Source organism: Rattus norvegicus, chromosome 8, assembly GCF_021556685.1.
Source record: "Rattus norvegicus strain SHRSP/BbbUtx chromosome 8, alternate assembly SHRSP_T2T, whole genome shotgun sequence".
NCBI classification, from domain to species: domain Eukaryota; kingdom Metazoa; phylum Chordata; class Mammalia; order Rodentia; family Muridae; genus Rattus; species Rattus norvegicus.
Window position 1 is genome coordinate 4,546,251 of NC_141541.1, and position 72,089 is coordinate 4,618,339.

Consider the following 72,089-nt stretch of genomic DNA (forward strand, 5'->3'; position numbering starts at 1 on the left):
CTAGGCGAATTCAGTGAGTTCCCAATGGGACATGCTTGTATGAGTCTGCTTTTCAATATAGAGCAACATTTTGTGGAACGGAATCTAAGTATCATGGTGAATTCAGTAGGTTCCCAATAGGATTCGCATGTAATAAGCTTGTTATTCAAGATAGAGCAACGTTTTAACGAACTGAAACACTGTTTCTCTGTGAATTCAGTTAGTTCCCAGTAGCCTGCTCTTGTACGATGTGTACTTTTAAAGATTTATCAAAATTTGGTGAGCCGAATCTGAGTAACATGGTGAATTCGGTTAGTTCCCAGTAGGCCGCAGTAGTAATGAGTGGACTGTTCGGGATATAGAAAAATTTTCACGAATGGAATCAAAATTTCTAGGCGAATTCAGTGAGTTCCCAATGGGACATGCTTGTATGAGTCTGCTTTTCAATATAGAGCAACATTTTGTGGAACGGAATCTAAGTATCATGGTGAATTCAGTAGGTTCCCAATAGGATTCGCATGTAATAAGCTTGTTATTCAAGATAGAGCAACGTTTTAACGAACTGAAACACTGTTTCTCTGTGAATTCAGTTAGTTCCCAGTAGCCTGCTCTTGTACGATGTGTACTTTTAAAGATTTATCAAAATTTGGTGAGCCGAATCTGAGTAACATGGTGAATTCGGTTAGTTCCCAGTAGGCCGCAGTAGTAATGAGTGGACTGTTCGGGATATAGAAAAATTTTCACGAATGGAATCAAAATTTCTAGGCGAATTCAGTGAGTTCCCAATGGGACATGCTTGTATGAGTCTGCTTTTCAATATAGAGCAACATTTTGTGGAACGGAATCTAAGTATCATGGTGAATTCAGTAGGTTCCCAATAGGATTCGCATGTAATAAGCTTGTTATTCAAGATAGAGCAACGTTTTAACGAACTGAAACACTGTTTCTCTGTGAATTCAGTTAGTTCCCAGTAGCCTGCTCTTGTACGATGTGTACTTTTAAAGATTTATCAAAATTTGGTGAGCCGAATCTGAGTAACATGGTGAATTCGGTTAGTTCCCAGTAGGCCGCAGTAGTAATGAGTGGACTGTTCGGGATATAGAAAAATTTTCACGAATGGAATCAAAATTTCTAGGCGAATTCAGTGAGTTCCCAATGGGACATGCTTGTATGAGTCTGCTTTTCAATATAGAGCAACATTTTGTGGAACGGAATCTAAGTATCATGGTGAATTCAGTAGGTTCCCAATAGGATTCGCATGTAATAAGCTTGTTATTCAAGATAGAGCAACGTTTTAACGAACTGAAACACTGTTTCTCTGTGAATTCAGTTAGTTCCCAGTAGCCTGCTCTTGTACGATGTGTACTTTTAAAGATTTATCAAAATTTGGTGAGCCGAATCTGAGTAACATGGTGAATTCGGTTAGTTCCCAGTAGGCCGCAGTAGTAATGAGTGGACTGTTCGGGATATAGAAAAATTTTCACGAATGGAATCAAAATTTCTAGGCGAATTCAGTGAGTTCCCAATGGGACATGCTTGTATGAGTCTGCTTTTCAATATAGAGCAACATTTTGTGGAACGGAATCTAAGTATCATGGTGAATTCAGTAGGTTCCCAATAGGATTCGCATGTAATAAGCTTGTTATTCAAGATAGAGCAACGTTTTAACGAACTGAAACACTGTTTCTCTGTGAATTCAGTTAGTTCCCAGTAGCCTGCTCTTGTACGATGTGTACTTTTAAAGATTTATCAAAATTTGGTGAGCCGAATCTGAGTAACATGGTGAATTCGGTTAGTTCCCAGTAGGCCGCAGTAGTAATGAGTGGACTGTTCGGGATATAGAAAAATTTTCACGAATGGAATCAAAATTTCTAGGCGAATTCACTGAGTTCCCAATGGGACATGCTTGTATGAGTCTGCTTTTCAATATAGAGCAACATTTTGTGGAACGGAATCTAAGTATCATGGTGAATTCAGTAGGTTCCCAATAGGATTCGCATGTAATAAGCTTGTTATTCAAGATAGAGCAACGTTTTAACGAACTGAAACACTGTTTCTCTGTGAATTCAGTTAGTTCCCAGTAGCCTGCTCTTGTACGATGTGTACTTTTAAAGATTTATCAAAATTTGGTGAGCCGAATCTGAGTAACATGGTGAATTCGGTTAGTTCCCAGTAGGCCGCAGTAGTAATGAGTGGACTGTTCGGGATATAGAAAAATTTTCACGAATGGAATCAAAATTTCTAGGCGAATTCAGTGAGTTCCCAATGGGACATGCTTGTATGAGTCTGCTTTTCAATATAGAGCAACATTTTGTGGAACGGAATCTAAGTATCATGGTGAATTCAGTAGGTTCCCAATAGGATTCGCATGTAATAAGCTTGTTATTCAAGATAGAGCAACGTTTTAACGAACTGAAACACTGTTTCTCTGTGAATTCAGTTAGTTCCCAGTAGCCTGCTCTTGTACGATGTGTACTTTTAAAGATTTATCAAAATTTGGTGAGCCGAATCTGAGTAACATGGTGAATTCGGTTAGTTCCCAGTAGGCCGCAGTAGTAATGAGTGGACTGTTCGGGATATAGAAAAATTTTCACGAATGGAATCAAAATTTCTAGGCGAATTCAGTGAGTTCCCAATGGGACATGCTTGTATGAGTCTGCTTTTCAATATAGAGCAACATTTTGTGGAACGGAATCTAAGTATCATGGTGAATTCAGTAGGTTCCCAATAGGATTCGCATGTAATAAGCTTGTTATTCAAGATAGAGCAACGTTTTAACGAACTGAAACACTGTTTCTCTGTGAATTCAGTTAGTTCCCAGTAGCCTGCTCTTGTACGATGTGTACTTTTAAAGATTTATCAAAATTTGGTGAGCCGAATCTGAGTAACATGGTGAATTCGGTTAGTTCCCAGTAGGCCGCAGTAGTACTGAGTGGACTGTTCGGGATATAGAAAATTTTTCACGAATGGAATCAAAATTTCTAGGCGAATTCAGTGAGTTCCCAGTGGGACATGCTTGTATGAGTCTGCTTTTCAATATAGAGCAACATTATGTGGAACGGAATCTAAGTATCATGGTGAATTCAGTAGGTTCCCAATAGGATTCCCATGTAATAAGCTTGTTATTCAAGATAGAGCAACGTTTTAACGAACTGAAACACTGTTTCTCTGTGAATTCAGTTAGTTCCCAGTAGCCTGCTCTTGTACGATGTGTACTTTTAAAGATTTATCAAAATTTGGTGAGCCGAATCTGAGTAACATGGTGAATTCGGTTAGTTCCCAGTAGGCCGCAGTAGTAATGAGTGGACTGTTCGGGATATAGAAAAATTTTCACGAATGGAATCAAAATTTCTAGGCGAATTCAGTGAGTTCCCAATGGGACATGCTTGTATGAGTCTGCTTTTCAATATAGAGCAACATTTTGTGGAACGGAATCTAAGTATCATGGTGAATTCAGTAGGTTCCCAATAGGATTCGCATGTAATAAGCTTGTTATTCAAGATAGAGCAACGTTTTAACGAACTGAAACACTGTTTCTCTGTGAATTCAGTTAGTTCCCAGTAGCCTGCTCTTGTACGATGTGTACTTTTAAAGATTTATCAAAATTTGGTGAGCCGAATCTGAGTAACATGGTGAATTCGGTTAGTTCCCAGTAGGCCGCAGTAGTAATGAGTGGACTGTTCGGGATATAGAAAAATTTTCACGAATGGAATCAAAATTTCTAGGCGAATTCAGTGAGTTCCCAATGGGACATGCTTGTATGAGTCTGCTTTTCAATATAGAGCAACATTTTGTGGAACGGAATCTAAGTATCATGGTGAATTCAGTAGGTTCCCAATAGGATTCGCATGTAATAAGCTTGTTATTCAAGATAGAGCAACGTTTTAACGAACTGAAACACTGTTTCTCTGTGAATTCAGTTAGTTCCCAGTAGCCTGCTCTTGTACGATGTGTACTTTTAAAGATTTATCAAAATTTGGTGAGCCGAATCTGAGTAACATGGTGAATTCGGTTAGTTCCCAGTAGGCCGCAGTAGTAATGAGTGGACTGTTCGGGATATAGAAAAATTTTCACGAATGGAATCAAAATTTCTAGGCGAATTCAGTGAGTTCCCAATGGGACATGCTTGTATGAGTCTGCTTTTCAATATAGAGCAACATTTTGTGGAACGGAATCTAAGTATCATGGTGAATTCAGTAGGTTCCCAATAGGATTCGCATGTAATAAGCTTGTTATTCAAGAGAGAGCAACGTTTTAACGAACTGAAACACTGTTTCTCTGTGAATTAAGTTAGTTCCCAGTAGCCTGCTCTTGTACGATGTGTACTTTTAAAGATTTATCAAAATTTGGTGAGCCGAATCTGAGTAACATGGTGAATTCGGTTAGTTCCCAGTAGGCCGCAGTAGTAATGAGTGGACTGTTCGGGATATAGAAAAATTTTCACGAATGGAATCAAAATTTCTAGGCGAATTCAGTGAGTTCCCAATGGGACATGCTTGTATGAGTCTGCTTTTCAATATAGAGCAACATTTTGTGGAACGGAATCTAAGTATCATGGTGAATTCAGTAGGTTCCCAATAGGATTCGCATGTAATAAGCTTGTTATTCAAGATAGAGCAACGTTTTAACGAACTGAAACACTGTTTCTCTGTGAATTCAGTTAGTTCCCAGTAGCCTGCTCTTGTACGATGTGTACTTTTAAAGATTTATCAAAATTTGGTCAGCCGAATCTGAGTAACATGGTGAATTCGGTTAGTTCCCAGTAGGCCGCAGTAGTAATGAGTGGACTGTTCGGGATATAGAAAAATTTTCACGAATGGAATCAAAATTTCTAGGCGAATTCAGTGAGTTCCCAATGGGACATGCTTGTATGAGTCTGCTTTTCAATATAGAGCAACATTTTGTGGAACGGAATCTAAGTATCATGGTGAATTCAGTAGGTTCCCAATAGGATTCGCATGTAATAAGCTTGTTATTCAAGATAGAGCAACGTTTTAACGAACTGAAACACTGTTTCTCTGTGAATTCAGTTAGTTCCCAGTAGCCTGCTCTTGTACGATGTGTACTTTTAAAGATTTATCAAAATTTGGTGAGCCGAATCTGAGTAACATGGTGAATTCGGTTAGTTCCCAGTAGGCCGCAGTAGTAATGAGTGGACTGTTCGGGATATAGAAAAATTTTCACGAATGGAATCAAAATTTCTAGGCGAATTCAGTGAGTTCCCAATGGGACATGCTTGTATGAGTCTGCTTTTCAATATAGAGCAACATTTTGTGGAACGGAATCTAAGTATCATGGTGAATTCAGTAGGTTCCCAATAGGATTCGCATGTAATAAGCTTGTTATTCAAGATAGAGCAACGTTTTAACGAACTGAAACACTGTTTCTCTGTGAATTCAGTTAGCTCCCAGTAGCCTGCTCTTATACGATGTGTACTTTTAAAGATTTATCAAAATTTGGTGAGCCGAATCTGAGTAACATGGTGAATTCGGTTAGTTCCCAGTAGGCCGCAGTAGTAATGAGTGGACTGTTCGGGATATAGAAAAATTTTCACGAATGGAATCAAAATTTCTAGGCGAATTCAGTGAGTTCCCAATGGGACATGCTTGTATGAGTCTGCTTTTCAATATAGAGCAACATTTTGTGGAAAGGAATCTAAGTATCATGGTGAATTCATTAGGTTCCCAATAGGATTCGCATGTAATAAGCTTGTTATTCAAGATAGAGCAACGTTTTAACGAACTGAAACACTGTTTCCCTGTGAATTCAGTTAGTTCCCAGTAGCCTGCTATTGTACGATGTGTACTTTTAAAGATTTATCAAAATTTGGTGAGCCGAATCTGAGTAACATGGTGAATTCCGTTAGTTTCCAGTAGGCCGCAGTAGTAATGAGTGGACTGTTCGGGATATAGAAAAATTTTCACGAATGGAATCAAAATTTCTAGGCGAATTCAGTGAGTTCCCAATGGGACATGCTTGTATGAGTCTGCTTGTCAATATAGAGCAACATTTTGTGGAACGGAATCTAAGTATCATGGTGAATTCAGTAGGTTCCCAATAGGATTCGCATGTAATAAGCTTGTTATTCAAGATAGAGCAACGTTTTAACGAACTGAAACACTGTTTCTCTGTGAATTCAGTTAGTTCCCAGTAGCCTGCTCTTGTACGATGTGTACTTTTAAAGATTTATCAAAATTTGGTGAGCCGAATCTGAGTAACATGGTGAATTCGGTTAGTTCCCAGTAGGCCGCAGTAGTAATGAGTGGACTGTTCGGGATATAGAAAAATTTTCACGAATGGAATCAAAATTTCTAGGCGAATTCAGTGAGTTCCCAATGGGACATGCTTGTATGAGTCTGCTTTTCAATATAGAGCAACATTTTGTGGAACGGAATCTAAGTATCATGGTGAATTCAGTAGGTTCCCAATAGGATTCGCATGTAATAAGCTTGTTATTCAAGATAGAGCAACGTTTTAACGAACTGAAACACTGTTTCTCTGTGAATTCAGTTAGTTCCCAGTAGCCTGCTCTTGTACGATGTGTACTTTTAAAGATTTATCAAAATTTGGTGAGCTGAATCTGAGTAACATGGTGAATTCGGTTAGTTCCCAGTAGGCCGCAGTAGTAATGAGTGGACTGTTCGGGATATAGAAAAATTTTCACGAATGGAATCAAAATTTCTAGGCGAATTCAGTGAGTTCCCAATGGGACATGCTTGTATGAGTCTGCTTTTCAATATAGAGCAACATTTTGTGGAACGGAATCTAAGTATCATGGTGAATTCAGTAGGTTCCCAATAGGATTCGCATGTAATAAGCTTGTTATTCAAGATAGAGCAACGTTTTAACGAACTGAAACACTGTTTCTCTGTGAATTCAGTTAGTTCCCAGTAGCCTGCTCTTGTACGATGTGTACTTTTAAAGATTTATCAAAATTTGGTGAGCCGAATCTGAGTAACATGGTGAATTCGGTTAGTTCCCAGTAGGCCGCAGTAGTAATGAGTGGACTGTTCGGGATATAGAAAAATTTTCACGAATGGAATCAAAATTTCTAGGCGAATTCAGTGAGTTCCCAATGGGACATGCTTGTATGAGTCTGCTTTTCAATATAGAGCAACATTTTGTGGAACGGAATCTAAGTATCATGGTGAATTCAGTAGGTTCCCAATAGGATTCGCATGTAATAAGCTTGTTATTCAAGATAGAGCAACGTTTTAACGAACTGAAACACTGTTTCTCTGTGAATTCAGTTAGTTCCCAGTAGCCTGCTCTTGTACTATGTGTACTTTTAAAGATTTATCAAAATTTGGTGAGCCGAATCTGAGTAACATGGTGAATTCGGTTAGTTCCCAGTAGGCCGCAGTAGTAATGAGTGGACTGCTCGGGATATAGAAAAATTTTCACGAATGGAATCAAAATTTCTAGGCGAATTCAGTGAGTTCCCAATGGGACATGCTTGTATGAGTCTGCTTTTCAATATAGAGCAACATTTTGTGGAACGGAATCTAAGTATCATGGTGAATTCAGTAGGTTCCCAATAGGATTCGCATGTAATAAGCTTGTTATTCAAGATAGAGCAACGTTTTAACGAACTGAAACACTGTTTCTCTGTGAATTCAGTTAGTTCCCAGTAGCCTGCTCTTGTACGATGTGTACTTTTAAAGATTTATCAAAATTTGGTGAGCCGAATCTGAGTAACATGGTGAATTCGGTTAGTTCCCAGTAGGCCGCAGTAGTAATGAGTAGACTGTTCGGGATATAGAAAAATTTTCACGAATGGAATCAAAATTTCTAGGCGAATTCAGTGAGTTCCCAATGGGACATGCTTGTATGAGTCTGCTTTTCAATATAGAGCAACATTTTGTGGAACGGAATCTAAGTATCATGGTGAATTCAGTAGGTTCCCAATAGGATTCCCATGTAATAAGCTTGTTATTCAAGATAGAGCAACGTTTTAACGAACTGAAACACTGTTTCTCTGTGAATTCAGTTAGTTCCCAGTAGCCTGCTCTTGTACGATGTGTACTTTTAAAGATTTATCAAAATTTGGTGAGCCGAATCTGAGTAACATGGTGAATTCGGTTAGTTCCCAGTAGGCCGCAGTAGTAATGAGTGGACTGTTCGGGATATAGAAAAATTTTCACGAATGGAATCAAAATTTCTAGGCGAATTCAGTGAGTTCCCAATGGGACATGCTTGTATGAGTCTGCTTTTCAATATAGAGCAACATTTTGTGGAACGGAATCTAAGTATCATGGTGAATTCAGTAGGTTCCCAATAGGATTCGCATGTAATAAGCTTGTTATTCAAGATAGAGCAACGTTTTAACGAACTGAAACACTGTTTCTCTGTGAATTCAGTTAGTTCCCAGTAGCCTGCTCTTGTACGATGTGTACTTTTAAAGATTTATCAAAATTTGGTGAGCCGAATCTGAGTAACATGGTGAATTCGGTTAGTTCCCAGTAGGCCGCAGTAGTAATGAGTGGACTGTTCGGGATATAGAAAAATTTTCACGAATGGAATCAAAATTTCTAGGCGAATTCAGTGAGTTCCCAATGGGACATGCTTGTATGAGTCTGCTTTTCAATATAGAGCAACATTTTGTGGAACGGAATCTAAGTATCATGGTGAATTCAGTAGGTTCCCAATAGGATTCGCATGTAATAAGCTTGTTATTCAAGATAGAGCAACGTTTTAACGAACTGAAACACTGTTTCTCTGTGAATTCAGTTAGTTCCCAGTAGCCTGCTCTTGTACGATGTGTACTTTTAAAGATTTATCAAAATTTGGTGAGCCGAATCTGAGTAACATGGTGAATTCGGTTAGTTCCCAGTAGGCCGCAGTAGTAATGAGTGGACTGTTCGGGATCTAGAAAAATTTTCACGAATGGAATCAAAATTTCTAGGCGAATTCAGTGAGTTCCCATTGGGACATGCTTGTATGAGTCTGCTTTTCAATATAGAGCAACATTTTGTGGAACGGAATCTAAGTATCATGGTGAATTTAGTAGGTTCCCAATAGGATTCGCATGTAATAAGCCTGTTATTCAAGATAGAGCAACGTTTTAACGAACTGAAACACTGTTTCTCTGTGAATTCAGTTAGTTCCCAGTAGCCTGCTCTTGTACTATGTGTACTTTTAAAGATTTATCAAAATTTGGTGAGCCGAATCTGAGTAACATGGTGAATTCGGTTAGTTCCCAGTAGGCCGCAGTAGTAATGAGTGGACTGTTCGGGATATAGAAAAATTTTCACGAATGGAATCAAAATTTCTAGGCGAATTCAGTGAGTTCCCAATGGGACATGCTTGTATGAGTCTGCTTGTCAATATAGAGCAACATTTTGTGGAACGGAATCTAAGTATCATGGTGAATTCAGTAGGTTCCCAATAGGATTCGCATGTAATAAGCTTGTTATTCAAGATAGAGCAACGTTTTAACGAACTGAAACACTGTTTCTCTGTGAATTCAGTTAGTTCCCAGTAGCCTGCTCTTGTACGATGTGTACTTTTAAAGATTTATCAAAATTTGGTGAGCCGAATCTGAGTAACATGGTGAATTCGGTTAGTTCCCAGTAGGCCGCAGTAGTAATGAGTGGACTGTTCGGGATATAGAAAAATTTTCACGAATGGAATCAAAATTTCTAGGCGAATTCAGTGAGTTCCCAATGGGACATGCTTGTATGAGTCTGCTTTTCAATATAGAGCAACATTTTGTGGAACGGAATCTAAGTATCATGGTGAATTCAGTAGGTTCCCAATAGGATTCGCATGTAATAAGCTTGTTATTCAAGATAGAGCAACGTTTTAACGAACTGAAACACTGTTTCTCTGTGAATTCAGTTAGTTCCCAGTAGCCTGCTCTTGTACGATGTGTACTTTTAAAGATTTATCAAAATTTGGTGAGCTGAATCTGAGTAACATGGTGAATTCGGTTAGTTCCCAGTAGGCCGCAGTAGTAATGAGTGGACTGTTCGGGATATAGAAAAATTTTCACGAATGGAATCAAAATTTCTAGGCGAATTCAGTGAGTTCCCAATGGGACATGCTTGTATGAGTCTGCTTTTCAATATAGAGCAACATTTTGTGGAACGGAATCTAAGTATCATGGTGAATTCAGTAGGTTCCCAATAGGATTCGCATGTAATAAGCTTGTTATTCAAGATAGAGCAACGTTTTAACGAACTGAAACACTGTTTCTCTGTGAATTCAGTTAGTTCCCAGTAGCCTGCTCTTGTACGATGTGTACTTTTAAAGATTTATCAAAATTTGGTGAGCCGAATCTGAGTAACATGGTGAATTCGGTTAGTTCCCAGTAGGCCGCAGTAGTAATGAGTGGACTGTTCGGGATATAGAAAAATTTTCACGAATGGAATCAAAATTTCTAGGCGAATTCAGTGAGTTCCCAATGGGACATGCTTGTATGAGTCTGCTTTTCAATATAGAGCAACATTTTGTGGAACGGAATCTAAGTATCATGGTGAATTCAGTAGGTTCCCAATAGGATTCGCATGTAATAAGCTTGTTATTCAAGATAGAGCAACGTTTTAACGAACTGAAACACTGTTTCTCTGTGAATTCAGTTAGTTCCCAGTAGCCTGCTCTTGTACTATGTGTACTTTTAAAGATTTATCAAAATTTGGTGAGCCGAATCTGAGTAACATGGTGAATTCGGTTAGTTCCCAGTAGGCCGCAGTAGTAATGAGTGGACTGCTCGGGATATAGAAAAATTTTCACGAATGGAATCAAAATTTCTAGGCGAATTCACTGAGTTCCCAATGGGACATGCTTGTATGAGTCTGCTTTTCAATATAGAGCAACATTTTGTGGAACGGAATCTAAGTATCATGGTGAATTCAGTAGGTTCCCAATAGGATTCGCATGTAATAAGCTTGTTATTCAAGATAGAGCAACGTTTTAACGAACTGAAACACTGTTTCTCTGTGAATTCAGTTAGTTCCCAGTAGCCTGCTCTTGTACGATGTGTACTTTTAAAGATTTATCAAAATTTGGTGAGCCGAATCTGAGCAACATGGTGAATTCGGTTAGTTCCCAGTAGGCCGCAGTAGTAATGAGTGGACTGTTCGGGATATAGAAAAATTTTCACGAATGGAATCAAAATTTCTAGGCGAATTCAGTGAGTTCCCAATGGGACATGCTTGTATGAGTCTGCTTTTCAATATAGAGCAACATTTTGTGGAACGGAATCTAAGTATCATGGTGAATTCAGTAGGTTCCCAATAGGATTCGCATGTAATAAGCTTGTTATTCAAGATAGAGCAACGTTTTAACGAACTGAAACACTGTTTCTCTGTGAATTCAGTTAGTTCCCAGTAGCCTGCTCTTGTACGATGTGTACTTTTAAAGATTTATCAAAATTTGGTGAGCCGAATCTGAGTAACATGGTGAATTCGGTTAGTTCCCAGTAGGCCGCAGTAGTAATGAGTGGACTGTTCGGGATATAGAAAAATTTTCACGAATGGAATCAAAATTTCTAGGCGAATTCAGTGAGTTCCCAATGGGACATGCTTGTATGAGTCTGCTTGTCAATATAGAGCAACATTTTGTGGAACGGAATCTAAGTATCATGGTGAATTCAGTAGGTTCCCAATAGGATTCGCATGTAATAAGCTTGTTATTCAAGATAGAGCAACGTTTTAACGAACTGAAACACTATTTCTCTGTGAATTCAGTTAGTTCCCAGTAGCCTGCTCTTGTACGATGTGTACTTTTAAAGATTTATCAAAATTTGGTGAGCCGAATCTGAGTAACATGGTGAATTCGGTTAGTTCCCAGTAGGCCGCAGTAGTAATGAGTAGACTGTTCGGGATATAGAAAAATTTTCACGAATGGAATCAAAATTTCTAGGCGAATTCAGTGAGTTCCCAATGGGACATGCTTGTATGAGTCTGCTTTTCAATATAGAGCAACATTTTGTGGAACGGAATCTAAGTATCATGGTGAATTCAGTAGGTTCCCAATAGGATTCCCATGTAATAAGCTTGTTATTCAAGATAGAGCAACGTTTTAACGAACTGAAACACTGTTTCTCTGTGAATTCAGTTAGTTCCCAGTAGCCTGCTCTTGTACGATGTGTACTTTTAAAGATTTATCAAAATTTGGTGAGCCGAATCTGAGTAACATGGTGAATTCGGTTAGTTCCCAGTAGGCCGCAGTAGTAATGAGTGGACTGTTCGGGATATAGAAAAATTTTCACGAATGGAATCAAAATTTCTAGGCGAATTCAGTGAGTTCCCAATGGGACATGCTTGTATGAGTCTGCTTTTCAATATAGAGCAACATTTTGTGGAACGGAATCTAAGTATCATGGTGAATTCAGTAGGTTCCCAATAGGATTCGCATGTAATAAGCTTGTTATTCAAGATAGAGCAACGTTTTAACGAACTGAAACACTGTTTCTCTGTGAATTCAGTTAGTTCCCAGTAGCCTGCTCTTGTACGATGTGTACTTTTAAAGATTTATCAAAATTTGGTGAGCCGAATCTGAGTAACATGGTGAATTCGGTTAGTTCCCAGTAGGCCGCAGTAGTAATGAGTGGACTGTTCGGGATATAGAAAAATTTTCACGAATGGAATCAAAATTTCTAGGCGAATTCAGTGAGTTCCCAATGGGACATGCTTGTATGAGTCTGCTTTTCAATATAGAGCAACATTTTGTGGAACGGAATCTAAGTATCATGGTGAATTCAGTAGGTTCCCAATAGGATTCGCATGTAATAAGCTTGTTATTCAAGATAGAGCAACGTTTTAACGAACTGAAACACTGTTTCTCTGTGAATTCAGTTAGTTCCCAGTAGCCTGCTCTTGTACGATGTGTACTTTTAAAGATTTATCAAAATTTGGTGAGCCGAATCTGAGTAACATGGTGAATTCGGTTAGTTCCCAGTAGGCCGCAGTAGTAATGAGTGGACTGTTCGGGATCTAGAAAAATTTTCACGAATGGAATCAAAATTTCTAGGCGAATTCAGTGAGTTCCCATTGGGACATGCTTGTATGAGTCTGCTTTTCAATATAGAGCAACATTTTGTGGAACGGAATCTAAGTATCATGGTGAATTTAGTAGGTTCCCAATAGGATTCGCATGTAATAAGCTTGTTATTCAAGATAGAGCAACGTTTTAACGAACTGAAACACTGTTTCTCTGTGAATTCAGTTAGTTCCCAGTAGCCTGCTCTTGTACTATGTGTACTTTTAAAGATTTATCAAAATTTGGTGAGCCGAATCTGAGTAACATGGTGAATTCGGTTAGTTCCCAGTAGGCCGCAGTAGTAATGAGTGGACTGTTCGGGATATAGAAAAATTTTCACGAATGGAATCAAAATTTCTAGGCGAATTCAGTGAGTTCCCAATGGGACATGCTTGTATGAGTCTGCTTGTCAATATAGAGCAACATTTTGTGGAACGGAATCTAAGTATCATGGTGAATTCAGTAGGTTCCCAATAGGATTCGCATGTAATAAGCTTGTTATTCAAGATAGAGCAACGTTTTAACGAACTGAAACACTGTTTCTCTGTGAATTCAGTTAGTTCCCAGTAGCCTGCTCTTGTACGATGTGTACTTTTAAAGATTTATCAAAATTTGGTGAGCCGAATCTGAGTAACATGGTGAATTCGGTTAGTTCCCAGTAGGCCGCAGTAGTAATGAGTGGACTGTTCGGGATATAGAAAAATTTTCACGAATGGAATCAAAATTTCTAGGCGAATTCAGTGAGTTCCCAATGGGACATGCTTGTATGAGTCTGCTTTTCAATATAGAGCAACATTTTGTGGAACGGAATCTAAGTATCATGGTGAATTCAGTAGGTTCCCAATAGGATTCGCATGTAATAAGCTTGTTATTCAAGATAGAGCAACGTTTTAACGAACTGAAACACTGTTTCTCTGTGAATTCAGTTAGTTCCCAGTAGCCTGCTCTTGTACGATGTGTACTTTTAAAGATTTATCAAAATTTGGTGAGCCGAATCTGAGCAACATGGTTTATTCGGTTAGTTCCCAGTAGGCCGCAGTAGTAATGAGTGGACTGTTCGGGATATAGAAAAATTTTCACGAATGGAATCAAAATTTCTAGGCGAATTCAGTGAGTTCCCAATGGGACATGCTTGTATGAGTCTGCTTTTCAATATAGAGCAACATTTTGTGGAACGGAATCTACGTATCATGGTGAATTCAGTAGGTTCCCAATAGGATTCGCATGTAATAAGCTTGTTATTCAAGATAGAGCAACGTTTTAACGAACTGAAACACTGTTTCTCTGTGAACTCAGTTAGCTCCCAGTAGCCTGCTCTTGTACGATGTGTACTTTTAAAGATTTATCAAAATTTGGTGAGCCGAATCTGAGTAACATGGTGAATTCGGTTAGTTCCCAGTAGGCCGCAGTAGTAATGAGTGGACTGTTCGGGATATAGAAAAATTTTCACGAATGGAATCAAAATTTCTAGGCGAATTCAGTGAGTTCCCAATGGGACATGCTTGTATGAGTCTGCTTTTCAATATAGAGCAACATTTTGTGGAACGGAATCTACGTATCATGGTGAATTCAGTAGGTTCCCAATAGGATTCGCATGTAATAAGCTTGTTATTCAAGATAGAGCAACGTTTTAACGAACTGAAACACTGTTTCTCTGTGAACTCAGTTAGCTCCCAGTAGCCTGCTCTTGTACGATGTGTACTTTTAAAGATTTATCAAAATTTGGTGAGCCGAATCTGAGTAACATGGTGAATTCGGTTAGTTCCCAGTAGGCCGCAGTAGTAATGAGTGGACTGTTCGGGATATAGAAAAATTTTCACGAATGGAATCAAAATTTCTAGGCGAATTCAGTGAGTTCCCAATGGGACATGCTTGTATGAGTCTGCTTTTCAATATAGAGCAACATTTTGTGGAAAGGAATCTAAGTATCATGGTGAATTCATTAGGTTCCCAATAGGATTCGCATGTAATAAGCTAGTTATTCAAGATAGAGCAACGTTTTAACGAACTGAAACACTGTTTCTCTGTGAATTCAGTTAGTTCCCAGTAGCCTGCTCTTGTACGATGTGTACTTTTAAAGATTTATCAAAATTTGGTGAGCCTAATCTGAGTAACATGGTGAATTCGGTTAGTTCCCAGTAGGCCGCAGTAGTAATGAGTGGACTGTTCGGGATATAGAAAAATTTTCACGAATGGAATCAAAATTTCTAGGCGAATTCAGTGAGTTCCCAATGGGACATGCTTGTATGAGTCTGCTTTTCAATATAGAGCAACATTTTGTGGAACGGAATCTAAGTATCATGGTGAATTCAGTAGGTTCCCAATAGGATTCGCATGTAATAAGCTTGTTATTCAAGATAGAGCAACGTTTTAACGAACTGAAACACTGTTTCTCTGTGAATTCAGTTAGTTCCCAGTAGCCTGCTCTTGTACGATGTGTACTTTTAAAGATTTATCAAAATTTGGTGAGCTGAATCTGAGTAACATGGTGAATTCGGTTAGTTCCCAGTAGGCCGCAGTAGTAATGAGTGGACTGTTCGGGATATAGAAAAATTTTCACGAATGGAATCAAAATTTCTAGGCGAATTCAGTGAGTTCCCAATGGGACATGCTTGTATGAGTCTGCTTTTCAATATAGAGCAACATTTTGTGGAACGGAATCTAAGTATCATGGTGAATTTAGTAGGTTCCCAATAGGATTCGCATGTAATAAGCTTGTTATTCAAGATAGAGCAACGTTTTAACGAACTGAAACACTGTTTCTCTGTGAATTCAGTTAGTTCCCAGTAGCCTGCTCTTGTACGATGTGTACTTTTAAAGATTTATCAAAATTTGGTGAGCCGAATCTGAGTAACATGGTGAATTCGGTTAGTTCCCAGTAGGCCGCAGTAGTAATGAGTGGACTGTTCGGGATATAGAAAAATTTTCACGAATGGAATCAAAATTTCTAGGCGAATTCAGTGAGTTCCCAATGGGACATGCTTGTATGAGTCTGCTTTTCAATATAGAGCAACATTTTGTGGAACGGAATCTAAGTATCATGGTGAATTCAGTAGGTTCCCAATAGGATTCCCATGTAATAAGCTTGTTATTCAAGATAGAGCAACGTTTTAACGAACTGAAACACTGTTTCTCTGTGAATTCACTTAGTTCCCAGTAGCCTGCTCTTGTACGATGTGTACTTTTAAAGATTTATCAAAATTTGGTGAGCCGAATCTGAGTAACATGGTGAATTCGGTTAGTTCCCAGTAGGCCGCAGTAGTAATGAGTAGACTGTTCGGGATATAGAAAAATTTTCACGAATGGAATCAAAATTTCTAGGCGAATTCAGTGAGTTCCCAATGGGACATGCTTGTATGAGTCTGCTTTTCAATATAGAGCAACATTTTGTGGAACGGAATCTAAGTATCATGGTGAATTCAGTAGGTTCCCAATAGGATTCCCATGTAATAAGCTTGTTATTCAAGATAGAGCAACGTTTTAACGAACTGAAACACTGTTTCTCTGTGAATTCAGTTAGTTCCCAGTAGCCTGCTCTTGTACGATGTGTACTTTTAAAGATTTATCAAAATTTGGTGAGCCGAATCTGAGTAACATGGTGAATTCGGTTAGTTCCCAGTAGGCCGCAGTAGTAATGAGTGGACTGTTCGGGATATAGAAAAATTTTCACGAATGGAATCAAAATTTCTAGGCGAATTCAGTGAGTTCCCAATGGGACATGCTTGTATGAGTCTGCTTTTCAATATAGAGCAACATTTTGTGGAACGGAATCTAAGTATCATGGTGAATTCAGTAGGTTCCCAATAGGATTCGCATGTAATAAGCTTGTTATTCAAGATAGAGCAACGTTTTAACGAACTGAAACACTGTTTCTCTGTGAATTCAGTTAGTTCCCAGTAGCCTGCTCTTGTACGATGTGTACTTTTAAAGATTTATCAAAATTTGGTGAGCCGAATCTGAGTAACATGGTGAATTCGGTTAGTTCCCAGTAGGCCGCAGTAGTAATGAGTGGACTGTTCGGGATATAGAAAAATTTTCACGAATGGAATCAAAATTTCTAGGCGAATTCAGTGAGTTCCCAATGGGACATGCTTGTATGAGTCTGCTTTTCAATATAGAGCAACATTTTGTGGAACGGAATCTAAGTATCATGGTGAATTCAGTGGGTTCCCAATAGGATTCGCATGTAATAAGCTTGTTATTCAAGATAGAGCAACGTTTTAACGAACTGAAACACTGTTTCTCTGTGAATTCAGTTAGTTCCCAGTAGCCTGCTCTTGTACGATGTGTACTTTTAAAGATTTATCAAAATTTGGTGAGCCGAATCTGAGTAACATGGTGAATTCGGTTAGTTCCCAGTAGGCCGCAGTAGTAATGAGTGGACTGTTCGGGATATAGAAAAATTTTCACGAATGGAATCAAAATTTCTAGGCGAATTCAGTGAGTTCCCAATGGGACATGCTTGTATGAGTCTGCTTTTCAATATAGAGCAACATTTTGTGGAACGGAATCTAAGTATCATGGTGAATTCAGTAGGTTCCCAATAGGATTCGCATGTAATAAGTTTGTTATTCAAGATAGAGCAACGTTTTAACGAACTGAAACACTGTTTCTCTGTGAATTCAGTTAGTTCCCAGTAGCCTGCTCTTGTACGATGTGTACTTTTAAAGATTTATCAAAATTTGGTGAGCCGAATCTGAGTAACATGGTGAATTCGGTTAGTTCCCAGTAGGCCGCAGTAGTAATGATTGGACTGTTCGGGATATAGAAAAATTTTCACGAATGGAATCAAAATTTCTAGGCGAATTCAGTGAGTTCCCAATGGGACATGCTTGTATGAGTCTGCTTTTCAATATAGAGCAACATTTTGTGGAACGGAATCTAAGTATCATGGTGAATTCAGTAGGTTCCCAATAGTATACGCATGTAATAAGCTTGTTATTCAAGATAGAGCAACGTTTTAACGAACTGAAACACTGTTTCTCTGTGAATTCAGTTAGCTCCCAGTAGCCTGCTCTTGTACGATGTGTACTTTTAAAGATTTATCAAAATTTGGTGAGCCGAATCTGAGTAACATGGTGAATTCGGTTAGTTCCCAGTAGGCCGCAGTAGTAATGAGTGGACTGTTCGGGATATAGAAAAATTTTCACGAATGGAATCAAAATTTCTAGGCGAGTTCAGTGAGTTCTCAATGGGACATGCTTGTATGAGTCTGCTTTTCAATATAGAGCAACATTTTGTGGAAAGGAATCTAAGTATCATGGTGAATTCATTAGGTTCCCAATAGGATTCGCATGTAATAAGCTTGTTATTCAAGATAGAGCAACGTTTTAACGAACTGAAACACTGTTTCCCTGTGAATTCAGTTAGTTCCCAGTAGCCTGCTATTGTACGATGTGTACTTTTAAAGATTTATCAAAATTTGGTGAGCCGAATCTGAGTAACATGGTGAATTCCGTTCGTTTCCAGTAGGCCGCAGTAGTAATGAGTGGACTGTTCGGGATATAGAAAAATTTTCACGAATAGAATCAAAATTTCTAGGCGAATTCAGTGAGTTCCCAATGGGACATGCTTGTATGAGTCTGCTTGTCAATATAGAGCAACATTTTGTGGAACGGAATCTAAGTATCATGGTGAATTCAGTAGGTTCCCAATAGGATTCGCATGTAATAAGCTTGTTATTCAAGATAGAGCAACGTTTTAACGAACTGAAACACTGTTTCTCTGTGAATTCAGTTAGTTCCCAGTAGCCTGCTCTTGTACGATGTGTACTTTTAAAGATTTATCAAAATTTGGTGAGCCGAATCTGAGTAACATGGTGAATTCGGTTAGTTCCCAGTAGGCCGCAGTAGTAATGAGTGGACTGTTCGGGATATAGAAAAATTTTCACGAATGGAATCAAAATTTCTAGGCGAATTCAGTGAGTTCCCAATGGGACATGCTTGTATGAGTCTGCTTTTCAATATAGAGCAACATTTTGTGGAACGGAATCTAAGTATCATGGTGAATTCAGTAGGTTCCCAATAGGATTCACATGTAATAAGCTTGTTATTCAAGATAGAGCAACGTTTTAACGAACTGAAACACTGTTTCTCTGTGAATTCAGTTAGTTCCCAGTAGCCTGCTCTTGTACGATGTGTACTTTTAAAGATTTATCAAAATTTGGTGAGCTGAATCTGAGTAACATGGTGAATTCGGTTAGTTCCCAGTAGGCCGCAGTAGTAATGAGTGGACTGTTCGGGATATAGAAAAATTTTCACGAATGGAATCAAAATTTCTAGGCGAATTCAGTGAGTTCCCAATGGGACATGCTTGTATGAGTCTGCTTTTCAATATAGAGCAACATTTTGTGGAACGGAATCTAAGTATCATGGTGAATTCAGTAGGTTCCCAATAGGATTCGCATGTAATAAGCTTGTTATTCAAGATAGAGCAACGTTTTAACGAACTGAAACACTGTTTCTCTGTGAATTCAGTTAGTTCCCAGTAGCCTGCTCTTGTACGATGTGTACTTTTAAAGATTTATCAAAATTTGGTGAGCTGAATCTGAGTAACATGGTGAATTCGGTTAGTTCCCAGTAGGCCGCAGTAGTAATGAGTGGACTGTTCGGGATATAGAAAAATTTTCACGAATGGAATCAAAATTTCTAGGCGAATTCAGTGAGTTCCCAATGGGACATGCTTGTATGAGTCTGCTTTTCAATATAGAGCAACATTTTGTGGAACGGAATCTAAGTATCATGGTGAATTCAGTAGGTTCCCAATAGGATTCGCATGTAATAAGCTTGTTATTCAAGATAGAGCAACGTTTTAACGAACTGAAACACTGTTTCTCTGTGAATTCAGTTAGTTCCCAGTAGCCTGCTCTTGTACTATGTGTACTTTTAAAGATTTCTCAAAATTTGGTGAGCCGAATCTGAGTAACATGGTGAATTCGGTTAGTTCCCAGTAGGCCGCAGTAGTAATGAGTGGACTGTTCGGGATATAGAAAAATTTTCACGAATGGAATCAAAATTTCTAGGCGAATTCAGTGAGTTCCCAATGGGACATGCTTGTATGAGTCTGCTTTTCAATATAGAGCAACATTTTGTGGAACGGAATCTAAGTATCATGGTGAATTCAGTAGGTTCCCAATAGGATTCGCATGTAATAAGCTTGTTATTCAAGATAGAGCAACGTTTTTACGAACTGAAACACTGTTTCTCTGTGAATTCAGTTAGTTCCCAGTAGCCTGCTCTTGTACGATGTGTACTTTTAAAGATTTATCAAAATTTGGTGAGCCGAATCTGAGTAACATGGTGAATTCGGTTAGTTCCCAGTAGGCCGCAGTAGTAATGAGTGGACTGTTCGGGATATAGAAAAATTTTCACGAATGGAATCAAAATTTCTAGGCGAGTTCAGTGAGTTCTCAATGGGACATGCTTGTATGAGTCTGCTTTTCAATATAGAGCAACATTTTGTGGAAAGGAATCTAAGTATCATGGTGAATTCATTAGGTTCCCAATAGGATTCGCATGTAATAAGCTTGTTATTCAAGATAGAGCAACGTTTTAACGAACTGAAACACTGTTTCCCTGTGAATTCAGTTAGTTCCCAGTAGCCTGCTATTGTACGATGTGTACTTTTAAAGATTTATCAAAATTTGGTGAGCCGAATCTGAGTAACATGGTGAATTCCGTTCGTTTCCAGTAGGCCGCAGTAGTAATGAGTGGACTGTTCGGGATATAGAAAAATTTTCACGAATAGAATCAAAATTTCTAGGCGAATTCAGTGAGTTCCCAATGGGACATGCTTGTATGAGTCTGCTTGTCAATATAGAGCAACATTTTGTGGAACGGAATCTAAGTATCATGGTGAATTCAGTAGGTTCCCAATAGGATTCGCATGTAATAAGCTTGTTATTCAAGATAGAGCAACGTTTTAACGAACTGAAACACTGTTTCTCTGTGAATTCAGTTAGTTCCCAGTAGCCTGCTCTTGTACGATGTGTACTTTTAAAGATTTATCAAAATTTGGTGAGCCGAATCTGAGTAACATGGTGAATTCGGTTAGTTCCCAGTAGGCCGCAGTAGTAATGAGTGGACTGTTCGGGATATAGAAAAATTTTCACGAATGGAATCAAAATTTCTAGGCGAATTCAGTGAGTTCCCAATGGGACATGCTTGTATGAGTCTGCTTTTCAATATAGAGCAACATTTTGTGGAACGGAATCTAAGTATCATGGTGAATTCAGTAGGTTCCCAATAGGATTCGCATGTAATAAGCTTGTTATTCAAGATAGAGCAACGTTTTAACGAACTGAAACACTGTTTCTCTGTGAATTCAGTTAGTTCCCAGTAGCCTGCTCTTGTACGATGTGTACTTTTAAAGATTTATCAAAATTTGGTGAGCTGAATCTGAGTAACATGGTGAATTCGGTTAGTTCCCAGTAGGCCGCAGTAGTAATGAGTGGACTGTTCGGGATATAGAAAAATTTTCACGAATGGAATCAAAATTTCTAGGCGAATTCAGTGAGTTCCCAATGGGACATGCTTGTATGAGTCTGCTTTTCAATATAGAGCAACATTTTGTGGAACGGAATCTAAGTATCATGGTGAATTCAGTAGGTTCCCAATAGGATTCGCATGTAATAAGCTTGTTATTCAAGATAGAGCAACGTTTTAACGAACTGAAACACTGTTTCTCTGTGAATTCAGTTAGTTCCCAGTAGCCTGCTCTTGTACGATGTGTACTTTTAAAGATTTATCAAAATTTGGTGAGCCGAATCTGAGTAACATGGTGAATTCGGTTAGTTCCCAGTAGGCCGCAGTAGTAATGAGTGGACTGTTCGGGATATAGAAAAATTTTCACGAATGGAATCAAAATTTCTAGGCGAATTCAGTGAGTTCCCAATGGGACATGCTTGTATGAGTCTGCTTTTCAATATAGAGCAACATTTTGTGGAACGGAATCTAAGTATCATGGTGAATTCAGTAGGTTCCCAATAGGATTCGCATGTAATAAGCTTGTTATTCAAGATAGAGCAACGTTTTAACGAACTGAAACACTGTTTCTCTGTGAATTCAGTTAGTTCCCAGTAGCCTGCTCTTGTACTATGTGTACTTTTAAAGATTTATCAAAATTTGGTGAGCCGAATCTGAGTAACATGGTGAATTCGGTTAGTTCCCAGTAGGCCGCAGTAGTAATGAGTGGACTGTTCGGGATATAGAAAAATTTTCACGAATGGAATCAAAATTTCTAGGCGAATTCAGTGAGTTCCCAATGGGACATGCTTGTATGAGTCTGCTTTTCAATATAGAGCAACATTTTGTGGAACGGAATCTAAGTATCATGGTGAATTCAGTAGGTTCCCAATAGGATTCGCATGTAATAAGCTTGTTATTCAAGATAGAGCAACGTTTTAACGAACTGAAACACTGTTTCCCTATGAATTCAGTTAGTTCCCAGTAGCCTGCTCTTGTACGATGTGTACTTTTAAAGATTTATCAAAATTTGGTGAGCCGAATCTGAGTAACATGGTGAATTCGGTTAGTTCCCAGTAGGCCGCAGTAGTAATGAGTGGACTGTTCGGGATATAGAAAAATTTTCACGAATGGAATCAAAATTTCTAGGCGAATTCAGTGAGTTCCCAATGGGACATGCTTGTATGAGTCTGCTTTTCAATATAGAGCAACATTTTGTGGAACGGAATCTAAGTATCATGGTGAATTCAGTAGGTTCCCAATAGGATACGCATGTAATAAGCTTGTTATTCAAGATAGAGCAACGTTTTAACGAACTGAAACACTGTTTCTCTGTGAATTCAGTTAGCTCCCAGTAGCCTGCTCTTGTACGATGTGTACTTTTAAAGATTTATCAAAATTTGGTGAGCCGAATCTGAGTAACATGGTGAATTCGGTTAGTTCCCAGTAGGCCGCAGTAGTAATGAGTGGACTGTTCGGGATATAGAAAAATTTTCACGAATGGAATCAAAATTTCTAGGCGAGTTCAGTGAGTTCTCAATGGGACATGCTTGTATGAGTCTGCTTTTCAATATAGAGCAACATTTTGTGGAAAGGAATCTAAGTATCATGGTGAATTCATTAGGTTCCCAATAGGATTCGCATGTAATAAGCTTGTTATTCAAGATAGAGCAACGTTTTAACGAACTGAAACACTGTTTCCCTGTGAATTCAGTTAGTTCCCAGTAGCCTGCTATTGTACGATGTGTACTTTTAAAGATTTATCAAAATTTGGTGAGCCGAATCTGAGTAACATGGTGAATTCCGTTCGTTTCCAGTAGGCCGCAGTAGTAATGAGTGGACTGTTCGGGATATAGAAAAATTTTCACGAATAGAATCAAAATTTCTAGGCGAATTCAGTGAGTTCCCAATGGGACATGCTTGTATGAGTCTGCTTGTCAATATAGAGCAACATTTTGTGGAACGGAATCTAAGTATCATGGTGAATTCAGTAGGTTCCCAATAGGATTCGCATGTAATAAGCTTGTTATTCAAGATAGAGCAACGTTTTAACGAACTGAAACACTGTTTCTCTGTGAATTCAGTTAGTTCCCAGTAGCCTGCTCTTGTACGATGTGTACTTTTAAAGATTTATCAAAATTTGGTGAGCCGAATCTGAGTAACATGGTGAATTCGGTTAGTTCCCAGTAGGCCGCAGTAGTAATGAGTGGACTGTTCGGGATATAGAAAAATTTTCACGAATGGAATCAAAATTTCTAGGCGAATTCAGTGAGTTCCCAATGGGACATGCTTGTATGAGTCTGCTTTTCAATATAGAGCAACATTTTGTGGAACGGAATCTAAGTATCATGGTGAATTCAGTAGGTTCCCAATAGGATACGCATGTAATAAGCTTGTTATTCAAGATAGAGCAACGTTTTAACGAACTGAAACACTGTTTCTCTGTGAATTCAGTTAGCTCCCAGTAGCCTGCTCTTGTACGATGTGTACTTTTAAAGATTTATCAAAATTTGGTGAGCCGAATCTGAGTAACATGGTGAATTCGGTTAGTTCCCAGTAGGCCGCAGTAGTAATGAGTGGACTGTTCGGGATATAGAAAAATTTTCACGAATGGAATCAAAATTTCTAGGCGAGTTCAGTGAGTTCTCAATGGGACATGCTTGTATGAGTCTGCTTTTCAATATAGAGCAACATTTTGTGGAAAGGAATCTAAGTATCATGGTGAATTCATTAGGTTCCCAATAGGATTCGCATGTAATAAGCTTGTTATTCAAGATAGAGCAACGTTTTAACGAACTGAAACACTGTTTCCCTGTGAATTCAGTTAGTTCCCAGTAGCCTGCTATTGTACGATGTGTACTTTTAAAGATTTATCAAAATTTGGTGAGCCGAATCTGAGTAACATGGTGAATTCCGTTCGTTTCCAGTAGGCCGCAGTAGTAATGAGTGGACTGTTCGGGATATAGAAAAATTTTCACGAATAGAATCAAAATTTCTAGGCGAATTCAGTGAGTTCCCAATGGGACATGCTTGTATGATTCTGCTTGTCAATATAGAGCAACATTTTGTGGAACGGAATCTAAGTATCATGGTGAATTCAGTAGGTTCCCAATAGGATTCGCATGTAATAAGCTTGTTATTCAAGATAGAGCAACGTTTTAACGAACTGAAACACTGTTTCTCTGTGAATTCAGTTAGTTCCCAGTAGCCTGCTCTTGTACGATGTGTACTTTTAAAGATTTATCAAAATTTGGTGAGCCGAATCTGAGTAACATGGTGAATTCGGTTAGTTCCCAGTAGGCCGCAGTAGTAATGAGTGGACTGTTCGGGATATAGAAAAATTTTCACGAATGGAATCAAAATTTCTAGGCGAATTCAGTGAGTTCCCAATGGGACATGCTTGTATGAGTCTGCTTTTCAATATAGAGCAACATTTTGTGGAACGGAATCTAAGTATCATGGTGAATTCAGTAGGTTCCCAATAGGATTCGCATGTAATAAGCTTGTTATTCAAGATAGAGCAACGTTTTAACGAACTGAAACACTGTTTCTCTGTGAATTCAGTTAGTTCCCAGTAGCCTGCTCTTGTACGATGTGTACTTTTAAAGATTTATCAAAATTTGGTGAGCTGAATCTGAGTAACATGGTGAATTCGGTTAGTTCCCAGTAGGCCGCAGTAGTAATGAGTGGACTGTTCGGGATATAGAAAAATTTTCACGAATGGAATCAAAATTTCTAGGCGAATTCAGTGAGTTCCCAATGGGACATGCTTGTATGAGTCTGCTTTTCAATATAGAGCAACATTTTGTGGAACGGAATCTAAGTATCATGGTGAATTCAGTAGGTTCCCAATAGGATTCGCATGTAATAAGCTTGTTATTCAAGATAGAGCAACGTTTTAACGAACTGAAACACTGTTTCTCTGTGAATTCAGTTAGTTCCCAGTAGCCTGCTCTTGTACGATGTGTACTTTTAAAGATTTATCAAAATTTGGTGAGCCGAATCTGAGTAACATGGTGAATTCGGTTAGTTCCCAGTAGGCCGCAGTAGTAATGAGTGGACTGTTCGGGATACAGAAAAATTTTCACGAATGGAATCAAAATTTCTAGGCGAATTCAGTGAGTTCCCAATGGGACATGCTTGTATGAGTCTGCTTTTCAATATAGAGCAACATTTTGTGGAACGGAATCTAAGTATCATGGTGAATTCAGTAGGTTCCCAATAGGATTCGCATGTAATAAGCTTGTTATTCAAGATAGAGCAACGTTTTAACGAACTGAAACACTGTTTCTCTGTGAATTCAGTTAGTTCCCAGTAGCCTGCTCTTGTACTATGTGTACTTTTAAAGATTTATCAAAATTTGGTGAGCCGAATCTGAGTAACATGGTGAATTCGGTTAGTTCCCAGTAGGCCGCAGTAGTAATGAGTGGACTGTTCGGGATATAGAAAAATTTTCACGAATGGAATCAAAATTTCTAGGCGAATTCAGTGAGTTCCCAATGGGACATGCTTGTATGAGTCTGCTTTTCAATATAGAGCAACATTTTGTGGAACGGAATCTAAGTATCATGGTGAATTCAGTAGGTTCCCAATAGGATTCGCATGTAATAAGCTTGTTATTCAAGATAGAGCAACGTTTTAACGAACTGAAACACTGTTTCTCTGTGAATTCAGTTAGTTCCCAGTAGCCTGCTCTTGTACGATGTGTACTTTTAAAGATTTATCAAAATTTGGTGAGCCGAATCTGAGTAACATGGTGAATTCGGTTAGTTCCCAGTAGGCCGCAGTAGTAATGAGTGGACTGTTCGGGATATAGAAAAATTTTCACGAATGGAATCAAAATTTCTAGGCGAATTCAGTGAGTTCCCAATGGGACATGCTTGTATGAGTCTGCTTTTCAATATAGAGCAACATTTTGTGGAACGGAATCTAAGTATCATGGTGAATTCAGTAGGTTCCCAATAGGATACGCATGTAATAAGCTTGTTATTCAAGATAGAGCAACGTTTTAACGAACTGAAACACTGTTTCTCTGTGAATTCAGTTAGCTCCCAGTAGCCTGCTCTTGTACGATGTGTACTTTTAAAGATTTATCAAAATTTGGTGAGCCGAATCTGAGTAACATGGTGAATTCGGTTAGTTCCCAGTAGGCCGCAGTAGTAATGAGTGGACTGTTCGGGATATAGAAAAATTTTCAAGAATGGAATCAAAATTTCTAGGCGAGTTCAGTGAGTTCTCAATGGGACATGCTTGTATGAGTCTGCTTTTCAATATAGAGCAACATTTTGTGGAAAGGAATCTAAGTATCATGGTGAATTCATTAGGTTCCCAATAGGATTCGCATGTAATAAGCTTGTTATTCAAGATAGAGCAACGTTTTAACGAACTGAAACACTGTTTCCCTGTGAATTCAGTTAGTTCCCAGTAGCCTGCTCTTGTACGATGTGTACTTTTAAAGATTTATCAAAATTTGGTGAGCCGAATCTGAGTAACATGGTGAATTCGGTTAGTTCCCAGTAGGCCGCAGTAGTAATGAGTGGACTGTTCGGGATATAGAAAAATTTTCACGAATGGAATCAAAATTTCTAGGCGAATTCAGTGAGTTCCCAATGGGACATGCTTGTATGAGTCTGCTTTTCAATATAGAGCAACATTTTGTGGAACGGAATCTAAGTATCATGGTGAATTCAGTAGGTTCCCAATAGGATACGCATGTAATAAGCTTGTTATTCAAGATAGAGCAACGTTTTAACGAACTGAAACACTGTTTCTCTGTGAATTCAGTTAGCTCCCAGTAGCCTGCTCTTGTACGATGTGTACTTTTAAAGATTTATCAAAATTTGGTGAGCCGAATCTGAGTAACATGGTGAATTCGGTTAGTTCCCAGTAGGCCGCAGTAGTAATGAGTGGACTGTTCGGGATATAGAAAAATTTTCACGAATGGAATCAAAATTTCTAGGCGAGTTCAGTGAGTTCTCAATGGGACATGCTTGTATGAGTCTGCTTTTCAATATAGAGCAACATTTTGTGGAAAGGAATCTAAGTATCATGGTGAATTCATTAGGTTCCCAATAGGATTCGCATGTAATAAGCTTGTTATTCAAGATAGAGCAACGTTTTAACGAACTGAAACACTGTTTCCCTGTGAATTCAGTTAGTTCCCAGTAGCCTGCTATTGTACGATGTGTACTTTTAAAGATTTATCAAAATTTGGTGAGCCGAATCTGAGTAACATGGTGAATTCCGTTCGTTTCCAGTAGGCCGCAGTAGTAATGAGTGGACTGTTCGGGATATAGAAAAATTTTCACGAATAGAATCAAAATTTCTAGGCGAATTCAGTGAGTTCCCAATGGGACATGCTTGTATGAGTCTGCTTGTCAATATAGAGCAACATTTTGTGGAACGGAATCTAAGTATCATGGTGAATTCAGTAGGTTCCCAATAGGATTCGCATGTAATAAGCTTGTTATTCAAGATAGAGCAACGTTTTAACGAACTGAAACACTGTTTCTCTGTGAATTCAGTTAGTTCCCAGTAGCCTGCTCTTGTACGATGTGTACTTTTAAAGATTTATCAAAATTTGGTGAGCCGAATCTGAGTAACATGGTGAATTCGGTTAGTTCCCAGTAGGCCGCAGTAGTAATGAGTGGACTGTTCGGGATATAGAAAAATTTTCACGAATGGAATCAAAATTTCTAGGCGAGTTCAGTGAGTTCTCAATGGGACATGCTTGTATGAGTCTGCTTTTCAATATAGAGCAACATTTTGTGGAAAGGAATCTAAGTATCATGGTGAATTCATTAGGTTCCCAATAGGATTCGCATGTAATAAGCTTGTTATTCAAGATAGAGCAACGTTTTAACGAACTGAAACACTGTTTCCCTGTGAATTCAGTTAGTTCCCAGTAGCCTGCTATTGTACGATGTGTACTTTTAAAGATTTATCAAAATTTGGTGAGCCGAATCTGAGTAACATGGTGAATTCCGTTCGTTTCCAGTAGGCCGCAGTAGTAATGAGTGGACTGTTCGGGATATAGAAAAATTTTCACGAATAGAATCAAAATTTCTAGGCGAATTCAGTGAGTTCCCAATGGGACATGCTTGTATGAGTCTGCTTGTCAATATAGAGCAACATTTTGTGGAACGGAATCTAAGTATCATGGTGAATTCAGTAGGTTCCCAATAGGATTCGCATGTAATAAGCTTGTTATTCAAGATAGAGCAACGTTTTAACGAACTGAAACACTGTTTCTCTGTGAATTCAGTTAGTTCCCAGTAGCCTGCTCTTGTACGATGTGTACTTTTAAAGATTTATCAAAATTTGGTGAGCCGAATCTGAGTAACATGGTGAATTCGGTTAGTTCCCAGTAGGCCGCAGTAGTAATGAGTGGACTGTTCGGGATATAGAAAAATTTTCACGAATGGAATCAAAATTTCTAGGCGAATTCAGTGAGTTCCCAATGGGACATGCTTGTATGAGTCTGCTTTTCAATATAGAGCAACATTTTGTGGAACGGAATCTAAGTATCATGGTGAATTCAGTAGGTTCCCAATAGGATTCGCATGTAATAAGCTTGTTATTCAAGATAGAGCAACGTTTTAACGAACTGAAACACTGTTTCTCTGTGAATTCAGTTAGTTCCCAGTAGCCTGCTCTTGTACGATGTGTACTTTTAATGATTTATCAAAATTTGGTGAGCTGAATCTGAGTAACATGGTGAATTCGGTTAGTTCCCAGTAGGCCGCAGTAGTAATGAGTGGACTGTTCGGGATATAGAAAAATTTTCACGAATGGAATCAAAATTTCTAGGCGAATTCAGTGAGTTCCCAATGGGACATGCTTGTATGAGTCTGCTTTTCAATATAGAGCAACATTTTGTGGAACGGAATCTAAGTATCATGGTGAATTCAGTAGGTTCCCAATAGGATTCGCATGTAATAAGCTTGTTATTCAAGATAGAGCAACGTTTTAACGAACTGAAACACTGTTTCTCTGTGAATTCAGTTAGTTCCCAGTAGCCTGCTCTTGTACGATGTGTACTTTTAAAGATTTATCAAAATTTGGTGAGCCGAATCTGAGTAACATGGTGAATTCGGTTAGTTCCCAGTAGGCCGCAGTAGTAATGAGTGGACTGTTCGGGATATAGAAAAATTTTCACGAATGGAATCAAAATTTCTAGGCGAATTCAGTGAGTTCCCAATGGGACATGCTTGTATGAGTCTGCTTTTCAATATAGAGCAACATTTTGTGGAACGGAATCTAAGTATCATGGTGAATTCAGTAGGTTCCCAATAGGATTCGCATGTAATAAGCTTGTTATTCAAGATAGAGCAACGTTTTAACGAACTGAAACACTGTTTCTCTGTGAATTCAGTTAGTTCCCAGTAGCCTGCTCTTGTACTATGTGTACTTTTAAAGATTTATCAAAATTTGGTGAGCCGAATCTGAGTAACATGGTGAATTCGGTTAGTTCCCAGTAGGCCGCAGTAGTAATGAGTGGACTGTTCGGGATATAGAAAAATTTTCACGAATGGAATCAAAATTTCTAGGCGAATTCAGTGAGTTCCCAATGGGACATGCTTGTATGAGTCTGCTTTTCAATATAGAGCAACATTTTGTGGAACGGAATCTAAGTATCATGGTGAATTCAGTAGGTTCCCAATAGGATTCGCATGTAATAAGCTTGTTATTCAAGATAGAGCAACGTTTTAACGAACTGAAACACTGTTTCTCTGTGAATTCAGTTAGTTCCCAGTAGCCTGCTCTTGTACGATGTGTACTTTTAAAGATTTATCAAAATTTGGTGAGCCGAATCTGAGTAACATGGTGAATTCGGTTAGTTCCCAGTAGGCCGCAGTAGTAATGAGTGGACTGTTCGGGATATAGAAAAATTTTCACGAATGGAATCAAAATTTCTAGGCGAATTCAGTGAGTTCCCAATGGGACATGCTTGTATGAGTCTGCTTTTCAATATAGAGCAACATTTTGTGGAACGGAATCTAAGTATCATGGTGAATTCAGTAGGTTCCCAATAGGATACGCATGTAATAAGCTTGTTATTCAAGATAGAGCAACGTTTTAACGAACTGAAACACTGTTTCTCTGTGAATTCAGTTAGCTCCCAGTAGCCTGCTCTTGTACGATGTGTACTTTTAAAGATTTATCAAAATTTGGTGAGCCGAATCTGAGTAACATGGTGAATTCGGTTAGTTCCCAGTAGGCCGCAGTAGTAATGAGTGGACTGTTCGGGATATAGAAAAATTTTCACGAATGGAATCAAAATTTCTAGGCGAGTTCAGTGAGTTCTCAATGGGACATGCTTGTATGAGTCTGCTTTTCAATATAGAGCAACATTTTGTGGAAAGGAATCTAAGTATCATGGTGAATTCATTAGGTTCCCAATAGGATTCGCATGTAATAAGCTTGTTATTCAAGATAGAGCAACGTTTTAACGAACTGAAACACTGTTTCCCTGTGAATTCAGTTAGTTCCCAGTAGCCTGCTATTGTACGATGTGTACTTTTAAAGATTTATCAAAATTTGGTGAGCCGAATCTGAGTAACATGGTGAATTCCGTTCGTTTCCAGTAGGCCGCAGTAGTAATGAGTGGACTGTTCGGGATATAGAAAAATTTTCACGAATGGAATCAAAATTTCTAGGCGAATTCAGTGAGTTCCCAATGGGACATGCTTGTATGAGTCTGCTTTTCAATATAGAGCAACATTTTGTGGAACGGAATCTAAGTATCATGGTGAATTCAGTAGGTTCCCAATAGGATTCGCATGTAATAAGCTTGTTATTCAAGATAGAGCAACGTTTTAACGAACTGAAACACTGTTTCTCTGTGAATTCAGTTAGTTCCCAGTAGCCTGCTCTTGTACGATGTGTACTTTTAAAGATTTATCAAAATTTGGTGAGCCGAATCTGAGTAACATGGTGAATTCGGTTAGTTCCCAGTAGGCCGCAGTAGTAATGAGTGGACTGTTCGGGATATAGAAAAATTTTCACGAATGGAATCAAAATTTCTAGGCGAATTCAGTGAGTTCCCAATGGGACATGCTTGTATGAGTCTGCTTTTCAATATAGAGCAACATTTTGTGGAACGGAATCTAAGTATCATGGTGAATTCAGTAGGTTCCCAATAGGATTCGCATGTAATAAGCTTGTTATTCAAGATAGAGCAACGTTTTAACGAACTGAAACACTGTTTCTCTGTGAATTCAGTTAGTTCCCAGTAGCCTGCTCTTGTACGATGTGTACTTTTAAAGATTTATCAAAATTTGGTGAGCTGAATCTGAGTAACATGGTGAATTCGGTTAGTTCCCAGTAGGCCGCAGTAGTAATGAGTGGACTGTTCGGGATATAGAAAAATTTTCACGAATGGAATCAAAATTTCTAGGCGAATTCAGTGAGTTCCCAATGGGACATGCTTGTATGAGTCTGCTTTTCAATATAGAGCAACATTTTGTGGAACGGAATCTAAGTATCATGGTGAATTCAGTAGGTTCCCAATAGGATTCGCATGTAATAAGCTTGTTATTCAAGATAGAGCAACGTTTTAACGAACTGAAACACTGTTTCTCTGTGAATTCAGTTAGTTCCCAGTAGCCTGCTCTTGTACGATGTGTACTTTTAAAGATTTATCAAAATTTGGTGAGCCGAATCTGAGTAACATGGTGAATTCGGTTAGTTCCCAGTAGGCCGCAGTAGTAATGAGTGGACTGTTCGGGATATAGAAAAATTTTCACGAATGGAATCAAAATTTCTAGGCGAATTCAGTGAGTTCCCAATGGGACATGCTTGTATGAGTCTGCTTTTCAATATAGAGCAACATTTTGTGGAACGGAATCTAAGTATCATGGTGAATTCAGTAGGTTCCCAATAGGATTCGCATGTAATAAGCTTGTTATTCAAGATAGAGCAACGTTTTAACGAACTGAAACACTGTTTCTCTGTGAATTCAGTTAGTTCCCAGTAGCCTGCTCTTGTACTATGTGTACTTTTAAAGATTTATCAAAATTTGGTGAGCCGAATCTGAGTAACATGGTGAATTCGGTTAGTTCCCAGTAGGCCGCAGTAGTAATGAGTGGACTGTTCGGGATATAGAAAAATTTTCACGAATGGAATCAAAATTTCTAGGCGAATTCAGTGAGTTCCCAATGGGACATGCTTGTATGAGTCTGCTTTTCAATATAGAGCAACATTTTGTGGAACGGAATCTAAGTATCATGGTGAATTCAGTAGGTTCCCAATAGGATTCGCATGTAATAAGCTTGTTATTCAAGATAGAGCAACGTTTTAACGAACTGAAACACTGTTTCTCTGTGAATTCAGTTAGTTCCCAGTAGCCTGCTCTTGTACGATGTGTACTTTTAAAGATTTATCAAAATTTGGTGAGCCGAATCTGAGTAACATGGTGAATTCGGTTAGTTCCCAGTAGGCCGCAGTAGTAATGAGTGGACTGTTCGGGATATAGAAAAATTTTCACGAATGGAATCAAAATTTCTAGGCGAATTCAGTGAGTTCCCAATGGGACATGCTTGTATGAGTCTGCTTTTCAATATAGAGCAACATTTTGTGGAACGGAATCTAAGTATCATGGTGAATTCAGTAGGTTCCCAATAGGATTCGCATGTAATAAGCTTGTTATTCAAGATAGAGCAACGTTTTAACGAACTGAAACACTGTTTCTCTGTGAATTCAGTTAGTTCCCAGTAGCCTGCTCTTGTACGATGTGTACTTTTAAAGATTTATCAAAATTTGGTGAGCCGAATCTGAGTAACATGGTGAATTCGGTTAGTTCCCAGTAGGCCGCAGTAGTAATGAGTGGACTGTTCGGGATATAGAAAAATTTTCACGAATGGAATCAAAATTTCTAGGCGAATTCAGTGAGTTCCCAATGGGACATGCTTGTATGAGTCTGCTTTTCAATATAGAGCAACATTTTGTGGAACGGAATCTAAGTATCATGGTGAATTCAGTAGGTTCCCAATAGGATTCGCATGTAATAAGCTTGTTATTCAAGATAGAGCAACGTTTTAACGAACTGAAACACTGTTTCTCTGTGAATTCAGTTAGTTCCCAGTAGCCTGCTCTTGTACTATGTGTACTTTTAAAGATTTATCAAAATTTGGTGAGCCGAATCTGAGTAACATGGTGAATTCGGTTAGTTCCCAGTAGGCCGCAGTAGTAATGAGTGGACTGTTCGGGATATAGAAAAATTTTCACGAATGGAATCAAAATTTCTAGGCGAATTCAGTGAGTTCCCAATGGGACATGCTTGTATGAGTCTGCTTTTCAATATAGAGCAACATTTTGTGGAACGGAATCTAAGTATCATGGTGAATTCAGTAGGTTCCCAATAGGATTCGCATGTAATAAGCTTGTTATTCAAGATAGAGCAACGTTTTAACGAACTGAAACACTGTTTCTCTGTGAATTCAGTTAGTTCCCAGTAGCCTGCTCTTGTACGATGTGTACTTTTAAAGATTTATCAAAATTTGGTGAGCCGAATCTGAGTAACATGGTGAATTCGGTTAGTTCCCAGTAGGCCGCAGTAGTAATGAGTGGACTGTTCGGGATATAGAAAAATTTTCACGAATGGAATCAAAATTTCTAGGCGAATTCAGTGAGTTCCCAATGGGACATGCTTGTATGAGTCTGCTTTTCAATATAGAGCAACATTTTGTGGAACGGAATCTAAGTATCATGGTGAATTCAGTAGGTTCCCAATAGGATTCGCATGTAATAAGTTTGTTATTCAAGATAGAGCAACGTTTTAACGAACTGAAACACTGTTTCTCTGTGAATTCAGTTAGTTCCCAGTAGCCTGCTCTTGTACGATGTGTACTTTTAAAGATTTATCAAAATTTGGTGAGCCGAATCTGAGCAACATGGTGAATTCGGTTAGTTCCCAGTAGGCCGCAGTAGTAATGAGTGGACTGTTCGGGATATAGAAAAATTTTCACGAATGGAATCAAAATTTCTAGGCGAATTCAGTGAGTTCCCAATGGGACATGCTTGTATGAGTCTGCTTTTCAATATAGAGCAACATTTTGTGGAACGGAATCTACGTATCATGGTGAATTCAGTAGGTTCCCAATAGGATTCGCATGTAATAAGCTTGTTATTCAAGATAGAGCAACGTTTTAACGAACTGAAACACTGTTTCTCTGTGAATTCAGTTAGCTCCCAGTAGCCTGCTCTTGTACGATGTGTACCTTTAAAGATTTATCAAAATTTGGTGAGCCGAATCTGAGTAACATGGTGAATTCGGTTAGTTCCCAGTAGGCCGCAGTAGTAATGAGTGGACTGTTCGGGATATAGAAAAATTTTCACGAATGGAATCAAAATTTCTAGGCGAATTCAGTGAGTTCCCAATGGGACATGCTTGTATGAGTCTGCTTTTCAATATAGAGCAACATTTTGTGGAAAGGAATCTAAGTATCATGGTGAATTCATTAGGTTCCCAATAGGATTCGCATGTAATAAGCTTGTTATTCAAGATAGAGCAACGTTTTTACGAACTGAAACACTGTTTCTCTGTGAATTCAGTTAGTTCCCAGTAGCCTGCTCTTGTACGATGTGTACTTTTAAAGATTTATCAAAATTTGGTGAGCCGAATCTGAGTAACATGGTGAATTTGGTCAGTTCCCAGTAGGCCGCAGTAGTAATGAGTGGACTGTTCGGGATATAGAAAAATTTTCACGAATGGAATCAAAATTTCTAGGCGAATTCAGTGAGTTCCCAATGGGACATGCTTGTATGAGTCTGCTTTTCAATATAGAGCAACATTTTGTGGAACGGAATCTAAGTATCATGGTGAATTTAGTAGGTTCCCAATAGGATTCGCATGTAATAAGCTTGTTATTCAAGATAGAGCAACGTTTTAACGAACTGAAACACTGTTTCTCTGTGAATTCAGTTAGTTCCCAGTAGGTTGCTCTTGTACGATGTGTACTTTTAAAGATTTATCAAAATTTGGTGAGCCGAATCTGAGTAACATGGTGAATTCGGTTAGTTCCCAGTAGGCCGCAGTAGTAATGAGTGGACTGTTCGGGATATAGAAAAATTTTCACGAATGGAATCAAAATTTCTAGGCGAATTCAGTGAGTTCCCAATGGGACATGCTTGTATGAGTCTGCTTTTCAATATAGAGCAACATTTTGTGGAACGGAATCTAAGTATCATGGTGAATTCAGTAGGTTCCCAATAGGATTCGCATGTAATAAGCTTGTTATTCAAGATAGAGCAACGTTTTAACGAACTGAAACACTGTTTCTCTGTGTATTCAGTTAGTTCCCAGTAGCCTGCTCTTGTACGATGTGTACTTTTAAAGATTTATCAAAATTTGGTGAGCCGAATCTGAGTAACATGGTGAATTCGGTTAGTTCCCAGTAGGCCGCAGTAGTAATGAGTGGACTGTTCGGGATATAGAAAAATTTTCACGAATGGAATCAAAATTTCTAGGCGAATTCAGTGAGTTCCCAATGGGACATGCTTGTATGAGTCTGCTTTTCAATATAGAGCAACATTTTGTGGAACGGAATCTAAGTATCATGGTGAATTCAGTAGGTTCCCAATAGGATTCGCATGTAATAAGCTTGTTATTCAAGATAGAGCAACGTTTTAACGAACTGAAACACTGTTTCTCTGTGAATTCAGTTAGTTCCCAGTAGCCTGCTCTTGTACGATGTGTACTTTTAAAGATTTATCAAAATTTGGTGAGCCGAATCTGAGTAACATGGTGAATTCGGTTAGTTCCCAGTAGGCCGCAGTAGTAATGAGTGGACTGTTCGGGATATAGAAAAATTTTCACGAATGGAATCAAAATTTCTAGGCGAATTCAGTGAGTTCCCAATGGGACATGCTTGTATGAGTCTGCTTTTCAATATAGAGCAACATTTTGTGGAACGGAATCTAAGTATCATGGTGAATTCAGTAGGTTCCCAATAGGATTCGCATGTAATAAGCTTGTTATTCAAGATAGAGCAACGTTTTAACGAACTGAAACACTGTTTCTCTGTGAATTCAGTTAGTTCCCAGTAGCCTGCTCTTGTACGATGTGTACTTTTAAAGATTTATCAAAATTTGGTGAGCTGAATCTGAGTAACATGGTGAATTCGGTTAGTTCCCAGTAGGCCGCAGTAGTAATGAGTGGACTGTTCGGGATATAGAAAAATTTTCACGAATGGAATCAAAATTTCTAGGCGAATTCAGTGAGTTCCCAATGGGACATGCTTGTATGAGTCTGCTTTTCAATATAGAGCAACATTTTGTGGAACGGAATCTAAGTATCATGGTGAATTCAGTAGATTCCCAATAGGATTCGCATGTAATAAGCTTGTTATTCAAGATAGAGCAACGTTTTAACGAACTGAAACACTGTTTCTCTGTGAATTCAGTTAGCTCCCAGTAGCCTGCTCTTGTACGATGTGTACTTTTAAAGATTTATCAAAATTTGGTGAGCCGAATCTGAGTAACATGGTGAATTCGGTTAGTTCCCAGTAGGCCGCAGTAGTAATGAGTGGACTGTTCGGGATATAGAAAAATTTTCACCAATGGAATCAAAATTTCTAGGCGAATTCAGTGAGTTCCCAATGGGACATGCTTGTATGAGTCTGCTTTTCAATATAGAGCAACATTTTGTGGAAAGGAATCTAAGTATCATGGTGAATTCATTAGGTTCCCAATAGGATTCGCATGTAATAAGCTTGTTATTCAAGATAGAGCAACGTTTTAACGAACTGAAACACTGTTTCTCTGTGAATTCAGTTAGTTCCCAGTAGCCTGCTCTTGTACGATGTGTACTTTTAAAGATTTATCAAAATTTGGTGAGCCGAATCTGAGTAACATGGTGAATTTGGTCAGTTCCCAGTAGGCCGCAGTAGTAATGAGTGGACTGTTCGGGATATAGAAAAATTTTCACGAATGGAATCAAAATTTCTAGGCGAATTCAGTGAGTTCCCAATGGGACATGCTTGTATGAGTCTGCTTTTCAATATAGAGCAACATTTTGTGGAACGGAATCTAAGTATCATGGTGAATTTAGTAGGTTCCCAATAATATTCGCATGTAATAAGCTTGTTATTCAAGATAGAGCAACGTTTTAACGAACTGAAACACTGTTTCTCTGTGAATTCAGTTAGTTCCCAGTAGGTTGCTCTTGTACGATGTGTACTTTTAAAGATTTATCAAAATTTGGTGAGCCGAATCTGAGTAACATGGTGAATTCGGTTAGTTCCCAGTAGGCCGCAGTAGTAATGAGTGGACTGTTCGGGATATAGAAAAATTTTCACGAATGGAATCAAAATTTCTAGGCGAATTCAGTGAGTTCCCAATGGGACATGCTTGTATGATTCTGCTTTTCAATATAGAGCAACATTTTGTGGAACGGAATCTAAGTATCATGGTGAATTCAGTAGGTTCCCAATAGGATTCGCATGTAATAAGCTTGTTATTCAAGATAGAGCAACGTTTTAACGAACTGAAACACTGTTTCTCTGTGAATTCAGTTAGTTCCCAGTAGCCTGCTCTTGTACGATGTGTACTTTTAAAGATTTATCAAAATTTGGTGAGCCGAATCTGAGTAACATGGTGAATTCGGTTAGTTCCCAGTAGGCCGCAGTAGTAATGAGTGGACTGTTCGGGATATAGAAAAATTTTCACGAATGGAATCAAAATTTCTAGGCGAATTCAGTGAGTTCCCAATGGGACATGCTTGTATGAGTCTGCTTTTCAATATAGAGCAACATTTTGTGGAACGGAATCTAAGTATCATGGTGAATTCAGTAGGTTCCCAATAGGATTCGCATGTAATAAGCTTGTTATTCAAGATAGAGCAACGTTTTAACGAACTGAAACACTGTTTCTCTGTGAATTCAGTTAGTTCCCAGTAGCCTGCTCTTGTACGATGTGTACTTTTAAAGATTTATCAAAATTTGGTGAGCCGAATCTGAGTAACATGGTGAATTCGGTTAGTTCCCAGTAGGCCGCAGTAGTAATGAGTGGACTGTTCGGGATATAGAAAAATTTTCACGAATGGAATCAAAATTTCTAGGCGAATTCAGTGAGTTCCCAATGGGACATGCTTGTATGAGTCTGCTTTTCAATATAGAGCAACATTTTGTGGAACGGAATCTAAGTATCATGGTGAATTCAGTAGGTTCCCAATAGGATTCGCATGTAATAAGCTTGTTATTCAAGATAGAGCAACGTTTTAACGAACTGAAACACTGTTTCTCTGTGAATTCAGTTAGTTCCCAGTAGCCTGCTCTTGTACGATGTGTACTTTTAAAGATTTATCAAAATTTGGTGAGCTGAATCTGAGTAACATGGTGAATTCGGTTAGTTCCCAGTAGGCCGCAGTAGTAATGAGTGGACTGTTCGGGATATAGAAAAATTTTCACGAATGGAATCAAAATTTCTAGGCGAATTCAGTGAGTTCCCAATGGGACATGCTTGTATGAGTCTGCTTTTCAATATAGAGCAACATTTTGTGGAACGGAATCTAAGTATCATGGTGAATTCAGTAGATTCCCAATAGGATTCGCATGTAATAAGCTTGTTATTCAAGATAGAGCAACGTTTTAACGAACTGAAACACTGTTTCTCTGTGAATTCAGTTAGTTCCCAGTAGCCTGCTCTTGTACGATGTGTACTTTTAAAGATTTATCAAAATTTGGTGAGCCGAATCTGAGTAACATGGTGAATTCGGTTAGTTCCCAGTAGGCCGCAGTAGTAATGAGTGGACTGTTCGGGATATAGAAAAATTTTCACGAATGGAATCAAAATTTCTAGGCGAATTCAGTGAGTTCCCAATGGGACATGCTTGTATGAGTCTGCTTTTCAATATAGAGCAACATTTTGTGGAACGGAATCTAAGTATCATGGTGAATTCAGTAGGTTCCCAATAGGATTCGCATGTAATAAGCTTGTTATTCAAGATAGAGCAACGTTTTAACGAACTGAAACACTGTTTCTCTGTGAATTCAGTTAGTTCCCAGTAGCCTGCTCTTGTACTATGTGTACTTTTAAAGATTTATCAAAATTTGGTGAGCCGAATCTGAGTAACATGGTGAATTCGGTTAGTTCCCAGTAGGCCGCAGTAGTAATGAGTGGACTGTTCGGGATATAGAAAAATTTTCACGAATGGAATCAAAATTTCTAGGCGAATTCAGTGAGTTCCCAATGGGACATGCTTGTATGAGTCTGCTTTTCAATATAGAGCAACATTTTGTGGAACGGAATCTAAGTATCATGGTGAATTCAGTAGGTTCCCAATAGGATTCGCATGTAATAAGCTTGTTATTCAAGATAGAGCTGCGTTTTAACGAACTGAAACACTGTTTCTCTGTGAATTCAGTTAGTTCCCAGTAGCCTGCTCCTGTACGATGTGTACTTTTAAAGATTTATCAAAATTTGGTGAGCCGAATCTGAGTAACATGGTGAATTCGGTTAGTTCCCAGTAGGCCGCAGTAGTAATGAGTGGACTGTTCGGGATATAGAAAAATTTTCACGAATGGAATCAAAATTTCTAGGCGAATTCAGTGAGTTCCCAATGGGACATGCTTGTATGAGTCTGCTTTTCAATATAGAGCAACATTTTGTGGAACGGAATCTAAGTATCATGGTGAATTCAGTAGGTTCCCAATAGGATTCGCATGTAATAAGCTTGTTATTCAAGATAGAGCAACGTTTTAACGAACTGAAACACTGTTTCTCTGTGAATTCAGTTAGTTCCCAGTAGCCTGCTCTTGTACTATGTGTACTTTTAAAGATTTATCAAAATTTGGTGAGCCGAATCTGAGTAACATGGTGAATTCGGTTAGTTCCCAGTAGGCCGCAGTAGTAATGAGTGGACTGTTCGGGATATAGAAAAATTTTCACGAATGGAATCAAAATTTCTAGGCGAATTCAGTGAGTTCCCAATGGGACATGCTTGTATGATTCTGCTTTTCAATATAGAGCAACATTTTGTGGAACGGAATCTAAGTATCATGGTGAATTCAGTAGGTTCCCAATAGGATTCGCATGTAATAAGCTTGTTATTCAAGATAGAGCAACGTTTTAACGAACTGAAACACTGTTTCTCTGTGAATTCAGTTAGTTCCCAGTAGCCTGCTCTTGTACGATGTGTACTTTTAAAGATTTATCAAAATTTGGTGAGCCGAATCTGAGTAACATGGTGAATTCGGTTAGTTCCCAGTAGGCCGCAGTAGTAATGAGTGGACTGTTCGGGATATAGAAAAATTTTCACGAATGGAATCAAAATTTCTAGGCGAATTCAGTGAGTTCCCAATGGGACATGCTTGTATGAGTCTGCTTTTCAATATAGAGCAACATTTTGTGGAACGGAATCTAAGTATCATGGTGAATTCAGTAGGTTCCCAATAGGATTCGCATGTAATAAGCTTGTTATTCAAGATAGAGCAACGTTTTAACGAACTGAAACACTGTTTCTCTGTGAATTCAGTTAGTTCCCAGTAGCCTGCTCTTGTACGATGTGTATTTTTAAAGATTTATCAAAATTTGGTGAGCCGAATCTGAGTAACATGGTGAATTCGGTTAGTTCCCAGTAGGCCGCAGTAGTAATGAGTGGACTGTTCGGGATATAGAAAAATTTTCACGAATGGAATCAAAATTTCTAGGCGAATTCAGTGAGTTCCCAATGGGACATGCTTGTATGAGTCTGCTTTTCAATATAGAGCAACATTTTGTGGAACGGAATCTAAGTATCATGGTGAATTCAGTAGGTTCCCAATAGGATTCGCATGTAATAAGCTTGTTATTCAAGATAGAGCAACGTTTTAACGAACTGAAACACTGTTTCTCTGTGAATTCAGTTAGTTCCCAGTAGCCTGCTCTTGTACGATGTGTACTTTTAAAGATTTATCAAAATTTGGTGAGCTGAATCTGAGTAACATGGTGAATTCGGTTAGTTCCCAGTAGGCCGCAGTAGTAATGAGTGGACTGTTCGGGATATAGAAAAATTTTCACGAATGGAATCAAAATTTCTAGGCGAATTCAGTGAGTTCCCAATGGGACATGCTTGTATGAGTCTGCTTTTCAATATAGAGCAACATTTTGTGGAACGGAATCTAAGTATCATGGTGAATTCAGTAGGTTCCCAATAGGATTCGCATGTAATAAGCTTGTTATTCAAGATAGAGCAACGTTTTAACGAACTGAAACACTGTTTCTCTGTGAATTCAGTTAGTTCCCAGTAGCCTGCTCTTGTACGATGTGTACTTTTAAAGATTTATCAAAATTTGGTGAGCCGAATCTGAGTAACATGGTGAATTCGGTTAGTTCCCAGTAGGCCGCAGTAGTAATGAGTGGACTGTTCGGGATATAGAAAAATTTTCACGAATGGAATCAAAATTTCTAGGCGAATTCAGTGAGTTCCCAATGGGACATGCTTGTATGAGTCTGCTTTTCAATATAGAGCAACATTTTGTGGAACGGAATCTAAGTATCATGGTGAATTCAGTAGGTTCCCAATAGGATTCGCATGTAATAAGCTTGTTATTCAAGATAGAGCAACGTTTTAACGAACTGAAACACTGTTTCTCTGTGAATTCAGTTAGTTCCCAGTAGCCTGCTCTTGTACTATGTGTACTTTTAAAGATTTATCAAAATTTGGTGAGCCGAATCTGAGTAACATGGTGAATTCGGTTAGTTCCCAGTAGGCCGCAGTAGTAATGAGTGGACTGTTCGGGATATAGAAAAATTTTCACGAATGGAATCAAAATTTCTAGGCGAATTCAGTGAGTTCCCAATGGGACATGCTTGTATGAGTCTGCTTTTCAATATAGAGCAATATTTTGTGGAACGGAATCTAAGTATCATGGTGAATTCAGTAGGTTCCCAATAGGATTCGCATGTAATAAGCTTGTTATTCAAGATAGAGCAACGTTTTAACGAACTGAAACACTGTTTCTCTGTGAATTCAGTTAGTTCCCAGTAGCCTGCTCTTGTACGATGTGTACTTTTAAAGATTTATCAAAATTTGGTGAGCCGAATCTGAGTAACATGGTGAATTCGGTTAGTTCCCAGTAGGCCGCAGTAGTAATGAGTGGACTGTTCGGGATATAGAAAAATTTTCACGAATGGAATCAAAATTTCTAGGCGAATTCAGTGAGTTCCCAATGGGACATGCTTGTATGAGTCTGCTTTTCAATATAGAGCAACATTTTGTGGAACGGAATCTAAGTATCATGGTGAATTCAGTAGGTTCCCAATAGGATTCGCATGTAATAAGTTTGTTATTCAAGATAGAGCAACGTTTTAACGAACTGAAACACTGTTTCTCTGTGAATTCAGTTAGTTCCCAGTAGCCTGCTCTTGTACGATGTGTACTTTTAAAGATTTATCAAAATTTGGTGAGCCGAATCTGAGCAACATGGTGAATTCGGTTAGTTCCCAGTAGGCCGCAGTAGTAATGAGTGGACTGTTCGGGATATAGAAAAATTTTCACGAATGGAATCAAAATTTCTAGGCGAATTCAGTGAGTTCCCAATGGGACATGCTTGTATGAGTCTGCTTTTCAATATAGAGCAACATTTTGTGGAACGGAATCTACGTATCATGGTGAATTCAGTAGGTTCCCAATAGGATTCGCATGTAATAAGCTTGTTATTCAAGATAAAGCAACGTTTTAACGAACTGAAACACTGTTTCTCTGTGAATTCAGTTAGTTCCCAGTAGCCTGCTCTTGTACGATGTGTACTTTTAAAGATTTATCAAAATTTGGTGAGCCGAATCTGAGTAACATGGTGAATTCGGTTAGTTCCCAGTAGGCCGCAGTAGTAATGAGTGGACTGTTCGGGATATAGAAAAATTTTCACGAATGGAATCAAAATTTCTAGGCGAATTCAGTGAGTTCCCAATGGGACATGCTTGTATGAGTCTGCTTTTCAATATAGAGCAACATTTTGTGGAAAGGAATCTAAGTATCATGGTGAATTCATTAGGTTCCCAATAGGATTCGCATGTAATAAGCTTGTTATTCAAGATAGAGCAACGTTTTAACGAACTGAAACACTGTTTCTCTGTGAATTCAGTTAGCTCCCAGTAGCCTGCTCTTGTACGATGTGTACTTTTAAAGATTTATCAAAATTTGTTGAGCCTAATCTGAGTAACATGGTGAATTCGGTTAGTTCCCAGTAGGCCGCAGTAGTAATGAGTGGACTGTTCGGGATATAGAAAAATTTTCACGAATGGAATCAAAATTTCTAGGCGAATTCAGTGAGTTCTCAATGGGACATGCTTGTATGAGTCTGCTTTTCAATATAGAGCAACATTTTGTGGAACGGAATCTAAGTATCATGGTGAATTCAGTAGGTTCCCAATAGGATTCGCATGTAATAAGCTTGTTATTCAAGATAGAGCAACGTTTTAACGAACTGAAACACTGTTTCTCTGTGAATTCAGTTAGTTCCCAGTAGCCTGCTCTTGTACGATGTGTACTTTTAAAGATTTATCAAAATTTGGTGAGCCGAATCTGAGTAACATGGTGAATTCGGTTAGTTCCCAGTAGGCCGCAGTAGTAATGAGTGGACTGTTCGGGATATAGAAAAATTTTCACGAATGGAATCAAATTTTCTAGGCGAATTCAGTGAGTTCCCAATGGGACATGCTTGTATGAGTCTGCTTTTCAATATAGAGCAACATTTTGTGGAACGGAATCTAAGTATCATGGTGAATTTAGTAGGTTCCCAATAGGATTCGCATGTAATAAGCTTGTTATTCAAGATAGAGCAACGTTTTAACGAACTGAAACACTGTTTCTCTGTGAATTCAGTTAGTTCCCAGTAGGTTGCTCTTGTACGATGTGTACTTTTAAAGATTTATCAAAATTTGGTGAGCCGAATCTGAGTAACATGGTGAATTCGGTTAGTTCCCAGTAGGCCGCAGTAGTAATGAGTGGACTGTTCGGGATATAGAAAAATTTTCACGAATGGAATCAAAATTTCTAGGCGAATTCAGTGAGTTCCCAATGGGACATGCTTGTATGAGTCTGCTTTTCAATATAGAGCAACATTTTGTGGAACGGAATCTAAGTATCATGGTGAATTCAGTAGGTTCCCAATAGGATTCGCATGTAATAAGCTTGTTATTCAAGATAGAGCAACGTTTTAACGAACTGAAACACTGTTTCTCTGTGAATTCAGTTAGTTCCCAGTAGCCTGCTCTTGTACGATGTGTACTTTTAAAGATTTATCAAAATTTGGTGAGCCGAATCTGAGTAACATGGTGAATTCGGTTAGTTCCCAGTAGGCCGCAGTAGTAATGAGTGGACTGTTCGGGATATAGAAAAATTTTCACGAATGGAATCAAAATTTCTAGGCGAATTCAGTGAGTTCCCAATGGGACATGCTTGTATGAGTCTGCTTTTCAATATAGAGCAACATTTTGTGGAACGGAATCTAAGTATCATGGTGAATTCAGTAGGTTCCCAATAGGATTCGCATGTAATAAGCTTGTTATTCAAGATAGAGCAACGTTTTAACGAACTGAAACACTGTTTCTCTGTGAATTCAGTTAGTTCCCAGTAGCCTGCTCTTGTACGATGTGTACTTTTAAAGATTTATCAAAATTTGGTGAGCCGAATCTGAGTAACATGGTGAATTCGGTTAGTTCCCAGTAGGCCGCAGTAGTAATGAGTGGACTGTTCGGGATATAGAAAAATTTTCACGAATGGAATCAAAATTTCTAGGCGAATTCAGTGAGTTCCCAATGGGACATGCTTGTATGATCTGCTTTTCAATATAGAGCAACATTTTGTGGAACGGAATCTAAGTATCATGGTGAATTCAGTAGGTTCCCAATAGGATTCGCATGTAATAAGCTTGTTATTCAAGATAGAGCAACGTTTTAACGAACTGAAACACTGTTTCTCTGTGAATTCAGTTAGTTCCCAGTAGCCTGCTCTTGTACGATGTGTACTTTTAAAGATTTATCAAAATTTGTTGAGCCGAATCTGAGTTACATGGTGAATTCGGTTAGTTCCCAGTAGGCCGCAGTAGTAATGAGTGGACTGTTCGGGATATAGAAAAATTTTCACGAATGGAATCAAAATTTCTAGGCGAATTCAGTGAGTTCCCAATGGGACATGCTTGTATGAGTCTGCTTTTCAATATAGAGCAACATTTTGTGGAACGGAATCTAAGTATCATGGTGAATTCAGTAGGTTCCCAATAGGATTCGCATGTAATAAGCTTGTTATTCAAGATAGAGCAACGTTTTAACGAACTGAAACACTGTTTCTCTGTGAATTCAGTTAGTTCCCAGTAGCCTGCTCTTGTACGATGTGTACTTTTAAAGATTTATCAAAATTTGGTGAGCCGAATCTGAGTAACATGGTGAATTCGGTTAGTTCCCAGTAGGCCGCAGTAGTAATGAGTGGACTGTTCGGGATATAGAAAAATTTTCACGAATGGAATCAAAATTTCTAGGCGAATTCAGTGATTTCCCAATAGGACATGCATGTTTGAGTCTGCTTTTCAATATAGAGCAACATTTTGTGGAACGGAATCTAAGTATCATGGTGAATTCAGTAGGTTCCCAATAGGATTCGCATGTAATAAGCTTGTTATTCAAGATAGAGCAACGTTTTAACGAACTGAAACACTGTTTTTCTGTGAATTCAGTTAGTTCCCAGTAGCCTGCTCTTGTACGATGTGTACTTTTAAAGATTTATCAAAATTTGGTGAGCCGAATCTGAGTAACATGGTGAATTCGGTTAGTTCCCAGTAGGCCGCAGTAGTAATGAGTGGCCTGTTCGGGATATAGAAAAATTTTCACGAATGGAATCAAAATTTCTAGGCGAATTCAGTGAGTTCCCAATGGGACATGCTTGTATGAGTCTGCTTTTCAATATAGAGCAACATTTTGTGGAACGGAATATAAGTATCATGGTGAATTCAGTAGGTTCCCAATAGGATTCGCATGTAATAAGCTTGTTATTCAAGATAGAGCAACGTTTTAACGAACTGAAACACTGTTTCTCTGTGAATTCAGTTAGTTCCCAGTAGCCTGCTCTTGTACTATGTGTACTTTTAAAGATTTATCAAAATTTGGTGAGCCGAATCTGAGTAACATGGTGAATTCGGTTAGTTCCCAGTAGGCCGCAGTAGTAATGAGTGGACTGTTCGGGATATAGAAAAATTTTCACGAATGGAATCAAAATTTCTAGGCGAATTCAGTGAGTTCCCAATGGGACATGCTTGTATGAGTCTGCTTTTCAATATAGAGCAACATTTTGTGGAACGGAATCTAAGTATCATGGTGAATTCAGTAGGTTCCCAATAGGATTCGCATGTAATAAGCTTGTTATTCAACATTTTGTGGAACGGAATCTAAGTATCATGGTGAATTCAGTAGGTTCCCAATAGGATTCGCATGTAATAAGTTTGTTATTCAAGATAGAGCAACGTTTTAACGAACTGAAACACTGTTTCTCTGTGAATTCAGTTAGTTCCCAGCAGCCTGCTCTTGTACGATGTGTACTTTTAAAGATTTATCAAAATTTGGTGAGCCGAATCTGAGTAACATGGTGAATTCGGTTAGTTCCCAGTAGGCCGCAGTAGTAATGAGTGGACTGTTCGGGATATAGAAAAATTTTCACGAATGGAATCAAAATTTCTAGGCGAATTCAGTGAGTTCCCAATGGGACATGCTTGTATGAGTCTGCTTTTCAATATAGAGCAACATTTTGTGGAACGGAATCTAAGTATCATGGTGAATTCAGTAGGTTCCCAATAGGATTCGCATGTAATAAGCTTGTTATTCAAGATAGAGCAACGTTTTAACGAACTGAAACACTGTTTCTCTGTGAATTCAGTTAGCTCCCAGTAGCCTGCTCTTGTACGATGTGTACTTTTAAAGATTTATCAAAATTTGGTGAGCCGAATCTGAGTAACATGGTGAATTCGGTTAGTTCCCAGTAGGCCGCAGTAGTAATGAGTGGACTGTTCGGGATATAGAAAAATTTTCACGAATGGAATCAAAATTTCTAGGCGAATTCAGTGAGTTCCCAATGGGACATGCTTGTATGAGTCTGCTTTTCAATATAGAGCAACATTTTGTGGAAAGGAATCTAAGTATCATGGTGAATTCAGTAGGTTCCCAATAGGATTCGCATGTAATAAGCTTGTTATTCAAGATAGAGCAACGTTTTAACGAACTGAAACACTGTTTCTCTGTGAATTCAGTTAGTTCCCAGTAGCCTGCTCTTGTACTATGTGTACTTTTAAAGATTTATCAAAATTTGGTGAGCCGAATCTGAGTAACATGGTGAATTCGGTTAGTTCCCAGTAGGCCGCAGTAGTAATGAGTGGACTGTTCGGGATATAGAAAAATTTTCACGAATGGAATCAAAATTTCTAGGCGAATTCAGTGAGTTCCCAATGGGACATGCTTGTATGAGTCTGCTTTTCAATATAGAGCAACATTTTGTGGAACGGAATCTAAGTATCATGGTGAATTCAGTAGGTTCCCAATAGGATTCGCATGTAATAAGCTTGTTATTCAACATTTTTTGGAACGGAATCTAAGTATCATGGTGAATTCAGTAGGTTCCCAATAGGATTCGCATGTAATAAGCTTGTTATTCAAGATAGAGCAACGTTTTAACGAACTGAAACACTGTTTCTCTGTGAATTCAGTTAGCTCCCAGTAGCCTGCTCTTGTACGATGTGTACTTTTAAAGATTTATCAAAATTTGGTGAGCCGAATCTGAGTAACATGGTGAATTCGGTTAGTTCCCAGTAGGCCGCAGTAGTAATGAGTGGACTGTTCGGGATATAGAAAAATTTTCACGAATGGAATCAAAATTTCTAGGCGAATTCAGTGAGTTCCCAATGGGACATGCTTGTATGAGTCTGCTTTTCAATATAGAGCAACATTTTGTGGAACGGAATCTAAGTATCATGGTGAATTCAGTAGGTTCCCAATAGGATTCGCATGTAATAAGCTTGTTATTCAAGATAGAGCAACGTTTTAACGAACTGAAACACTGTTTCTCTGTGAATTCAGTTAGTTCCCAGTAGCCTGCTCTTGTACAATGTGTACTTTTAAAGATTTATCAAAATTTGGTGAGCCGAATCTGAGTAACATGGTGAATTCGGTTAGTTCCCAGTAGGCCGCAGTAGTAATGAGTGGACTGTTCGGGATATAGAAAAATTTTCACGAATGGAATCAAAATTTCTAGGCGAATTCAGTGAGTTCCCAATGGGACATGCTTGTATGAGTCTGCTTTTCAATATAGAGCAACATTTTGTGGAACGGAATCTAAGTATCATGGTGAATTCAGTAGGTTCCCAATAGGATTCGCATGTAATAAGCTTGTTATTCAAGATAGAGCAACGTTTTAACGAACTGAAACACTGTTTCTCTGTGAATTCAGTTAGTTCCCAGTAGCCTGCTCTTGTACGATGTGTACTTTTAAAGATTTATCAAAATTTGGTGAGCCGAATCTGAGTAACATGGTGAATTCGGTTAGTTCCCAGTAGGCCGCAGTAGTAATGAGTGGACTGTTCGGGATATAGAAAAATTTTCACGAATGGAATCAAAATTTCTAGGCGAATTCAGTGAGTTCCCAATGGGACATGCTTGTATGAGTCTGCTTTTCAATATAGAGCAACATTTTGTGGAACGGAATCTAAGTATCATGGTGAATTCAGTAGGTTCCCAATAGGATTCGCATGTAATAAGCTTGTTATTCAAGATAGAGCAACGTTTTAACGAACTGAAACACTGTTTCTCTGTGAATTCAGTTAGTTCCCAGTAGCCTGCTCTTGTACTATGTGTACTTTTAAAAATTTATCAAAATTTGGTGAGCCGAATCTGAGTAACATGGTGAATTCGGTTAGTTCCCAGTAGGCCGCAGTAGTAATGAGTGGACTGTTCGGGATATAGAAAAATTTTCACGAATGGAATCAAAATTTCTAGGCGAATTCAGTGAGTTCCCAATGGGACATGCTTGTATGAGTCTGCTTTTCAATATAGAGCAACATTTTGTGGAACGGAATCTAAGTATCATGGTGAATTCAGTAGGTTCCCAATAGGATTCGCATGTAATAAGCTTGTTATTCAAGATAGAGCAACGTTTTAACGAACTGAAACACTGTTTCTCTGTGAATTCAGTTAGTTCCCAGTAGCCTGCTCTTGTACGATGTGTACTTTTAAAGATTTATCAAAATTTGGTGAGCCGAATCTGAGTAACATGGTGAATTCGGTTAGTTCCCAGTAGGCCGCAGTAGTAATGAGTGGACTGTTCGGGATATAGAAAAATTTTCACGAATGGAATCAAAATTTCTAGGCGAATTCAGTGAGTTCCCAATGGGACATGCTTGTATGAGTCTGCTTTTCAATATAGAGCAACATTTTGTGGAACGGAATCTAAGTATCATGGTGAATTCAGTAGGTTCCCAATAGGATTCGCATGTAATAAGCTTGTTATTCAAGATAGAGCAACGTTTTAACGAACTGAAACACTGTTTCTCTGTGAATTCAGTTAGTTCCCAGTAGCCTGCTCTTGTACGATGTGTACTTTTAAAGATTTATCAAAATTTGGTGAGCCGAATCTGAGCAACATGGTGAATTCGGTTAGTTCCCAGTAGGCCGCAGTAGTAATGAGTGGACTGTTCGGGATATAGAAAAATTTTCACGAATGGAATCAAAATTTCTAGGCGAATTCAGTGAGTTCCCAATGGGACATGCTTGTATGAGTCTGCTTTTCAATATAGAGCAACATTTTGTGGAACGGAATCTAAGTATCATGGTGAATTCAGTAGGTTCCCAATAGGATTCGCATGTAATAAGCTTGTTATTCAAGATAGAGCAACGTTTTAACGAACTGAAACACTGTTTCTCTGTGAATTCAGTTAGTTCCCAGTAGCCTGCTCTTGTACGATGTGTACTTTTAAAAATTTATCAAAATTTGGTGAGCCGAATCTGAGTAACATGGTGAATTCGGTTAGTTCCCAGTAGGCCACAGTAGTAATGAGTGGACTGTTCGGGATATAGAAAAATTTTCACGAATGGAATCAAAATTTCTAGGCGAATTCAGTGAGTTCCCAATGGGACATGCTTGTATGAGTCTGCTTTTCAATATAGAGCAACATTTTGTGGAACGGAATCTAAGTATCATGGTGAATTCAGTAGGTTCCCAATAGGATTCGCATGTAATAAGCTTGTTATTCAAGATAGAGCAACGTTTTAACGAACTGAAACACTGTTTCTCTGTGAATTCAGTTAGTTCCCAGTAGCCTGCTCTTGTACGATGTGTACTTTTAAAGATTTATCAAAATTTGGTGAGCCGAATCTGAGTAACATGGTGAATTCGGTTAGTTCCCAGTAGGCCGCAGTAGTAATGAGTGGACTGTTCGGGATATAGAAAAATTTTCACGAATGGAATCAAAATTTCTAGGCGAATTCAGTGAGTTCCCAATGGGACATGCTTGTATGAGTCTGCTTTTCAATATAGAGCAACATTTTGTGGAACGGAATCTAAGTATCATGGTGAATTCAGTAGGTTCCCAATAGGATTCGCATGTAATAAGCTTGTTATTCAAGATAGAGCAACGTTTTAACGAACTGAAACACTGTTTCTCTGTGAATTCAGTTAGCTCCCAGTAGCCTGCTCTTGTACGATGTGTACTTTTAAAGATTTATCAAAATTTGGTGAGCCGAATCTGAGTAACATGGTGAATTCGGTTAGTTCCCAGTAGGCCGCAGTAGTAATGAGTGGACTGTTCGGGATATAGAAAAATTTTCACGAATGGAATCAAAATTTCTAGGCGAATTCAGTGAGTTCCCAATGGGACATGCTTGTATGAGTCTGCTTTTCAATATAGAGCAACATTTTGTGGAACGGAATCTAAGTATCATGGTGAATTCAGTAGGTTCCCAATAGGATTCGCATGTAATAAGCTTGTTATTCAAGATAGAGCAACGTTTTAACGAACTGAAACACTGTTTCTCTGTGAATTCAGTTAGTTCCCAGTAGCCTGCTCTTGTACTATGTGTACTTTTAAAAATTTATCAAAATTTGGTGAGCCGAATCTGAGTAACATGGTGAATTCGGTTAGTTCCCAGTAGGCCGCAGTAGTAATGAGTGGACTGTTCGGGATATAGAAAAATTTTCAAGAATGGAATCAAAATTTCTAGGCGAATTCAGTGAGTTCCCAATGGGACATGCTTGTATGAGTCTGCTTTTCAATATAGAGCAACATTTTGTGGAAAGGAATCTAAGTATCATGGTGAATTCAGTAGGTTCCCAATAGGATTCGCATGTAATAAGCTTGTTATTCAAGATAGAGCAACGTTTTAACGAACTGAAACACTGTTTCTCTGTGAATTCAGTTAGTTCCCAGTAGCCTGCTCTTGTACGATGTGTACTTTTAAAGATTTATCAAAATTTGGTGAGCCGAATCTGAGTAACATGGTGAATTCGGTTAGTTCCCAGTAGGCCGCAGTAGTAATGAGTGGACTGTTCGGGATATAGAAAAATTTTCACGAATGGAATCAAAATTTCTAGGCGAATTCAGTGAGTTCCCAATGGGACATGCTTGTATGAGTCTGCTTTTCAATATAGAGCAACATTTTGTGGAACGGAATCTAAGTATCATGGTGAATTCAGTAGGTTCCCAATAGGATTCGCATGTAATAAGCTTGTTATTCAAGATAGAGCAACGTTTTAACGAACTGAAACACTGTTTCTCTGTGAATTCAGTTAGTTCCCAGTAGCCTGCTCTTGTACGATGTGTACTTTTAAAGATTTATCAAAATTTGGTGAGCCGAATCTGAGTAACATGGTGAATTCGGTTAGTTCCCAGTAGGCCGCAGTAGTAATGAGTGGACTGTTCGGGATATAGAAAAATTTTCACGAATGGAATCAAAATTTCTAGGCGAATTCAGTGAGTTCCCAATGGGACATGCTTGTATGAGTCTGCTTTTCAATATAGAGCAACATTTTGTGGAACGGAATCTAAGTATCATGGTGAATTCAGTAGGTTCCCAATAGGATTCGCATGTAATAAGCTTGTTATTCAAGATAGAGCAACGTTTTAACGAACTGAAACACTGTTTCTCTGTGAATTCAGTTAGTTCCCAGTAGCCTGCTCTTGTACGATGTGTACTTTTAAAGATTTATCAAAATTTGGTGAGCCGAATCTGAGTAACATGGTGAATTCGGTTAGTTCCCAGTAGGCCGCAGTAGTAATGAGTGGACTGTTCGGGATATAGAAAAATTTTCACGAATGGAATCAAAATTTCTAGGCGAATTCAGTGAGTTCCCAATGGGACATGCTTGTATGAGTCTGCTTTTCAATATAGAGCAACATTTTGTGGAAAGGAATCTAAGTATCATGGTGAATTCATTAGGTTCCCAATAGGATTCGCATGTAATAAGCTTGTTATTCAAGATAGAGCAACGTTTTAAGGAACTGAAACACTGTTTCTCTGTGAATTCAGTTAGTTCCCAGTAGCCTGCTCTTGTACGATGTGTACTTTTAAAGATTTATCAAAATTTGGTGAGCCTAATCTGAGTAACATGGTGAATTCGGTTAGTTCCCAGTAGGCCGCAGTAGTAATGAGTGGACTGTTCGGGATATAGAAAAATTTTCACGATGGAATCAAAATTTCTAGGCGAATTCAGTGAGTTCCCAATGGGACATGCTTGTATGAGTCTGCTTTTCAATATAGAGCAACATTTTGTTGAACGGAGTCTAAGTATCATGGTGAATTCAGTAGGTTCCCAATAGGATTCGCATGTAATAAGCTTGTTATTCAAGATAGAGCAACGTTTTAACGAACTGAAACACTGTTTCTCTGTGAATTCAGTTAGTTCCCAGTAGCCTGCTCTTGTACGATGTGTACTTTTAAAGATTTATCAAAATTTGGTGAGCCGAATCTGAGTAACATGGTGAATTCGGTTAGTTCCCAGTAGGCCGCAGTAGTAATGAGTGGACTGTTCGGGATATAGAAAAATTTTCACGAATGGAATCAAAATTTCTAGGCGAATTCAGTGAGTTCCCAATGGGACATGCTTGTATGAGTCTGCTTTTCAATATAGAGCAACATTTTGTGGAACAGAATCTAAGTATCATGGTGAATTTAGTAGGTTCCCAATAGGATTCGCATGTAATAAGCTTGTTATTCAAGATAGAGCAACGTTTTAACGAACTGAAACACTGTTTCTCTGTGAATTCAGTTAGTTCCCAGTAGCCTGCTCTTGTACGATGTGTACTTTTAAAGATTTATCAAAATTTGGTGAGCCGAATCTGAGTAACATGGTGAATTCGGTTAGTTCCCAGTAGGCCGCAGTAGTAATGAGTGGACTGTTCGGGATATAGAAAAATTTTCACGAATGGAATCAAAATTTCTAGGCGAATTCAGTGAGTTCCCAATGGGACATGCTTGTATGAGTCTGCTTTTCAATATAGAGCAACATTTTGTGGAACGGAATCTAAGTATCATGGTGAATTCAGTAGGTTCCCAATAGGATTCGCATGTAATAAGCTTGTTATTCAAGATAGAGCAACGTTTTAACGAACTGAAACACTGTTTCTCTGTGAATTCAGTTAGTTCCCAGTAGCCTGCTCTTGTACTATGTGTACTTTTAAAGATTTATCAAAATTTGGTGAGCCGAATCTGAGTAACATGGTGAATTCGGTTAGTTCCCAGTAGGCCGCAGTAGTAATGAGTGGACTGTTCGGGATATAGAAAAATTTTCACGAATGGAATCAAAATTTCTAGGCGAATTCAGTGAGTTCCCAATGGGACATGCTTGTATGAGTCTGCTTTTCAATATAGAGCAACATTTTGTGGAACGGAATCTAAGTATCATGGTGAATTCAGTAGGTTCCCAATAGGATTCGCATGTAATAAGCTTGTTATTCAAGATAGAGCAACGTTTTAACGAACTGAAACACTGTTTCTCTGTGAATTCAGTTAGTTCCCAGTAGCCTGCTCTTGTACGATGTGTACTTTTAAAGATTTATCAAAATTTGGTGAGCCGAATCTGAGTAACATGGTGAATTCGGTTAGTTCCCAGTAGGCCGCAGTAGTAATGAGTGGACTGTTCGGGATATAGAAAAATTTTCACGAATGGAATCAAAATTTCTAGGCGAATTCAGTGAGTTCCCAATGGGACATGCTTGTATGAGTCTGCTTTTCAATATAGAGCAACATTTTGTGGAACGGAATCTAAGTATCATGGTGAATTCAGTAGGTTCCCAATAGGATTCGCATGTAATAAGCTTGTTATTCAAGATAGAGCAATGTTTTAACGAACTGAAACACTGTTTCTCTGTGAATTCAGTTAGTTCCCAGTAGCCTGCTCTTGTACGATGTGTACTTTTAAAGATTTATCAAAATTTGGTGAGCCGAATCTGAGTAACATGGTGAATTCGGTTAGTTCCCAGTAGGCCGCAGTAGTAATGAGTGGACTGTTCGGGATATAGAAAAATTTTCACGAATGGAATCAAAATTTCTAGGCGAATTCAGTGAGTTCCCAATGGGACATGCTTGTATGAGTCTGCTTTTCAATATAGAGCAACATTTTGTGGAACGGAATCTAAGTATCATGGTGAATTCAGTAGGTTCCCAATAGGATTCGCATGTAATAAGCTTGTTATTCAAGATAGAGCAACGTTTTAACGAACTGAAACACTGTTTCTCTGTGAATTCAGTTAGTTCCCAGTAGCCTGCTCTTGTACTATGTGTACTTTTAAAGATTTATCAAAATTTGGTGAGCCGAATCTGAGTAACATGGTGAATTCGGTTAGTTCCCAGTAGGCCGCAGTAGTAATGAGTGGACTGTTCGGGATATAGAAAAATTTTCACGAATGGAATCAAAATTTCTAGGCGAATTCAGTGAGTTCCCAATGGGACATGCTTGTATGAGTCTGCTTTTCAATATAGAGCAACATTTTGTGGAACGGAATCTAAGTATCATGGTGAATTCAGTAGGTTCCCAATAGGATTCGCATGTAATAAGCTTGTTATTCAAGATAGAGCAACGTTTTAACGAACTGAAACACTGTTTCTCTGTGAATTCAGTTAGTTCCCAGTAGCCTGCTCTTGTACGATGTGTACTTTTAAAGATTTATCAAAATTTGGTGAGCCGAATCTGAGTAACATGGTGAATTCGCTTAGTTCCCAGTAGGCCGCAGTAGTAATGAGTGGACTGTTCGGGATATAGAAAAATTTTCACGAATGGAATCAAAATTTCTAGGCGAATTCAGTGAGTTCCCAATGGGACATGCTTGTATGAGTCTGCTTTTCAATATAGAGCAACATTTTGTGGAACGGAATCTAAGTATCATGGTGAATTCAGTAGGTTCCCAATAGGATTCGCATGTAATAAGTTTGTTATTCAAGATAGAGCAACGTTTTAACGAACTGAAACACTGTTTCTCTGTGAATTCAGTTAGTTCCCAGTAGCCTGCTCTTGTACGATGTGTACTTTTAAAGATTTATCAAAATTTGGTGAGCCGAATCTGAGTAACATGGTGAATTCGGTTAGTTCCCAGTAGGCCGCAGTAGTAATGAGTGGACTGTTCGGGATATAGAAAAATTTTCACGAATGGAATCAAAATTTCTAGGCGAATTCAGTGAGTTCCCAATGGGACATGCTTGTATGAGTCTGCTTTTCAATATAGAGCAACATTTTGTGGAACGGAATCTAAGTATCATGGTGAATTCAGTAGGTTCCCAATAGGATTCGCATGTAATAAGCTTGTTATTCAAGATAGAGCAACGTTTTAACGAACTGAAACACTGTTTCTCTGTGAATTCAGTTAGTTCCCAGTAGCCTGCTCTTGTACGATGTGTACTTTTAAAGATTTATCAAAATTTGGTGAGCCGAATCTGAGTAACATGGTGAATTCGCTTAGTTCCCAGTAGGCCGCAGTAGTAATGAGTGGACTGTTCGGGATATAGAAAAATTTTCACGAATGGAATCAAAATTTCTAGGCGAATTCAGTGAGTTCCCAATGGGACATGCTTGTATGAGTCTGCTTTTCAATATAGAGCAACATTTTGTGGAACGGAATCTAAGTATCATGGTGAATTCAGTAGGTTCCCAATAGGATTCGCATGTAATAAGTTTGTTATTCAAGATAGAGCAACGTTTTAACGAACTGAAACACTGTTTCTCTGTGAATTCAGTTAGTTCCCAGTAGCCTGCTCTTGTACGATGTGTACTTTTAAAGATTTATCAAAATTTGGTGAGCCGAATCTGAGTAACATGGTGAATTCGGTTAGTTCCCAGTAGGCCGCAGTAGTAATGAGTGGACTGTTCGGGATATAGAAAAATTTTCACGAATGGAATCAAAATTTCTAGGCGAATTCAGTGAGTTCCCAATGGGACATGCTTGTATGAGTCTGCTTTTCAATATAGAGCAACATTTTGTGGAACGGAATCTAAGTATCATGGTGAATTCAGTAGGTTCCCAATAGGATTCGCATGTAATAAGCTTGTTATTCAAGATAGAGCAACGTTTTAACGAACTGAAACACTGTTTCTCTGTGAATTCAGTTAGCTCCCAGTAGCCTGCTCTTGTACGATGTGTACTTTTAAAGATTTATCAAAATTTGGTGAGCCGAATCTGAGTAACATGGTGAATTCGGTTAGTTCCCAGTAGGCCGCAGTAGTAATGAGTGGACTGTTCGGGATATAGAAAAATTTTCACGAATGGAATCAAAATTTCTAGGCGAATTCAGTGAGTTCCCAATGGGACATGCTTGTATGAGTCTGCTTTTCAATATAGAGCAACATTTTGTGGAACGGAATCTAAGTATCATGGTGAATTCAGTAGGTTCCCAATAGGATTCGCATGTAATAAGCTTGTTATTCAAGATAGAGCAACGTTTTAACGAACTGAAACACTGTTTCTCTGTGAATTCAGTTAGTTCCCAGTAGCCTGCTCTTGTACTATGTGTACTTTTAAAGATTTATCAAAATTTGGTGAGCCGAATCTGAGTAACATGGTGAATTCGGTTAGTTCCCAGTAGGCCGCAGTAGTAATGAGTGGACTGTTCGGGATATAGAAAAATTTTCACGAATGGAATCAAAATTTCTAGGCGAATTCAGTGAGTTCCCAATGGGACATGCTTGTATGAGTCTGCTTTTCAATATAGAGCAACATTTTGTGGAACGGAATCTAAGTATCATGGTGAATTCAGTAGGTTCCCAATAGGATTCGCATGTAATAAGCTTGTTATTCAAGATAGAGCAAAGTTTTAACGAACTGAAACACTGTTTCTCTGTGAATTCAGTTAGTTCCCAGTAGCCTGCTCTTGTACGATGTGTACTTTTAAAGATTTATCAAAATTTGGTGAGCCGAATCTGAGTAACATGGTGAATTCGGTTAGTTCCCAGTAGGCCGCAGTAGTAATGAGTGGACTGTTCGGGATATAGAAAAATTTTCACGAATGGAATCAAAATTTCTAGGCGAATTCAGTGAGTTCCCAATGGGACATGCTTGTATGAGTCTGCTTTTCAATATAGAGCAACATTTTGTGGAACGGAATCTAAGTATCATGGTGAATTCAGTAGGTTCCCAATAGGATTCGCATGTAATAAGTTTGTTATTCAAGATAGAGCAACGTTTTAACGAACTGAAACACTGTTTCTCTGTGAATTCAGTTAGTTCCCAGTAGCCTGCTCTTGTACGATGTGTACTTTTAAAGATTTATCAAAATTTGGTGAGCCGAATCTGAGTAACATGGTGAATTCGGTTAGTTCCCAGTAGGCCTCAGTAGTAATGAGTGGACTGTTCGGGATATAGAAAAATTTTCACGAATGGAATCAAAATTTCTAGGCGAATTCAGTGAGTTCCCAATGGGACATGCTTGTATGAGTCTGCTTTTCAATATAGAGCAACATTTTGTGGAACGGAATCTAAGTATCATGGTGAATTCAGTAGGTTCCCAATAGGATTCGCATGTAATAAGCTTGTTATTCAAGATAGAGCAACGTTTTAACGAACTGAAACACTGTTTCTCTGTGAATTCAGTTAGCTCCCAGTAGCCTGCTCTTGTACGATGTGTACTTTTAAAGATTTATCAAAATTTGGTGAGCCGAATCTGAGTAACATGGTGAATTCGGTTAGTTCCCAGTAGGCCGCAGTAGTAATGAGTGGACTGTTCGGGATATAGAAAAATTTTCACGAATGGAATCAAAATTTCTAGGCGAATTCAGTGAGTTCCCAATGGGACATGCTTGTATGAGTCTGCTTTTCAATATAGAGCAACATTTTGTGGAAAGGAATCTAAGTATCATGGTGAATTCATTAGGTTCCCAATAGGATTCGCATGTAATAAGCTTGTTATTCAAGATAGAGCAACGTTTTAAGGAACTGAAACACTGTTTCTCTGTGAATTCAGTTAGTTCCCAGTAGCCTGCTCTTGTACGATGTGTACTTTTAAAGATTTATCAAAATTTGGTGAGCCTAATCTGAGTAACATGGTGAATTCGGTTAGTTCCCAGTAGGCCGCAGTAGTAATGAGTGGACTGTTCGGGATATAGAAAAATTTTCACGAATGGAATCAAAATTTCTAGGCGAATTCAGTGAGTTCCCAATGGGACATGCTTGTATGAGTCTGCTTTTCAATATAGAGCAACATTTTGTTGAACGGAATCTAAGTATCATGGTGAATTCAGTAGGTTCCCAATAGGATTCGCATGTAATAAGCTTGTTATTCAAGATAGAGCAACGTTTTAACGAACTGAAACACTGTTTCTCTGTGAATTCAGTTAGTTCCCAGTAGCCTGCTCTTGTACAATGTGTACTTTTAAAGATTTATCAAAATTTGGTGAGCCGAATCTGAGTAACATGGTGAATTCGGTTAGTTCCCAGTAGGGCGCAGTAGTAATGAGTGGACTGTTCGGGATATAGAAAAATTTTCACGAATGGAATCAAAATTTCTAGGCGAAATCAGTGAGTTCCCAATGGGACATGCTTGTATGAGTCTGCTTTTCAATATAGAGCAACATTTTGTGGAACGGAATCTAAGTATCATGGTGAATTCAGTAGGTTCCCAATAGGATTCGCATGTAATAAGCTTGTTATTCAAGATAGAGCAACGTTTTAACAAACTGAAACACTGTTTCTCTGTGAATTCAGTTAGTTCCCTGTAGCCTGCTCTTGTACTATGTGTACTTTTAAAGATTTATCAAAATTTGGTGAGCCGAATCTGAGTAACATGGTGAATTCGGTTAGTTCCCAGTAGGCCGCAGTAGTAATGAGTGGACTGTTCGGGATATAGAAAAATTTTCACGAATGGAATCAAAATTTCTAGGCGAATTCAGTGAGTTCCCAATGGGACATGCTTGTATGAGTCTGCTTTTCAATATAGAGCAACATTTTGTGGAACGGAATCTAAGTATCATGGTGAATTCAGTAGGTTCCCAATAGGATTCGCATGTAATAAGCTTGTTATTCAAGATAGAGCAACGTTTTAACGAACTGAAACACTGTTTCTCTGTGAATTAAGTTAGTTCCCAGTAGCCTGCTCTTGTACGATGTGTACTTTTAAAGATTTATCAAAATTTGGTGAGCCGAATCTGAGTAACATGGTGAATTCGGTTAGTTCCCAGTAGGCCGCAGTAGTAATGAGTGGACTGTTCGGGATATAGAAAAATTTACACGAATGGAATCAAAATTTCTAGGCGAATTCATTGAGTTCCCAATGGGACATGCTTGTATGAGTCTGCTTTTCAATATAGAGCAACATTTTGTGGAACGGAATCTAAGTATCATGGTGAATTCAGTAGGTTCCCAATAGGATTCGCATGTAATAAGCTTGTTATTCAAGATAGAGCAACGTTTTAACGAACTGAAACACTGTTTCTCTGTGAATTCAGTTAGTTCCCAGTAGCCTGCTCTTGTACGATGTGTACTTTTAAAGATTTATCAAAATTTGGTGAGCCGAATCTGAGTAACATGGTGAATTCGGTTAGTTCCCAGTAGGCCGCAGTAGTAATGAGTGGACTGTTCGGGATATAGAAAAATTTTCACGAATGGAATCAAAATTTCTAGGCGAATTCAGTGAGTTCCCAATGGGACATGCTTGTATGAGTCTGCTTTTCAATATAGAGCAACATTTTGTGGAACGGAATCTAAGTATCATGGTGAATTCAGTAGGTTCCCAATAGGATTCGCATGTAATAAGCTTGTTATTCAAGATAGAGCAACGTTTTAACGAACTGAAACACTGTTTCTCTGTGAATTCAGTTAGTTCCCAGTAGCCTGCTCTTGTACGATGTGTACTTTTAAAGATTTATCAAAATTTGGTGAGCCGAATCTGAGTAACATGGTGAATTCGGTTAGTTCCCAGTAGGCCGCAGTAGTAATGAGTGGACTGTTCGGGATATAGAAAAATTTTCACGAATGGAATCAAAATTTCTAGGCGAATTCAGTGAGTTCCCAATGGGACATGCTTGTATGAGTCTGCTTTTCAATATAGAGCAACATTTTGTGGAACGGAATCTAAGTATCATGGTGAATTCAGTAGGTTCCCAATAGGATTCGCATGTAATAAGCCAGTTATTCAAGATAGAGCAACGTTTTAACGAACTGAAACACTGTTTCTCTGTGAATTCAGTTAGTTCCCAGTAGCCTGCTCTTGTACGATGTGTACTTTTAAAGATTTATCAAAATTTGGTGAGCCGAATCTGAGTAACATGGTGAATTCGGTTAGTTCCCAGTAGGCCGCAGTAGTAATGAGTGGACTGTTCGGGATATAGAAAAATTTTCACGAATGGAATCAAAATTTCTAGGCGAAATCAGTGAGTTCCCAATGTGACATGCTTGTATGAGTCTGCTTTTCAATATAGAGCAACATTTTGTGGAACGGAATCTAAGTATCATGGTGAATTCAGTAGGTTCCCAATAGGATTCGCATGTAATAAGCTTGTTATTCAAGATAGAGCAACGTTTTAACCAACTGAAACACTGTTTCTCTGTGAATTCAGTTAGTTCCCAGTAGCCTGCTCTTGTACGATGTGTACTTTTAAAGATTTATCAAAATTTGGTGAGCCGAATCTGAGTAACATGGTGAATTCGCTTAGTTCCCAGTAGGCCGCAGTAGTAATGAGTGGACTGTTCGGGATATAGAAAAATTTTCACGAATGGAATCAAAATTTCTAGGCGAATTCAAGAGTTCCCAATGGGACATGCTTGTATGAGTCTGCTTTTCAATATAGAGCAACATTTTGTGGAACGGAATCTAAGTATCATGGTGAATTCAGTAGGTTCCCAATAGGATTCGCATGTAATAAGCTTGTTATTCAAGATAGAGCAACGTTTTAACGAACTGAAACACTGTTTCTCTGTGAATTCAGTTAGTTCCCAGTAGCCTGCTCTTGTACAATGTGTACTTTTAAAGATTTATCAAAATTTGGTGAGCCTAATCTGAGTAACATGGTGAATTCGCTTAGTTCCCAGTAGGCCGCAGTAGTAATGAGTGGACTGTTCGGGATATAGAAAAATTTTCACGAATGGAATCAAAATTTCTAGGCGAAATCAGTGAGTTCCCAATGGGACATGCTTGTATGAGTCTGCTTTTCAATATAGAGCAACATTTTGTGGAACGGAATCTAAGTATCATGGTGAATTCAGTAGGTTCCCAATAGGATTCGCATGTAATAAGCTTGTTATTCAAGATAGAGCAACGTTTTAACGAACTGAAACACTGTTTCTCTGTTAATTCAGTTAGTTCCCTGTAGCCTGCTCTTGTACGATGTGTACTTTTAAAGATTTATCAAAATTTGGTGAGCCTAATCTGAGTAACATGGTGAATTCGGTTAGTTCCCAGTAGGCCGCAGTAGTAATGAGTGGACTGTTCGGGATATAGAAAAATTTTCACGAATGGAATCAAAATTTCTAGGCGAAATCAGTGAGTTCCCAATGGGACATGCTTGTATGAGTCTGCTTTTCAATATAGAGCAACATTTTGTGGAACGGAATCTAAGTATCATGGTGAATTCAGTAGGTTCCCAATAGGATTCGCATGTAATAAGCTTGTTATTCAAGATAGAGCAACGTTTTAACGAACTGAAACACTGTTTCTCTGTTAATTCAGTTAGTTCCCTGTAGCCTGCTCTTGTACGATGTGTACTTTTAAAGATTTATCAAAATTTGGTGAGCCGTATCTGAGTAACATGGTGAATTCGGTTAGTTCCCAGTAGGCCGCAGTAGTAATGAGTGGACTTTTCGGGATATAGAAAAATTAACACGAATGGAATCAAAATTTCTAGGCGAATTCAGTGAGTTCCCAATGGGACATGCTTGTATGAGTCTGATTTTCAATATAGAGCAACATTTTGTGGAACGGAATCTATGTATCATGGTGAATTCAGTAGGTTCCCAATAGGATTCGCATGTAATAAGCTTGTTATTCAAGATAGAGCAACGTTTTAACGAACTGAAACACTGTTTCTCTGTGAATTAAGTTAGTTCCCAGTAGCCTGCTCTTGTACGATGTGTACTTTTAAAGATTTATCAAAATTTGGTGAGCCGAATCTGAGTAACATGGTGAATTCGGTTAGTTCCCAGTAGGCCGCAGTAGTAATGAGTGGACTGTTCGGGATATAGAAAAATTTTCACGAATGGAATCAAAATTTCTAGGCGAATTCATTGAGTTCCCAATGGGACATGCTTGTATGAGTCTGCTTTTCAATATAGAGCAACATTTTGTGGAACGGAATCTAAGTATCATGGTGAATTCAGTAGGTTCCCAATAGGATTCGCATGTAATAAGCTTGTTATTCAAGATAGAGCAAGGTTTTAACGAACTGAAACACTGTTTCTCTGTGAATTCAGTTAGTTCCCAGTAGCCTGCTCTTGTACGATGTGTACTTTTAAAGATTTATCAAAATTTGGTGAGCCGAATCTGAGTAACATGGTGAATTCGGTTAGTTCCCAGTAGGCCGCAGTAGTAATGAGTGGACTGTTCGGGATATAGAAAAATTTTCACGAATGGAATCAAAATTTCTAGGCGAATTCAGTGAGTTCCCAATGGGACATGCTTGTATGAGTCTGCTTTTCAATATAGAGCAACATTTTGTGGAACGGAATCTAAGTATCATGGTGAATTCAGTAGGTTCCCAATAGGATTCGCATGTAATAAGCTTGTTATTCAAGATAGAGCAACGTTTTAACGAACTGAAACACTGTTTCTCTGTGAATTCAGTTAGTTCCCAGTAGCCTGCTCTTGTACGATGTGTACTTTTAAAGATTTATCAAAATTTGGTGAGGCGAATCTGAGTAACATGGTGAATTCGGTTAGTTCCCAGTAGGCCGCAGTAGTAATGAGTGGACTGTTCGGGATATAGAAAAATTTTCACGAATGGAATCAAAATTTCTAGGCGAATTCAGTGAGTTCCCAATGGGACATGCTTGTATGAGTCTGCTTTTCAATATAGAGCAACATTTTGTGGAACGGAATCTAAGTATCATGGTGAATTCAGTAGGTTCCCAATAGGATTCGCATGTAATAAGCCAGTTATTCAAGATAGAGCAACGTTTTAACGAACTGAAACACTGTTTCTCTGTGAATTCAGTTAGTTCCCAGTAGCCTGCTCTTGTACGATGTGTACTTTTAAAGATTTATCAAAATTTGGTGAGCCGAATCTGAGTAACATGGTGAATTCGGTTAGTTCCCAGTAGGCCGCAGTAGTAATGAGTGGACTGTTCGGGATATAGAAAAATTTTCACGAATGGAATCAAAATTTCTAGGCGAATTCAGTGAGTTCCCAATGGGACATGCTTGTATGAGTCTGCTTTTCAATATAGAGCAACATTTTGTGGAACGGAATCTAAGTATCATGGTGAATTCAGTAGGTTCCCAATAGGATTCGCATGTAATAAGCCAGTTATTCAAGATAGAGCAACGTTTTAACGAACTGAAACACTGTTTCTCTGTGAATTCAGTTAGTTCCCAGTAGCCTGCTCTTGTACGATGTGTACTTTTAAAGATTTATCAAAATTTGGTGAGCCGAATCTGAGTAACATGGTGAATTCGGTTAGTTCCCAGTAGGCCGCAGTAGTAATGAGTGGACTGTTCGGGATATAGAAAAATTGTCACGAATGGAATCAAAATTTCTAGGCGAATTCAAGAGTTCCCAATGGGACATGCTTGTATGAGTCTGCTTTTCAATATAGAGCAACATTTTGTGGAACGGAATCTAAGTATCATGGTGAATTCAGTAGGTTCCCAATAGGATTCGCATGTAATAAGCTTGTTATTCAAGATAGAGCAACGTTTTAACGAACTGAAACACTGTTTCTCTGTGAATTCAGTTAGTTTCCAGTAGCCTGCTCTTGGACGATGTGTACTTTTAAAGATTTATCAAAATTTGGTGAGCCGAATCTGAGTAACATGGTGAATTCGGTTAGTTCCCAGTAGGCCGCAGTAGTAATGAGTGGACTGTTCGGGATATAGAAAAATTTTCACGAATGGAATCAAAATTTCTAGGCGAATTCAGTGAGTTCCCAATGGGACATGCTTGTATGAGTCTGCTTTTCAATATAGAGCAACATTTTGTGGAACGGAATCTAAGTATCATGGTGAATTTAGTAGGTTCCCAATAGGATTCGCATGTAATAAGCTTGTTATTCAAGATAGAGCAACGTTTTAACGAACTGAAACACTGTTTCTCTGTGAATTCTGTTAGTTCCCAGTAGCCTGCTCTTGTACGATGTGTACTTTTAAAGATTTATCAAAATTTGGTGAGCCGAATCTGAGTAACATGGTGAATTCGGTTAGTTCCCAGTAGGCCGCAGTAGTAATGAGTGGACTGTTCGGGATATAGAAAAATTTTCACGAATGGAATCAAAATTTCTAGGCGAATTCAGTGAGTTCCCAATGGGACATGCTTGTATGAGTCTGCTTTTCAATATAGAGCAACATTTTGTGGAACGGAATCTAAGTATCATGGTGAATTCAGTAGGTTCCCAATAGGATTCGCATGTAATAAGCTTGTTATTCAAGATAGAGCAACGTTTTAACGAACTGAAACACTGTTTCTCTGTGAATTCAGTTAGTTCCCTGTAGCCTGCTCTTGTACTATGTGTACTTTTAAGGATTTATCAAAATTTGGTGAGCCAAATTGAGTAACATGGTGAATTCGGTTAGTTCCCAGTAGGCCGCAGTAGTAATGAGTGGACTGTTCGGGATATAGAAAAATTTTCACGAATGGAATCAAAATTTCTAGGCGAATTCAGTGAGTTCCCAATGGGACATGCTTGTATGAGTCTGCTTTTCAATATAGAGCAACATTTTGTGGAACGGAATCTATTTATCATGGTGAATTCAGTAGGTTCCCAATAGGATTCGCATGTAATAAGCTTGTTATTCAAGATAGAGCAACGTTTTAACGAACTGAAACACTGTTTCTCTGTGAATTCAGTTAGTTCCCAGTAGCCTGCTCTTGTACGATGTGTACTTTTAAAGATTTATCAAAATTTGGTGAGCCGAATCTGAGTAACATGGTGAATTCGGTTAGTTCCCAGTAGGCCGCAGTAGTAATGAGTAGACTGTTCGGGATATAGAAAAATTTTCACGAATGGAATCAAAATTTCTAGGCGAATTCAGTGAGTTCCCAATGGGACATGCTTGTATGAGTCTGCTTTTCAATATAGAGCAACATTTTGTGGAACGGAATCTAAGTATCATGGTGAATTCAGTAGGTTCCCAATAGGATTCGCATGTAATAAGCTTGTTATTCAAGATAGAGCAAGGTTTTAACGAACTGAAACACTGTTTCTCTGTGAATTCAGTTAGTTCCCAGTAGCCTGCTCTTGTACGATGTGTACTTTTAAAGATTTATCAAAATTTGGTGAGCCGAATCTGAGTAACATGGTGAATTCGGTTAGTTCCCAGTAGGCCGCAGTAGTAATGAGTGGACTGTTCGGGATATAGAAAAATTTTCACGAATGGAATCAAAATTTCTAGGCGAATTCAGTGAGTTCCCAATGGGACATGCTTGTATGATCTGCTTTTCAATATAGAGCAACATTTTGTGGAACGGAATCTAAGTATCATGGTGAATTCAGTAGGTTCCCAATAGGATTCGCATGTAATAAGCTTGTTATTCAAGATAGAGCAACGTTTTAACGAACTGAAACACTGTTTCTCTGTGAATTCAGTTAGCTCCCAGTAGCCTGCTCTTGTACGATGTGTACTTTTAAAGATTTATCAAAATTTGGTGAGCCGAATCTGAGTAACATGGTGAATTCGGTTAGTTCCCAGTAGGCCGCAGTAGTAATGAGTGGACTGTTCGGGATATAGAAAAATTTTCACGAATGGAATCAAAATTTCTAGGCGAATTCAGTGAGTTCCCAATGGGACATGCTTGTATGAGTCTGCTTTTCAATATACAGCAACATTTTGTGGAACGGAATCTAAGTATCATGGTGAATTCAGTAGGTTCCCAATAGGATTCGCATGTAATAAGCTTGTTATTCAAGATAGAGCAACGTTTTAACGAACTGAAACACTGTTTCTCTGTGAATTCAGTTAGTTCCCTGTAGCCTGCTCTTGTACTATGTGTACTTTTAAGGATTTATCAAAATTTGGTGAGCCAAATTGAGTAACATGGTGAATTCGGTTAGTTCCCAGTAGGCCGCAGTAGTAATGAGTGGACTGTTCGGGATATAGAAAAATTTACACGAATGGAATCAAAATTTCTAGGCGAATTCAGTGAGTTCCCAATGGGACATGCTTGTATGAGTCTGCTTTTCAATATAGAGCAACATTTTGTGGAACGGAATCTATTTATCATGGTGAATTCAGTAGGTTCCCAATAGGATTCGCATGTAATAAGCTTGTTATTCAAGATAGAGCAACGTTTTAACGAACTGAAACACTGTTTCTCTGTGAATTCAGTTAGTTCCCAGTAGCCTGCTCTTGTACGATGTGTACTTTTAAAGATTTATCAAAATTTGGTTAGCCGAATCTGAGTAACATGGTGAATTCGGTTAGTTCCCAGTAGGCCGCAGTAGTAATGAGTGGACTGTTCGGGATATAGAAAAATTTTCACGAATGGAATCAAAATTTCTAGGCGAATTCAGTGAGTTCCCAATGGGACATGCTTGTATGAGTCTGCTTTTCAATATAGAGCAACATTTTGTGGAACGGAATCTAAGTATCATGGTGAATTCAGTAGGTTCCCAATAGGATTCGCATGTAATAAGCTTGTTATTCAAGATAGAGCAAGGTTTTAACGAACTGAAACACTGTTTCTCTGTGAATTCAGTTAGTTCCCAGTAGCCTGCTCTTGTACGATGTGTACTTTTAAAGATTTATCAAAATTTGGTGAGCCGAATCTGAGTAACATGGTGAATTCGGTTAGTTCCCAGTAGGCCGCAGTAGTAATGAGTGGACTGTTCGGGATATAGAAACATTTTCACGAATGGAATCAAAATTTCTAGGCGAATTCAGTGAGTTCCCAATGGGACATGCTTGTATGATCTGCTTTTCAATATAGAGCAACATTTTGTGGAACGGAATCTAAGTATCATGGTGAATTCAGTAGGTTCCCAATAGGATTCGCATGTAATAAGCTTGTTATTCAAGATAGAGCAACGTTTTAACGAACTGAAACACTGTTTCTCTGTGAATTCAGTTAGCTCCCAGTAGCCTGCTCTTGTACGATGTGTACTTTTAAAGATTTATCAAAATTTGGTGAGCCGAATCTGAGTAACATGGTGAATTCGGTTAGTTCCCAGTAGGCCGCAGTAGTAATGAGTGGACTGTTCGGGATATAGAAAAATTTTCACGAATGGAATCAAAATTTCTAGGCGAATTCAGTGAGTTCCCAATGGGACATGCTTGTATGAGTCTGCTTTTCAATATAGAGCAACATTTTGTGGAACGGAATCTAAGTATCATGGTGAATTCAGTAGGTTCCCAATAGGATTCGCATGTAATAAGCTTGTTATTCAAGATAGAGCAACGTTTTAACGAACTGAAACACTGTTTCTCTGTGAATTCAGTTAGTTCCCAGTAGCCTGCACTTGTACGATGTGTACTTTTAAAGATTTATCAAAATTTGGTGAGCCGAATCTGAGTAACATGGTGAATTCGGTTAGTTCCCAGTAGGCCGCAGTAGTAATGAGTGGACTGTTCGGGATATAGAAAAATTTTCACGAATGGAATCAAAATTTCTAGGCGAATTCAGTGAGTTCCCAATGGGACATGCTTGTATGAGTCTGCTTTTCAATATAGAGCAACATTTTGTGGAACGGAATCTAAGTATCATGGTGAATTCAGTAGGTTCCCAATAGGATTCGCATGTAATAAGCTTGTTATTCAAGATAGAGCAACGTTTTAACGAACTGAAACACTGTTTCTCTGTGAATTCAGTTAGTTCCCTGTAGCCTGCTCTTGTACTATGTGTACTTTTAAAGATTTATCAAAATTTCGTGAGCCAAATCTGAGTAACATGGTGAATTCGGTTAGTTCCCAGTAGGCCGCAGTAGTAATGGGTGGACTGTTCGGGATATAGAAAAATTTTCACGAATGGAATCAAAATTTCTAGGCGAATTCAGTGAGTTCCCAATGGGACATGCTTGTATGAGTCTGCTTTTCAATATAGAGCAACATTTTGTGGAACGGAATCTATGTATCATGGTGAATTCAGTAGGTTCCCAATAGGATTCGCATGTAATAAGCTTGTTATTCAAGATAGAGCAACGTTTTAACGAACTGAAACACTGTTTCTCTGTGAATTCAGTTAGTTCCCAGTAGCCTGCTCTTGTACGATGTGTACTTTTAAAGATTTATCAAAATTTGGTGAGCCGAATCTGAGTAACATGGTGAATTCGGTTAGTTCCCAGTAGGCCGCAGTAGTAATGAGTGGACTGTTCGGGATATAGAAAAATTTTCACGAATGGAATCAAAATTTCTAGGCGAATTCAGTGAGTTCCCAATGGGACATGCTTGTATGAGTCTGCTTTTCAATATAGAGCAACATTTTGTGGAACGGAATCTATGTATCATGGTGAATTCAGTAGGTTCCCAATAGGATTCGCATGTAATAAGCTTGTTATTCAAGATAGAGCAACGTTTTAACGAACTGAAACACTGTTTCTCTGTGAATTCAGTTAGTTCCCAGTAGCCTGCTCTTGTACGATGTGTACTTTTAAAGATTTATCAAAATTTGGTGAGCCGAATCTGAGTAACATGAATTCGGTTAGTTCCCAGTAGGCCGCAGTAGTAATGAGTGGACTGTTCGGGATATAGAAAAATTTTCACGAATGGAATCAAAATTTCTAGGCGAATTCAGTGAGTTCCCAATGGGACATGCTTGTATGAGTCTGCTTTTCAATATAGAGCAACATTTTGTGGAACGGAATCTAAGTATCATGGTGAATTCAGTAGGTTCCCAATAGGATTCGCATGTAATAAGCTTGTTATTCAAGATGGAGCAACGTTTTAACGAACTGAAACACTGTTTCTCTGTGAATTCAGTTAGTTCCCAGTAGCCTGCACTTGTACGATGTGTACTTTTAAAGGTTTATCAAAATTTGGTGAGCCGAATCTGAGTAACATGGTGAATTCGGTTAGTTCCCAGTAGGCCGCAGTAGTAATGAGTGGACTGTTCGGGATATAGAAAAATTTTCACGAATGGAATCAAAATTTCTAGGCGAATTCAGTGAGTTCCCAATGGGACATGCTTGTATGAGTCTGCTTTTCAATATAGAGCAACATTTTGTGGAACGGAATCTAAGTATCATGGTGAATTCAGTAGGTTCCCAATAGGATTCGCATGTAATAAGCTTGTTATTCAAGATAGAGCAAGGTTTTAACGAACTGAAACACTGTTTCTCTGTGAATTCAGTTAGTTCCCAGTAGCCTGCTCTTGTACGATGTGTACTTTTAAAGATTTATCAAAATTTGGTGAGCCGAATCTGAGTAACATGGTGAATTCGGTTAGTTCCCAGTAGGCCGCAGTAGTAATGAGTGGACTGTTCGGGATATAGAAAAATTTTCACGAATGGAATCAAAATTTCTAGGCGAAATCAGTGAGTTCCCAATGTGACATGCTTGTATGAGTCTGCTTTTCAATATAGAGCAACATTTTGTGGAACGGAATCTAAGTATCATGGTGAATTCAGTAGGTTCCCAATAGGATTCGCATGTAATAAGCTTGTTATTCAAGAGAGAGCAACGTTTTAACGAACTGAAACACTGTTTCTTTGTGAATTCAGTTAGTTCCCAGTAGCCTGCTCTTGTACAATGTGTACTTTTAAAGATTTATCAAAATTTGGTGAGCCTAATCTGAGTAACATGGTGAATTCGCTTAGTTCCCAGTAGGCCGCAGTAGTAATGAGTGGACTGTTCGGGATATAGAAAAATTTTCACGAATGGAATCAAAATTTCTAGGCGAAATCAGTGAGTTCCCAATGGGACATGCTTGTATGAGTCTGCTTTTCAATATAGAGCAACATTTTGTGGAACGGAATCTAAGTATCATGGTGAATTCAGTAGGTTCCCAATAGGATTCGCATGTAATAAGCTTGTTATTCAAGATAGAGCAACGTTTTAACGAACTGAAACACTGTTTCTCTGTGAATTCAGTTAGTTCCCTGTAGCCTGCTCTTGTACTATGTGTACTTTTAAAGATTTATCAAAATTTGGTGAGCCGTATCTGAGTAACATGGTGAATTCGGTTAGTTCCCAGTAGGCCGCAGTAGTAATGAGTGGACTGTTCGGGATATAGAAAAATTTACACGAATGGAATCAAAATTTCTAGGCGAATTCAGTGAGTTCCCAATGGGACATGCTTGTATGAGTCTGATTTTCAATATAGAGCAACATTTTGTGGAACGGAATCTATGTATCATGGTGAATTCAGTAGGTTCCCAATAGGATTCGCATGTAATAAGCTTGTTATTCAAGATAGAGCAACGTTTTAACGAACTGAAACACTGTTTCTCTGTGAATTCAGTTAGTTCCCAGTAGCCTGCTCTTGTACGATGTGTACTTTTAAAGATTTATCAAAATTTGGTGAGCCGAATCTGAGTAACATGGTGAATTCGGTTAGTTCCCAGTAGGCCGCAGTAGTAATGAGTGGACTGTTCGGGATATAGAAAAATTTTCACGAATGGAATCAAAATTTCTAGGCGAATTCAGTGAGTTCCCAATGGGACATGCTTGTATGAGTCTGATTTTCAATATAGAGCAACATTTTGTGGAACGGAATCTAAGTATCATGGTGAATTCAGTAGGTTCCCAATAGGATTCGCATGTAATAAGCTTGTTATTCAAGATAGAGCAACGTTTTAACGAACTGAAACACTGTTTCTCTGTGAATTAAGTTAGTTCCCAGTAGCCTGCTCTTGTACGATGTGTACTTTTAAAGATTTATCAAAATTTGGTGAGCCGAATCTGAGTAACATGGTGAATTCGGTTAGTTCCCAGTAGGCCGCAGTAGTAATGAGTGGACTGTTCGGGATATAGAAAAATTTTCACGAATGGAATCAAAATTTCTAGGCGAATTCAGTGAGTTCCCAATGGGACATGCTTGTATGAGTCTGATTTTCAATATAGAGCAACATTTTGTGGAACGGAATCTATGTATCATGGTGAATTCAGTAGGTTCCCAATAGGATTCGCATGTAATAAGCTTGTTATTCAAGATAG